Source organism: Schistocerca serialis, chromosome 3 (assembly GCF_023864345.2).
Source record: "Schistocerca serialis cubense isolate TAMUIC-IGC-003099 chromosome 3, iqSchSeri2.2, whole genome shotgun sequence".
NCBI classification, from domain to species: Eukaryota; Metazoa; Arthropoda; class Insecta; order Orthoptera; family Acrididae; genus Schistocerca; species Schistocerca serialis.
In genome coordinates this window covers 159,218,026-159,290,114 of record NC_064640.1, presented here as the reverse complement: position 1 = coordinate 159,290,114, position 72,089 = coordinate 159,218,026, and positions in this window count along the sequence as shown.

Below are 72,089 nucleotides of genomic sequence, written 5' to 3'. Positions count from 1 at the left end.
AATGTGTGTGATGTCCTTAGGCTAGTTAGGTTTAAGTAGTTCTAAGTCTAGGAGACTGCCGACCTCAGATGTTAAGTCTCATAGTACTTAGAGTCAGTTTTTGATGTTTGGTTTGTGGGGCCCTCAACTGCGGGGTCATCAGCGCCTGTACATAGTCCCAATTTTTATACATCCCGAATTTTGTACACAGTCCAGTCTAACCAGTCACGAATGATGATAATGATGAAATGACGTATTAGCAGAATATACCTGGTGTTCCACAGTCTTTGCAAGAAAGGTTGTTGTTTTTTGAGGAAGGAGACCAGACAGCGAGGTCATCGGTCCCATCGGATTAGGGAAGGACGGGGAAGGAAGTCGGCCGAGCCCTTTCAAAGCAACCATCCCGTCATTTTCCTGGGGCGATTTAGGGAAATCACGGAAAACCTAAATCAGGATGGCCGGACGCGGGATTGAACTGTCGTCCTCCCGAATGCGAGTCCAGTTTTGCAAGAAAGGTTTAGGGATAATAGATCACGTCATGGGGAACAACTTTTATTGGATATACGAGGGGCGTCCAATACGTAATGCAACACATTCTTTTTAATTCTAAAAGCAGATTGGTTTTAGTCAGGATTCCAATTCGCTACATTATTCGCTACTATTTTGGCTAAAAAACTCTATTTTTCATCATATTCTTCGTTCAACGCGACGGCCTTACGCTACCTTACTGGAAAAGCCCGTACGCCCGCGTAGTACCACGCTCTCTACTGGTCGACGTCGGAACCAACGTCTTGCTTCATCAATAGCCTCTCCTTCATCCACGTACTGCTTCCCGTAGAGTGCATAATTCACTAGACCAAACAGATGAAAGTTGAAGTTGCGATATGCGGGCTGTAGGGTGACTGAGGAAGAGGAGTCCAATGAGTCATGGAAAGGAGAAGTTCGTTTGCATTTTTGTGGCGACGAACACGCTGAACCTGTTTCTTCAATTTCCTGAGGGTTTTAGAATACACTTCAGGGTTGACTGTTGCAGCATGAGAGAGTACATCAAACACAATAACCACTTCAGGGTCCCAGTAGACCATTGCCATGACTTTACCAGCTGAGGGTGCGGCTAAAACTTTTTCTTCGGAGGAAAGGTGGTATGGCGCCACTCCATCTACTGTCGTTTTGCTTCCGGTTCGAAGTTATGAACCCATGTTTCATCATCTGTGACGATGTTCTACAAAAAATTGTCACCATCAGCCTCGCAACGCGTAAACAATTACCAACCGATGGTCCTTCATTGCTCTTCATAGTCTTTTGTTAGGTGGCGAGCAACCCAGTGGGCACACATCTTTAAGTATCCCAACTGGTGAACGAGTGTGTCGGAACTACTAACAGAGACGTGCAGTTGTTCAGCAAGGTGTTTGACTGTGATGCGTTCGATGGCCTCGAATGAGTGTGTTCGCACGTTTCAGCGTTGCCGGGATTACAGCTGTGAGCGGCCGGCTGGCACGCGAGAGATCGCACAGGTTTGGGCGACCTTGTTGCGATCATCAGAGACGCCTCGCCCAAAGACTGGTTCAAAAATGGTTCAAATGGCTCTGAGCACAATGGGACTTAACAGCTGAGGTCATCAGTCCCCTAGAACTTAGAACTACTTCAACCTAACTAACCTAAGGACATCGCACACATCCATGCCCGAGGCAGGATTAGAACCTGCGACCTTAGTGGTCGCGCGGTTCCAGACTGAAGCACCCAGAACCGCTCGGCCACCACGGCCGGCCTCGCGCAAAGACTCACCATGCTTTTGTTCAGTGCTAAATTTCCTTAAACATTCAGCAAGCGCCTATAAATATCTAGTATAATCTGGTTATTCGCCAAAAGAAACTCAATGACAGTTCTCTGCTTGAAACGCATCTCCATTACAGACTACATTTTGGAGACTACGTATAGCGCCGCCACCTATTGGAACCACATGAAATTTTAGCGGCAGAAGTAGGAATATTCCTCTATGTCTCGCAACAAATTCCGCATTTTTTCGACTGAAAATGGCCGAGAAAAAATGTGTAGCGTTACATATTAAACGTCCCTCGTACTTCGAAATTAGCAGCTGTGGCATTGTTTCTGAAACTGTTTGTTAAGTCGCTATAAAGAGAATACAAGAAAAGTTTGCTGGGTTTCCTCTCTATCAGATGAAGTTATTTGGTCAACAATGGATCATACGAAATAAACTGTACAGAGACAGGGAAAATTTTTGAAAGTGTAGAGGCTGCTAATTTCAAGAATCAGTAACTGGAATCTCTTCAGAGTCTCTGAAATAAAACAAACGAAAGTTATTTTTTCTCGTTATTTCCAGAAAATTAATACCATTGTAATATATTTCTAATCTTTCACTTTTCCTGCCATCATTTGGATGTATACACTATTCCAAGACAGACTGTTTCATTTACTCCCGCATTTAACACATAACCATACATGAAAGAAATGAAATGTATTCGCAGTTGCGAATATGAACCACTTCCAGCTGTGTAATGGGATAATGACAATGAAAATTTCTGCTGGACCAGACCTCGAACCTAGATTTCCCGTTTTACTGTCGACTTCATCGCTTCGGCTATCCGAGCGCGACTGACAGCTACACCCATACTTCCAAATGTATTAATGTTATTCTTGCACAGGGGAGACACTTTATTTGTAAGTCGCAGGCCTGGTATCGGACGATAAATACGAAACTGTGTTGTGAAGAACACCGGAGGAATATTGCATCGTACTTCTTTACAACACAGACATTGCAATTTCATATTTATCGTCCGATACCGGGCCTGCGACTTACAAATAAAATGTGTCCTCTGTGCAGGAGTAACATTAATGGGATATAAAAGTAAAGGTATGACACATGGACGACATATAGAAGTTTGTTATGATGACGATATTGCAGAGACTGTGTTATTACGATGCAATGTTCCTTTGGACATGCATGTATGTCCAAAGGGACAGGCAAAGCGGCGACTACAGCTGTTGTGAAATACATGAAATGTATTCGCAATTGCGAATATGGACAACCATCAGCTGTATAGTGAACTGACGACAACGAAAATCTGTACCGGACCGGGACTTGAACCCAGATTTCCCGCATTCGAGAGCGGCCGCCTCACCAATTGGCTATCCGAGCACGACTCACTGCCAGACCCACATTCCCATAGAGGCGGGATATTTTACTTGAAAATCACTTGCCCAGGGTCAGCGGATAAATAGGATATTGCAGTGCCTGTGTTATTCCAAATTGCAATGCAATGTTCCTTGGGATATGCACACATGGTTGACGATAAATGGAAGTTTGGGTCTGGCCGTGAGTCACGCTTGGATAGCCGAAGTGGCTGGGGAGACAGCTCGCTTAAAGCGGGAAATCCAGGTTCGGCTTCTAGTCCGGCAAAAGTTTTCACTGTCGTCATTCCACTACACAGCTGAATGTGGTTCATATTCGCAGTTGCAAATACATTTCACGTCTCTCGTAGCAGCTGTGCTGACTGTTCATGGATGTACGATGAGGTAGCAGCGTAAGAAATGCAATAAGCCACGGACTGGACACACAGGTTGGAAAGTGACTCCAAAGTAACACTTCTGGTTTATTATTGGATATCAAATGTGAAGCAAACGTCTCTCGTATGTACGAAATTGCAGTGCCTGTGCTGTGAAGAAGTACGATGATATTTTCCTTCGGGCATGCATGCTGTTGCTATCACCACATGGTGGAAGACTGCTGCACATCTTCTTTTGGCAGCCATAAGCGGATCCCATGAAAGATTATACAGAGAGGCCACTGGGATTGTAAAATTTCAGTAGGAAAGAAGAGGGCGTGAAATTGAATGACATCTGGATTCCGGTGCTGAAGATGTGCATCAGACTTCCACCATGGAGTGACAGCAACAGCGGACGACGGCAGTCGACAACGGTTAATTGCACTCGCGCTTTCAAAATATGTGACGTCACGCCACTACGCGGAAGTACGCGGAAGCGGGATTTCGCTGTAGTCTGTAGCGAGCCAGGGTGTGAATCGGACATTCAAAGAAGCTGCGATCTTCCTTCAAAATGTCCTCCGCAGATGGGGACGAAACGTTGGGTTTTAAGGTGAAATCTATTCGACCAGGGCATAATAGCCAGGAAAATTTTATTAATTGCAACTTTAAAGACTATCAGTTCAACTAAATACCAAGGAATTACAATTAGTAACAATTTAAATGGGAAAAATCACATAGATAATGTTGTGGGGAAGGAAAACCGAAGACAGCGTTTTATTAGCAGAACACTTAGAAGATGCGACAAGTCTACTGGACAGACTGCCTACACTACACTTGTCCGTCCTCTTCTAGAGTATTCCTGTGTAGTATCGGATCCTTAACAGTGGGGATTGACAGAGGACATCGGAGAAGTTAAAAGAAGAGAAGCTCGTTTTGTATTATCGCGAAATGGGGAGAGTGTCACGGATATGACACGCGTGGTGGGGTAGCAATCACTAGAACAAACGCGGTTTTCGTTGAGGCGAGATCTTTTTATGAACTTTCAATCTCCAATGTTCTCCTACGAATACGAAAATATTTTCTGAGACCCGATGACTTAGAGAGAAATTAAAATTCTAATAAAATAAATCAGAACTCTCCTGCACGCTATTAGTGAGATGAACGGTAGAGAAATAGTGTGAAAGTGGTTCAATGAACCTTCTTCCAGGCACTTATGTGTGAAATGCAGTGTAGTTAATTAGATGTAAATGTACCTTATGAAGTGGCGGTATTTGCCGGAAGTGTAGGTGTCAGAGTAGCTGGATGCTGTCCAGTACTGGGTGATCTACATCTACATCTTCATCTACATGGTTGCTCTGCAATTCACACTTAAGTGCCTGGCAGAGGGTTCATCGAACCATTTTCGTACTACTTCTCTCCCATTCCACTCTCGAATGGCGCGTGGGAAAAAAATACACCTAAATCTTTCCATTCGAGCTCTGAGTTCTCTTATTTTATTATGATGATCATTTCTCCCTACGTCGGTGGGTGCCAACAACATATTTACGCATTCGGCAGAGAAAATTGGTGATTGAAATTTCGTAAGTATATCTCGCCTCAAAGATAACCGCCTTTGTTTCAGTGACTGCCACCCCAACTCGCGTATCATACCCGTGACACTCTCACCCCTGCTGCGCGATAACACGAAACGAGCTGCCCTCTTTGCACTTTTTCGATGTTCTCCGTCAATCATACCAGGTAAGGATCGCATACCGCGCAGCAATATTCCAGCAGAGGACGGATAAGTGTAATATAGGCTGTCTCTTTAGTGGATTTGTCGCATATTCTAAGTGTTCTGCCAGCAAAGCGCAGTCTTTTTTTTCGCCTTCCCCACAATATTGTCTGTGTGGTCTTTCCAATTTAAGTTGCACGGAACTGTAATTACTAGGTATTTAGTCGAATTGACAGCCCTTAGATTTGTGTGATTTATCGTATACCCAAAATTTATCGAATTTCCTTTAGTACCCATGTGGATGACCTCGCACTTTTCTTTGTTTAGTGCTAATTGCCACTTTTCGCACCATACAGAAATTCTCTCTAGATCACTTTGTAACTGGAATTGATCGACTGATGATTTTACTAGACGGTAAATTACAGCGTCATCTGCAAACAATCGAAGGGGGCTGCTCAGATTATCACCTAGATCATTTATATAAATCAGGAACAGCAGAGGACGTATGACACTACCTTGCGGAACGCCAGATATCACTTCTGTTCTACTCGATGATTTACCGTCTGTCACTACGAACTGTGACCTCTCTGAGAGGAAATCACGAATCCAGTCACAAAAATTGCGACGATACTCCATATGCACGAAATTTAATTAATAGTCGCTTGTGAGGAACGGTATCAAAAGCCTTTTGGAAATCTAGGAATATGGAATCGATCTGAGATCCCTTGTCGACAGCACTAATTACTTCATGGGAATAAAGAGTTAGCTGTGTTGCACAAGAACGATATTTTCTGAATTCGTGTTGGTTATGTATCAAGAAGTCAGTTTTTTAAAGGTGATTCATAATGTTCGAGTACAGTATATGCTACAGAATACTACTGCAAATTGAGTTCAGTGATATGAGTCTGTAATTCAATCTGTTACTCCTATATCCTTTCTTGAATACTGGTGTGACCTGTGCTACTTTCCAGTCTTTAGGAACAGACCTCTCGTCAAGTGAGCCGTTGTATATGATTGTTAAGAAAGGAGCTTTTATGTCTGCGTGCTCTGAGAGGAACCTGATTGGTATACCATCTGGACCGGAAGACTTGCCTTTCTTAAGTGATTTGAGTTGTTTCGCAACACTTAAGATACAGGGTGTTTCAAAAATGACCGGTATATTTGAAACGGTAATAAAAACTAAACGAGCAGCGATAGAAATACACCGTTTGTTGCAATATGCTTGGGACAACAGTACATTTTCAGGCAGACAAATTTTCGAAATTACAGTAGTTACAATTTTCAACAACAGATGGCGCTGCGGTCTGGGAAACTCTATAGTACGATATTTTCCACATATCCACCATGCGTAGCAATAATATGGCGTAGTCTCTGAATGAAATTACCCGAAACCTTTGACAACGTGTCTGGCGGAATGGCTTCACATGCAGATGAGATGTACTGCTTCAGCTGTTCAATTGTTTCTGGATTCTGGCGGTACACCTGGTCTTTCAAGTGTCCCCACAGAAAGAAGTCACAGGGGTTCATGTCTGGCGAATAGGGAGGCCAATCCACGCCGCCTCCTGTATGTTTCGGATAGCCCAAAGCAATCACACGATCATCGAAATATTCATTCAGGAAATTAAAGACGTCGGCCGTGCGATGTGGCCGGGCACCATCTTGCATAAACCACGAGGTGTTCGCAGTGTCGTCTAAGGCAGTTTGTACCGCCACAAATTCACGAAGAATGTCCAGATAGCGTGATGCAGTAATCGTTTCGGATCTGAAAAATGGGCCAATGATTCCTTTGGAAGAAATGGCGGCCCAGACCAGTACTTTTTGAGGATGCAGGGACGATGGGACTGCAACATGGGGCTTTTCGGTTCCCCATATGCGCCAGTTCTGTTTATTGACGAAGCCGTCCAGGTAAAAATAAGCTTCGTCAGTAAACCAAATGCTGCCCACATGCATATCGCCGTCATCAATCCTGTGCACTATATCGTTAGCGAATGTCTCTCGTGCAGCAATGGTAGCGGCGCTGAGGGGTTGCCGCATTTGAATTTTGTATGGATAGAGGTGTAAACTCTGGCGCATGAGATGATACGTGGACGTTGGCGTCATTTGGACCGCAGCTGCAACACGGCGAACGGAAACCCGAGGCCGCTGTTGGATCACCTGGTGCACTAGCTGTGCGTTGCCCTCTGTGGTTGCCGTACGCGGTCGCCCTACCTTTCCAGCACGTTCATCCGTCACGTTCCCAGTCCATTGAAATTTTTCAAACAGATCCTTTATTGTATCGCTTTTCGGTCCGTTGGTTACATTAAACCTCCGTTGAAAACTTCGTCTTGTTGCAACAACACTGTGTTCTAGGCGGTGGAATTCCAACACCAGAAAAATCCTCTGTTCTAAGGAATAAACCATGTTGTCTACAGCACACTTGCACGTTGTGAACAGCACACGCTTACAGCAGAAAGACGACGTACAGAATGGCGCACCCACAGACTGCATTGTCTTCTATATCTTTCACATCACTTGCAGCGCCATCTGTTGTTGAAAATTGTAACTACTGTAATTTCGAAAGTTTGTCCGCCTGAGAATGTACTGTTGTCCCAAGCATATTGCAACAAACGGTGTATTTCTATCGCTGCTCGTTTAGTTTTTATTGCCGTTTCAAATATACCGGTCATTTTTGAAACACCCTGTATCTACCTTTATGTCACTCATGCTAACAGCTGTTCTGGTTTCGAATTCTGGAATATTTACTCCGTCTTCTTTCGTGAAGGAATTACGCAAAACTGTATTTACCAACTCCGCTTTAGCGGCACCATCATCGGTAACATTTCCATCGCTATCGCGCAGTGACGGTATTGACTGTTTTTTGCCACTGGTGCCGTGATGACTCCTGTGTTACGTTGGTTTTCTACTTTGTCGTAGTCCATTTCGTCGTCTGGGATGTCAGTCAGGTCTGTCAAACTAGGTCAACTGGCAGCGACTACCTACGAGCGAGGACTAGTAGCTTGCGGAACCAAAGATCCGTCTCCAGCGCATGCGCAGTCGTCCGTCAGCTTTGACGTACTGACTCGGATTGGGTGTGGTGCGTACAAAGGGTGAAAGGTCCGAAACTGTGAAGAGAACACAGAAATACAGTTGGAATGATAGGTACCAGGCTGATTCATTGTGAGAACGGTAAGGAAGTATAATTCATCTACGAACAAATCACTCATAAAGCACTTCTTGGACCGGTTCTCGAGTATTGTTCCTTAGTCAGGAGCTCCTACCAATTGGATTAACACAACAGGGAAAGAATATTCAAATTGTGAGAAGTCTGTCAGGGTCTGATTAATTAACACGAGTCATCTTAGAAATTTTCAATAATCTTCACTGCGAAAGGCTACATGTTAAGTCGTTCAGTTATAAGTAAAGGCCTGTGTAAAACTTTCAAGATCATTGAAGAAACATATAACTTCCTACCATAAGATCATTTAGTAATAACTATGACGACTACAGAATGGGAAAAATCCAGGCTTACCAGGAGGTATGCCAAAAGTAGCTCTTCCTATGCTCCAGTGCTGTGTCACCTATTAAACTAGCAGTATCAACACCTACAGTATTTGAGCTGAGCCCGGTTAATAGTTTACATATTACACGGCGTGCTTCTGAGAGAAAGTGAACATTTTCTAGTTTTTGTTTGTGTGTATCAGTGCACTATTCTTGAATATTTTTTCTTGATTGTATGTTGACAGGAAGTAGGAAGAAAGAAAGGAACAAAGGACGGAAGGAGCTTTAGGGTTTAACGTTCTGCTGACAAAGTCGTTCATAGCTGTGGAGCACAAACTCTGGTTGCAGATGGATGGAAAGGGAAATCGAGTGAACCGTTTTCAAAGGAACTATACCGTCGGTACCATTTGAAAGGTAATATCCCGGTGAAGGTGCGGTGACATTAGGCACTAGTAGCTGGTGACCGTGGCGTATCGTCATTTGGGACAAGGCAACAACGATGTTGATTTAGTGAAGGAAAAGCTAGGCTCGCTCAACCTGCAAGCACAGCTATAATGCACGAGAAAGGCAAGGGAATTTCTCCTTTATCAGGATTCCGGTAGTGTTACCAAGTACATAACTACTCTACTGGCCATTACAGTTGCTACATCGAGAGGGGCATGAGCCCCCTCTCATATTTCTACCTTACTCTGAGTAATTCGATTTTCCTCTGCAATTGCATGCGGTGAAAAGTTGCGATTCCTTCACACGCGGACTTCCCACGCAGCGTCTCTCGTCACCCGGGTGGTCCGGTAACAGGCAAGTTCCGCTGAGCTTGAAGGGGTTAAGCCAACGGGTGTGAGGGAGTCGAGTGGATGCTTTCCAGACGCTGACATTGTCATAAGAGCGGGAGCGACACGCCCAGAGGGGACAGAAGGGGCGGCTGGGCTAGAGATTCTGTTACTTCGCAGAAACTTAGTGAAAACACTTTCTGGCGGGCTAACAGCGAGGCGTGGGAATGACTTGTGTTCCCAGGCAGTCTTGGCGGGCAAATTCCCGCGTTTTCTGCAATATCGTAACAGTGATTGGCTTGCTCAGGGCATAGCTCCGTGACGTAGCAAAATCGGCACAGAAATTGGCGCCAAGAATCTCCATTGGTGGAATGGTAGTGCTTCGGCAATAGAGTGGAATTTTCCGCCGGTTTTCGAGTTGCTGATTGGAACGTTTAACCACGGCCACTGTCGTGGGGGCGGGAATGTTCTGTGTTCGGTTTGTACGGGTGCTCTTGAGAGAGTCGGCTCTCGCCTTTCGGTCGGTGTACGTTACAAGACTAAGCTCTCGCTGCTCTGGACAGCCAGCCTTCCGTTGGCTGTCTAATATACTTTCATTTAATTGTAACTGTTCGACGAAATTGCTAAAGTTTCGACTTCAACGTAACTTTCCGAGCACAGTTGGCAATTGAGCGTTCTGCGTACAAGCATTCACACAAGGTTGGCGCCGGTTTCGACATGCTGACGTGAGGAAAGTTTCCAAACAGCAGTTGACCGGCATTGCCTGGTGAAATATTGTTGTGATGCCTCGTGTAAGGAGGTGAAATGCGTACCATCACGTTTCCAACTTTGAGAAAGGTCGGATTGTAGCCTATCGCGATTGCGGTTTATCGTATAGCGACATCGCTGCTCGCGTTGGTCGAGATCCCATGACTGTTAGCAGAATATGGAATCGGTGGGTTCAGGAGGGTAATACGGAACGCCGTGTTGTATCCCAGCGGCCTCGTATCATTAGCAGTCGAGATGACAGACATCTTATCCGCATGGCAGAAATGGATCTTGCAGCCACGTCTCGATCCCTGAGTCAACAGATGGGGACGTTTTCAAGACAACAACCATCTGCACGAACAGTTCGACGACGTTTGCAGCAGCATGGACTATCAGCTTGGAGACCATGGCTGCGGTTACCCTTGGCGCTGCATCACAGAGAGGAGCGCCTGCGACGGTGTACTCAACGACGAACCTGGGTGCTCGAATGGCACAGCATCATTTTGGTCGCATCCGTGTTTGGCGGCATCGCCGTGAACCCACATTGGAAGCGTGTATTCGTCATCGCCATACTGGCGTATCACCCGGCGTGACCGTATGGGATGCCATTGATTACACGTCTCAGTCACCTCTTGTTCGCATTGACGGCACTCTGAACAGTGGATGCACGACCGAATGTTGTCGGTCCTGTACGGGCCTTTCTAGATACAGAAAATATTCGACTGCTGCCCTGGCCAGCACATTCTTCAGATGTCTCACCAATTGAAAACGTCTGGTCAATGGTGGCCGAGCAACTGGCTCGTCACAATACGCCAGTCACTACTCTTGATGAACTGTGGTATCGTGTTGAAGCTGCATGGACAGCTGAACCTGTACACGCTATCCAAGCTCTGTCTGACTCAATGCGCAGGCGTATCAAGGCCGTTATTACGGCCAGAGGTGGTTGTTCTGGGTACTGATTTCTCAGGATCTGTGCACCCAAATTGCGTGAAAATGCAATCACAAGTCCTTTCCAGTATAATATATTTGTCCAATGAATACCCGTTTATCATCTGCATTTTTTGTTGGTGTAGCAATTTTAATGGCCAGTAGTGTAGAAACGACGCACTGGCGTAGGAGATACGCTGCTATCTGGAATAAATAGCTGTGGATTTTGTAGCTGATTCGTTTGCAGCCCAGCAGTGTAACAAGGGGCTATGCCAGATGAGGTGGCGACATGAAGCCGCCAGAGGCAGCCACAGGTTCCAGTCTCCGTCGCAGTACCAGCTTCCTGCTCTAAATCCTCTCTCCAGACTTTGTGCCACAGCACAATGGGCCTTCCAGGCTCAGTCCAGCAGCAGCTGGACTCCAGCCCTCTTGCCCAGGGGCAGCGGGTCGCAGCCCGGGCACAGCAGACACCTTCCAGCAGTATGGTAGCGGCACATCGTCGCTGCATACTTCGGCCGACGATGAGCGGTCACTCATTGCGGAGTTGGCTACCTCTGCAAGATTCCTGTCCGTCTGCACGTGCCACTGACGCCGGCGCTGTGGCTCACGCAGTAAGGGCGCATACCGGGCACCGAGTGCAGGCGTCAGCAAAGCAGGAGACGAGCACGTGTTGCAGCTAGCTGGCCGGCCACTAACAGCCCCCTGGCCAACTACCTGCCCTGTCTTCGTGGGCTGGCAATGTGGTCACCTTCCCATATCGACGCAGTGCTGATGTACAAGCAGAACATAAATTATTGATTTTGACAGCCGCTTCTCTCTGGGTCTTCATCGGCCTGCCTACCGGCTTCAACCCTCATCCATTCAACATCCTAACAATGTAGCCACCCACTGGGATCGGCTATAGAACTTGCTCCAAGTGATTTCGGGAATCACAGAAAGCCTAAATCTGGATGGCAGGACAGTGATTTGGACAGCCATCCACCTGAATATGGGTTCAGTGTCTTACAACTGCGCCACTGCGTTAGCTTGGATCGCACGTAACGATGCTACATTGCAGCTACACGCCACCATAATAGCCTGTGTCGCGTGGATCGAAGAACTCAGCAACTGCTGAAAATACAGCACAGTACTGTATCAGATTTTCCCGTGGGGAAGGTAAACAGCAGCAATTCAGGAGCTACAGTTCTCAGTCTGTACAAAGCGTTCTCTTTATTTATATTATCGTGTGCTTTCAGTTCGTAAGGTTCTTTCCTGTGGAAGATAATATTATCTGATAGTAGTCCGCCCCGGTAGCTGAGTGGTCAGCGTGACAGACTGTCAATCCTAAGGGCCCGGGTTCGATTCCCGGCTGGGTCGGAAATTTTCTCCGCTCAGGGACTGGGTGTTGTGTTGTCCCAGTCATCATCATTTCATCCCCATCGACGCGCAGGTCGCCGAAGTGGCGTCAAATCGAGAGACCTGCACCAGGCGAACGGTCTACCCGACGGGAGGCCCTAGCCACACGACATTTCCATTTATCTGATAGTAAAAGATGAGCAGGGACTGTTTTAGTTGTACTCGAATGCAGTGGGAGTTGCTCGCAGTCTGTGTACAACTAGAAACTGCACTGTCTAGGCCGGCCGTTGTGGCCGAGCGGTTCTAGGCGCTACAGTCTTGAACCGCGCGACCGCTACGGTCGCAGGTTCGAATCCTGCCTCGGGCATGGGTGTGTGTGATGTCCTTAGGTTAGTTAGGTTTAAGTAGTTCTAAGTTCTATGGGACTGGTGACCTCAGCAGTTAAGTCCCATAGTGCTCAGAGCCATTTGAACCTTTTTTTTTTTTGCTCTGTCTAGAGTCGACACATTGGACAGCAGCAGCCTTCGGAACTCGGTGAAGACGATTTTGGCGCCGCATTACTTCTGATACTGCTTTCGCTGCAGATCCGCCTGACCGCGGCAGTTCGTCTTCGTTCGTAAGTAAATTAGTTCCGCGATCCTTGTGCAAAAAGTGAAAAGCACAGGAATTTGGTGATAGCAACAATCTTACTATCCCATTTACTACCCTTGAACAGAATAGGAAGGTAGAAAAATGAATTCGTGCACTATGTATACCATCTACACGCTGTAAGATGGCTTATGGAATAAAGATGATGATGAAATTGAAAAAGAATGTAAGGTGGCAAAATAGTATCACATCACAGGGTCTAGAATTCGCTCATCGGACGATGGAGAACTGGAAACATTAGCGTTGATACATCGTATCAACGTCTTGGTTGTTTGGAGTTGACGGGTGTGTTCGAATGCAGCGCGGGATCCATTAAGTAATCGTGTTTGTATGTCAAGAAGGCGCTACACGTGCTGGGATGGATGTGAAACATTGTCTACATTTACATCTACACGGATACTATGCAAATCACATTTAAGTGCCTGGCAGAGGGTTCATCGAACCACTTTCACAATTCTCTATTATTTCAATCTCGTATACGTGCGGAAAGAATGAACACCTATATCTTTCCGTCCGAGCTCTGATTTCCCTTATTTTATCTTAGTGATCGTTCCTCTCTATGTAAGTCGGTGTCAACGAAATATTTTCGCATTCGGAGGAGAAAGTTGGTGATTGAAAATTCGTGAGAAGATTCCGTCGCAACGAAAAACGCCTTTCTTTTAATGATGTCCATCCCAAATTCTGTATCATCTCTGAGGCACTCTCTCCTACATTTCGCGATAGTACAAAACGTGCTGCCTTTCTTTGAACTTTTTCGATGTACTCCGTCAGTCCTATCTGGTAAGGATCCCACACCGCGCAGCAGTATTCTAAAAGGGGACGGACAGGTTTAGCGTAGGCAGTCTCCTTAGTAGATCTGTTACATTTTCTAAGTGTCCTGCCAATAAAACGCAGTCTTTGGTTTGCCTTCCCCACTACATTTTCTGTGTGTTCCTTCCAATTTAAGTTGTTCGTAATTGTAACACCTAGGTATTTAGCTGAATTTACGGGCATTAGATTTGGATGATTTATCGTGTAACCAAAGTTTAATGAGTTCCTTTAAGCACTCATGTGGATGACCTCACACTTTTCGTTATTTAAGGTCAACTGCCACTTTTCGTATCATTCCGATATTTCTTCTAAATCGTTTTGCAGTTTGTTTTGATCTTCTGATGACTTTATTAGTCGATAAACGACAGCGTCATCTGCAAACAACCGAATACGGCTGCTCAGATTGTCTCCCAAATCGTTTATACAGGGTGTTACAAAAAGGTACGGCCAAACGTTCAGGAAACATTCCTCACACACAAATAAAGAAAAGATGTTATGTGGACATGTGTCCGGAAACGCTTATTTCCATGTTAGAGCTCATTTGAGTTTCGTCAGTATGTAATGTACTTGCTCGATTCACCGCCAGTTGGCCCAATTGAAGGAAGGTAATGTCGACTTTGGTGCTTGCGTTGACATGCGACTCATAGCTCTACTGTACTAGCATCAAGCACATCAGTACGTAGCATCAACAGGTTAGTGTTCATCACGAACGTGGTTTTGCAGTCAGTGCAGTGTTTACAAATGCGGAGTTGGCAGATGCCCATTTGATGTATGGATTAGCATGGGGCAATAGCCGTGGCACGGTACGTTTGTATCGAGACAGATTTCCAGAACGAAGGTGTCCCGACAGGAAGACGTTCGAAGCAATTGATCGGCGTCTTAGGGAGCACGGAACATTCCAGTCTATGACTCACGACTGGGGAAGACCTAGAACGACGAGGACACCTGCAATGGACGAGGCAATTCTTCGTGCACTTGACGATAGCCCTAATGTCAGCGTCAGAGAAGTTACTGCTGTACAAGGTAACGTTGACCACGTCACTGTATGGAGAGTGCTACGGGAGAACTAGTTGTTTCCGTACCATGTATAGCGTGTGCAGGCACTATCAGCAGCTCATTGGCCTCCACGGGTACACTTCTGCGAATGGTTCATCCAACAATGTGTGAATCCTCATTTCAGTGCAAATGTTCTCTTTACGGATGAGGCTCTATTCCAACGTGATCAAACTGTAAATTTTCACAATCAACATGTGTGGGCTGACGAGAATCCGCACGCAACTGTGCAATCACGTCATCAACACAGATTTTCTCTGAACGTTGGGGCAGGCATTGTTGGTGATATCTTGATTGGACCCTATGTTCTTCCACCTACGCTCAATGGAGCACGTTATCATTCTTTCATACGGGATACTCTACCTGTGCTGCTAGAACATGTGACTTTACAAGTACGACACAACATGTGGTTCATGCACGATGGAGCTCCTGCACATTTCAGTCGAAGTGTTCGTACGCTTCTCAACAACAGATTCGGTGACCGATGGATTGGTAGAGGCGGACCAATTCCATGGCCTCCACGCTCTCCTCAACTCAGCCCTCTTGACTTTCATTTGTGGGGGCATTTGAAGGCTCTTGTCTACACAACCCCGGTACCAAATGTAGAGACTCTTCGTGCTCGTATTGTGGACGCCTGTGATACAATACGCCCTTCTCGAGGGCTGCATCAGCGCATCAGGGATCCCATGCGACGGAGGGTGGATGGATGTATCCTCGCTAACGGAGGACATTTTGAACATTTCCTGTAACAAAGTGTTTGAAGTCACGCTGGTACGTTCTGTTGCTGTGTGTTTCCATTCCATGATTAATGTGATTTGAAGAGAAGTAATAAAATGAGCTCTAACATGGAAAGTAAGCGTTTCCGGACACATGTCCACACAACATATTTTCTTTCTTTGTGTGTGAGGAATGTATCCTGAAAGTTTGGCCGTACCTTTTTGTAACACCCTGTATAGATACGGAACAGCAAAGGGCCTATAACACTACGTTGGGGAACGCCAGAAATCACTTCTGTTTTACTCGATGACTTTCTGTCAATTACTACAACTGTGACCTCTCTCACAGGAAATCACAGATCCAGTCACATAACTGAGACGATATTCCATAAGCACGTAATTTCACTACGAGCCGTTTGTGTAGTACAGTGTCAAAAGCCTTCCGGAAATCCAGAAATACGGAATCGATATTAAATCCCTTTTTAGGAATTTTGTTGTGGTATGGACTGAAGGCTCTAATACTTCTGCTCCGGACAGTTGATGGTGACACCCATTCGATAGCTGGACGTTCATTTGTTTTCTTTACTGCATGAATACGAAAGGTTCGTACTAGCTTTGATAAGCTTTATGTAGAATTCAGTCATTTGTCTGGCCGCCAATTGCGCCCCGAGTGAACGCCATTTATTATTTAGAAACGTGGTGCTGAGATGCCTTTGCATCCATTTCCTTAACTACAAATACTTGAAAAAATACCCTTAGCCCTATATGCTACGCTGCATATGAAACTGGACGTCTAGAAACGCAGTTCGAACATTTTCGCAACTTATAAGCCTCCTTTTATTTCTGAAGCCAGTTCTGATGGGTTTTTCGTCCTCATGGCCTGCTATCCTAAGGCAACGATTTATTCGTTTGCAGAACGGGGGAGAGAGAGAGAGAGAGAGAGAGAGAGAGAGAGAGAGAGGTGGGGGGGGGGGGGGGGGGAATACTGAGAGACCTCAGGTGCGGCGGAGGCTACAAACTGCATTACGCACTCTAACTTCTCAAATAAGAACTAACTCACGAAAAAGTGCCCCCGTCCCCCTACCGACGAGGGATTCGAACACGACAGTATTTCTGAGCCTTCACTGGCCGCCGATCCCGCTTTGCAACTACCGGCACAAAGTATTCTTGCCTCCGCTGACAGAGTGGTTCTCCATAGATTATGCAAAAGCCCTGATACGCCAGGAAATGAAAAAGGACGAACAGGTGGTAGGTGGACGCGGAAACCTCCAAATTTAATTACTTCTACATACCACAGCATAACGTAGGTTTAGCGCATTTTCAAGAGCATGAACCAGTAATGGAGGGATTAAATTATGAGCGGAATTTGCTGTTTCAACTGCCAATTTGTCAGCGAGCTTAGAAGTGAATTCGGAATTTACTTCATGATTATTCAGTAAAGGTGTGCCAGTGACCGGCGTGCGCATTGTAGGCTTTAGATTTTAGCGAAGGATATAAAGTTACAATGATAATGCAGCTTATTTGATAGTTAATGCCAGCTTAATGTTTTTAAAATGAATCATTTGAAAAATGTTCCATATTATGTGTTGTTTACTTAAAATTTGTGAAGAGCGCACTTTGGTAATTTTAGGAACATCTGAGAATTTTGCTCAATAACAATGACGAGGCCTAATTATATATTTGCAACATGTGTTGCGCACTACATCACCTGTTCTATTAAAATGTATGATTTCTTTTCATATTCTGTGCCAATAAACTGTGTAGTAATAATGATTTTCTTCTATTTTACTTCTTCGTAATTTAAATTACACTTCAATTACTCTGTTTCATATTTTAAGATTTTGAAGGAAAGACATACATGTACGATTCGTAAAAACATCATATGCGTGTAAAATATGAGTATAGATGAATTTCTAAGACAGACCCACCTTAACAGTTCTGCATTTTCGTTCGACAGCTCTAACCTCTTCTGATAAGGCACGAATAATGCAGGGAAGGCTAATGTTTAAATTAACACCGACGACGATATCAACTGAAACCATTAATGAGCTCGATAAGTGTATTAGAAGGTGGAAAGAAAGCTATTGGTTTCTTCCCCTAAGGAAAGACGCTGACATTTGTTGGTTTAGGAACCCATAGTAAACTTAAAAAAGTATTTAAAGTTTTGGCTAAGTGACGACCAACAGTCGTTAGGTAGTTGGGAAAATGCATTATAAACCATCAGCAATTTGTTATAAACCTACATGTCTACCGGTTTCAGTCATAGACCGTCATCACCGGACGTGTTTCAACATCTAAACTGAATACATGTGTTGTACACGAAAATAATGTAACATGAAAAAATGTGGTTATACCATATGTATATGTACCTATAAGGTGAAAACATATCAGGTGAAAGCCTACTTCATGTTCCTCGTGTAGCGTCAAATATATCACAGTGAAAATCCACAATCAACAGTTAAATGCAGCACTTACAGCAGTACCAAAGTCCGCCACCATGGCTGAGTGGTCTCTGGCACGGTAGCTCAGCGTGTTCGGTCAGAGAGCCGGTGGTCCTCTATCATAAAACAAAACTGAGTAAAGGAATCAACGATCAAATTGAACAGATGTCACGTGACGTCAGCCCTAACCAAACGCAACGAACAATACCAAACAAAATTTGAAAAAAGTGGACAGCGTGCCGGCTTGTCGTGCCGGGGGGACCGGATTCGATTCCCAGCTGCTTGGAGATTTCATCCACTCAGGGACTGCGTGTTTGTGTTGTTTTCATCATCATCATTTCATCCTCATCGACGCGCAAGTCACCCAAGTGGCGTTAAAAGACTTCCATCAGGCGACCAGGTCTATCCGCCGTTAGGCCCTCGCCACACTACATTTTATTTCAGTAGTAACACAGTACCGCAGTCATTAATGCCAAATTGACGAAAAGCATGGAGGAAGCACGTAAAAAGCAAAGACACATAATAATGTCCGTGATACAACTAATACCGTACCAGTAATAACGTAACTTTATAACAGAAAAATATTGTATCAACTGTAAAGAGTTAAGTGGGATATCTCCATTGAACATCTTTGGTAGGGTAATTCGAGAACTAATGACAGTGCAAGTTAGCAGTGGTGACACTATAATAACGAAATGAAAAATCATCCCAGCAGCGAAACCTAAGAATTGTTAAACAAATATATATCTGTAGATACATCATGTACAGGGTGAAAAGTAGTGAAAATGGCCCGGAGGACTATGGGACTTAACATCTATGGTCATCAGTCCCCTAGAACTTAGAACTACTTAAACCTAACTAACCTAAGGACATCGCACACATCCATGCCCGAGGCAGGATTCGAACCTGCGACCGTAGCAGTTGCGCGGTTCCGGACTGAGCGCCTAGAACAGCGAGACCACCGCGGCAGGCTGAAAAGTAGTGAAATAATTCTATTTTGGATAGAAGCTAGATCATAATAAGGCCTAACTTTGTACAGCGCCAGGTTGCACAGAGACAGCATATCCAGACACTACGGGATGATGATGGCATTGAAACAGAGGATGACACGCGTAAAGCTGAAATACTAAACACCTTTTTCCAAAGCTGTTTCACAGAGGAAGACCGCACTGCAGTTCCTTCTCTAAATCCTCGCACAAACGAAAAAATGGCTGACATCGAAATAAGTGTCCAAGGAATAGAAAAGCAACTGGAATCACTCAATAGAGGAAAGTCCACTGGACCTGACGGGATACCAATTCGATTCTACACAGAGTACGCGAAAGAACTTGCCCCCCTTCTAACAGCCGTGTACCGCAAGTCTCTAGAGGAACGGAGGGTTCCAAATGATTGGAAAAGAGCACAGATAGTCCCAGTCTTCAAGAAGGGTCGTCGAGCAGATGCGCAAAACTATAGACCTATATCTCTTACGTCGATCTCTTGTAGAATTTTAGAACATGTTTTTTGCTCGCGTATCATGTCATTTCTGGAAACCCAGAATCTACTATGTAGGAATCAACATGGATTCCGGAAACAGCGATCGTGTGAGACCCAACTCGCCTTATTTGTTCATGAGACCCAGAAAATATTAGATACAGGCTCCCAGGTAGATGCTATTTTTCTTGACTTCCGGAAGGCGTTCGATACAGTTCCGCACTGTCGCCTGATAAACAAAGTAAGAGCCTACGGAATATCAGACCAGCTGTGTGGCTGGATTGAAGGGTTTTTAGCAAACAGAACACAGCATGTTGTTATCAATGGAGAGACGTCTACAGACGTTAAAGTAACCTCTGGCGTGCCACAGGGGAGTGTTATGGGACCATTGCTTTTCACAATATATATAAATGACTTAGTAGATAGTGTCGGAAGTTCCATGCGGCTTTTCGCGGATGATGCTGTAGTATACAGAGAAGTTGCTGCATTAGAAAATTGTAGGGAAATACAGGAAGATCTGCAGCGGATAGGCACTTGGTGCAGGGAGTGGCAACTGACCCTTAACATAGACAAATGTAATGTATTGCGAATACATAGAAAGAAGGATCCTTTATTGTATGATTATATGATAGCGGAACAAACACTGGTAGCAGTTACTTCTGTAAAATATCTGGGAGTATGCGTACGGAACGATTTGAAGTGGAATGATCATATAAAATTAATTGTTGGTAAGGCGGGTACCAGGTTGAGATTCATTGGGAGAGTGCTTAGAAAATGTAGTCCATCAACAAAGGAGGTGGCTTACAAAACACTCGTTCGACCTATACTTGAGTATTGCTCATCAGTGTGGGATCCGTACCAGGTCGGGTTGACGGAGGAGATAGAAAAGATCCAAAGAAGAGCGGCGCGTTTCGTCACCGGGTTATTTGGTAACCGTGATAGCGTTACGGAGATGTTTAATAAACTCAAGTGGCAGACTCTGCAAGAGAGGCGCTCTGCATCGCGGTGTAGCTTGCTGTCCAGGTTTCGAGAGGGTGCGTTTCTGGATGAGGTATCAAATATATTGCTTCCCCCTACTTATACCTCCCGAGGAGATCACGAATGTAAAATTAGAGAGATTAGAGCGCGCACGGAGGCTTTCAGACAGTCGTTCTTCCCGCGAACCATACGCGACTGGAACAGGAAAGGGAGGTAATGACAGTGGCACGTAAAGTGCCCTCCGCCACACACCGTTGGGTGGCTTGCGGAGTATCAATGTAGATGTAGATGTAGATGTAGATTAACTAAAGAACCATATCGTTCTTTAAATGCCCTTAAAGCATTGTTAAATAACTAAGACGATTTAGTCCATGCGTCTATGTAACATGTGATCGTCATATGAAGGTATTCAGACCTGACCAGTCAGGGTAAACGTAAGTACAAGATAAAGGAAGAGAACAGGTGGAAAAATTCATACAGGATATTAGTGATGATCCGAAAGTCATATTTCTTTTTCATACTATGCTCCGTCATAGGGAAATAATGTTAGTTGATCATGTGAAGAACCGTGTGAACATACATGTAGACCTCGGGCTACACGTCATCCTCTGCTCGATGCAAACGTGCAATTGTCACGCAAAGGTATATCAGAAAGTCAGTGTTGTAATGACATAAGGTAATAACATGGTTACTTAGAAGGATGGACTAAATTGTCTTTGGCATAATAGTCTAGTCACTATCCTCACATTCGAAAGAAGCGTAGCCATTCTGATTTATGTTTTCCACATTTGTCGAGATCCTGAATTGTTTCATTAAATACGTCAAAAGTTATTCCATCCCGGAACCTGTAGAAACAGTCTACTGCCCTACTGTCCATCTCATACCTCGCACAGAGATTACAAGAACAAGTTAAGAAAGATTAGGGCGTAAACAGAGGCGTATATACAATAACTTTTTCCTTGCTCAATTTAGTAATAGAGAAGGACACAAACTCGTAAATACTGGGAGAAGATGCCCTCCTCCTTGCACTGTACGATGAGTTGCGGAGAAAGTATGTAGATGTGTATGTTGAAGTGAACTAGTATCGTGTTTCTAACGGCCTCTGTGCCGACAGGATCTCCTTACCTTTTGCCCGACTTTTGATCCTGTCTACCGTTCTCCTACATAGCGACATGTTCCGAATGCAACCGCATGCCTGTCTTAAATGTAATGCGCACAAACGTTGTCTTTGCTTCTCCTCAGTCATTTATTGTAATAATCCTTTATTCAGATGCAGGTGATCACTTATCTGACCTTCTCACTACCCATTCCACACTGTCACTAACGCACGCCAGGCAACAGTAAAGCCAAATATTACTGTAAATCAGGTTGGTGCGTAAGCTCGTAGCATTTTTCTTTTGCATGTTGGCATTACGGTGGCTATGGGTTTATTTATCGATTGTCATTTTTTATTTGTAGTTCACTGTTGCTGTTTGTGTATACATACGAGGGTCACTCCAAAAGAAATGCACACTATTTTTGTAAAAATACAGGTTTCATTCTGCATGTGTGCAAGTTTTACAGTATGTAGATACATCCTTCCCACTTGTTTTCAAACTTAGTTAAACCTGTTCCCGTGAGTGGCGCCATCACAGCATGTCTTCAAGATGGCTGCTACACTTGACGTTCGTCAGAAGCAACGTGCTGTCATAGAATTCCTGTGCTGTGAAAACGAGACAGTGGGAAACATCCACAAGAGGTTGAAAAAGGTGTATGGAGATGCTGCTGTCGATCGCAGTACAGTTAGTCGGTGGGCAAACAGGTTACATGATGAAAGCGGGCACGGCAATATTGAGGACTGTCATCGCAGCGGCAGGCTTCGTACTGCACACACTGCAGACAATGTGTAGAGAGTTAACGAATTGGTGACTGCTGACAGACACATCACAGTGAACGAATTGTCACGCTACGTTGGGATAGGGAAAGGAAGTGTTAGCAGAATATTGAAAGTATTGGCGTTAAAAAAGGTTTGTGCCAGGTGGGTTCCCAGGATGTTGACAGTAGCTCACAAAGAAACAAGAAAAACGGTATGCAGCGAACTTTTGGAACAGTACGAGAATGGTGGAGATGAATTTCTTGGAAGAATTGTGACAGGTGATGAAACATGGCTTCATCATTTTTCACCAGAGACGAAGAAGCAATCAATGGAGTGGCATTATGCAAATTGACCCAAGAAAAAAATTCAAAACCACACCTTCTTGCTGGGAAAGTTATGGCAACGGTGTTTTTCGATTCCGAAGGACTCTTGCTTGTGGACATCATGCCAAGTGAACCACCATAAATTCTGATGCATATGTGACGACACTGAAGAAACTTCAAGCTCTACTGAGTCGTGTTAGACCACATCGGCAAAAGCAGGATGTTTTGCTGTTGCACGACAATGCACGGCCACATGTCAGTCAAAAAACCAAGGAAGCGATCACAAAACTCGGATGGGCAACACTGAACACCCACCTTAAAGTCCTGACCTGGCTCCATGTGACTATCATCTCTTTGGGAAACTGAAAGACTCTCTTCGTGGAACAAGGTTTGAAGATGATGACTCCCTTGTGCACGCTGCCAAACGGTGGCTCCAACAGGTTGGTCCAGAATTTTACCGCGCGGGTATACAGGCGCTGATTCCAAGATGGCGTAAGGCAGTTTAGAGGAATGGAAATTATATGGAGAAATGAAAATATTGTTGCTAACGGGTGTTTCTACACACTGTAAAACTTTCAAACATGTAGAATAAAAGATGGATTTTAAAAAAAAATAGTGTGCATTTCTTTTGGAGTGACCCTCGCAATTGTCATTGTGTCAGTCGGAGATTGGGTGTAACTGTGGACGCTAGAAAATGGAGTTACAAGAGGAGAAATCGGATTATTCCCGACAAATTCTTCTGTTTGAGTTGAATAGAGGGGTGACAACAGCGGAGACCAACAGAAACAATTGCGCCGTGTATGAGGATAATGCCATTTGACAGAAAACAGCAAGGAAAATGGTTTTATTGTTTAGGTGGATCGTTTCGACATTGGTGACTCTCCACGTTCAGGAAGGCCTTCGGTGTTTTATGAGGACCATTTAAACGTATTAATCCACAAAGAAAGTGGCAGTTGACCCTAAATAACGAAAAGTGGGAGGTCATCCACATGAGTGCTAAAAGGAACGCGTTAAACTTCTGTTAACGATAAATCAGTCTAATCTAAACACCGTAAATTCAGCTAAATACCTAGGTATTACAATTACAAACAACTTAAATTGGAAGGAACACATAGCAAATGTTGTGGGGAAGGGTAACCAAAGGCTGCGTTCTATTGGCAGGACACTTAGAAAATGCAACAGTCCTACTAAGGAGACTGCCTACACTACGCCTGTCCGTCCTCTTTTAGAATACTGCTGCGCGGTGTGGGATCCTTACCAGATATGACTGACGGAATACATCGAAAAAGTTCAAAGAAAGGCAGCACGTTTTGTATTATCGCGAAATGTGGGAGAGAGTGTCGCAGAAATGGTACAGGATTTGGGCTGGAAATCATTAAAAGAAAGGCGTTTTTTGTTGCGACGGAATCTTCTCACGAAATTCCAATCACCAGGTTTCTCCTCCGAATGCGAAAATATTTTGTTGACAGCGACCTACATAGGGAAGAATGATCACCACGATAAAATAAGGAAAATCAGAGCTCGTACTGAAAGATATAGGTGTTCATTATTTCCACGCGCTATACGAGATTGGAATAATATAGAATTGTGAAGGTGGTTCGATGAACCCTCTGCCGGGTACTTAAATGTGATTTGCAGAGTATCCACGTAGATGTAGATGCCAGTTTACTCGCGAATTGGTAAATGTGATGAACTGTTATCATTGTACCATCGCGCGACATTTGGATACGAAGGGGAAGTTTCAAAAATCGGGTTCATGGGTACAGTATGGTCTAAACCAAAATCACAAAAATCAGAGGGTGGCCATTTCTGCTTGCTCGTCATTAATTGGCTCGCGAACAGCATCACCATTGCTATTCTGTATAGTTACTGGTGACGAGAAATGGTGTGTTTATGTTAACATAAGAGAAAAAAAGGAATGGTTGAGCCCAGACAAAGCAGCAACTCCCCGTACAACGCATCTGGTGGAACACCGACGATACGGCGTACAACGAATTGTTCCACCGAGGGGTACTCCTCACTGCTGACATTCGCTGTCAACAACAGCGTGAACTGATGCTACTCCACGATAACGCCCACCGGATTGCGCTAGACTGACAACAAATACAATACAGCAGTTGGGTTGGAAGTAATTACGCATCCATTTTATTCTCCTGATCTTGCTCTCTTAGATTTTCACCTTCTCCGCTCTCTATGGAACAACGTTCAAGGAACTTCCTTTCCGGATGAAAATGCGCTCCGAACATGGCTCGAAGAGTTCTTCGCCTCAAAAACCACGTCATTTCTACAATCGCGTAATCGATAAGTTACCTCCGCGTTGACAGACTATTGTAAATAGCGAAGGAGAATATAGTACTGATGACTAAAATCTTGTGTGTATCGACTGTGTTTATTAAAATTATGGAAAAACGACACGAACTTACACATCACCCCAATAATTTCCCCAATAAGTTGTAAGCTTATGGACATTCTAAAGGAAAACCTTCTACTCTTCCGGCAGCGCCCTAATGGCGTTTGTAACGCCAGATGATTTCTGAAAGGCCCCTTTTTGGGCACTACACTGCACCGTCCAGCATCCCAATACAGTCTATTTATAATAATCGACCAACCCTTCTTCCGTGATCTACCCTTCGTCCTCTTAAGTTCCCTAATGTATTGCTCCTACTTTGAAACTCGTGAACGGAATACACTCACACTCCACCACTAATTACGGACATATATCACAAATTTACTCAACGAGACGCGAAACTATAAATGGATCCATATTGAACTAATAATGAATAAACTGCCGACGAGTGTCTCTTATAGTGAAATGTCGTCTATCGTTTCACAATCGATATTTCTCCTCCCAAATAACTGGTCCTTTTCATTATCCATTTACGTGAAGGTCTGAGAAAAGGAAACACCTTCTTCCTTTCGTTAGCGTTAATCGCGCCTAGGTACGCGCTCTGCTGTAATTAGCTTCTGGCAAATTTATGCTATCTAACTTTGCGGTTCACTGTTTGTGTATCGTATTTTTTTAGGCAGAAATTGCGGACTAGCGCAGCATTTGCCTAACCGAGCATGGGAAACTGCCTAAAAATCGCACCGGGGCAGGCCGATGCAGCCCCGGACCTACGATATTTCCGAACCGGGGGCAAAAACTCTGTAGTGGCGCCCCCTGTCCCCTCGAGCGTGTGAGACAGGAAGTCAAAAATTTAAAAAGAAAATTGATTTTTCAAAAATATGTCCATTTTGTAGAGCACATCTTTCTGAAGAGTTTGATATACAAAACATATATTAGAGAGAATGTAAGAAATGTTATTTGGTCTTAAGTTGCCAAAGGGCACTGCCACGCCTCTTCTCACAGCAGTTTTCTAACGCACGTCACTGTATTTCGCTTTGTGGAATTCAAATACATATATTTTGAAATGGAAGTCATCAAACCTATATTCAAGGCAGTGGAAATTAAAATGTCCTGGGGTGACTCTCCTGCTCCCAGTCGGCTGGTTTGACATCCTACCCCTCTTACGAAAAACTCGCAGTTAATACTGGGTAGGAATATTTATAACCGGAGAATAAGAACTCTTCAGAAAATCTGCACTCTTTATTACCTATTTGCTAATAACTTTCTCTTTTGTGTGACATAAAATTAAATATAGGAAACATAAAACAAGTAAAGACAAGAGACAAGCAAGACAGTATACTTTTCTTCAATCCTTAGTCCCAGCATTTTTTCTCTCTCCAACATTGCTACAGCTTTACACGGCGAGCCTTCCTTTCTGCGAAAGAATGCGTTACCTCATCAAACTTCTTCAAACGTTTTGCTACATGAAAAATCAAAATGTCGTTGTACAATACTGAAAAATACGTATAGGACGCGAGATTTGTGTTGTTCCTCGATTTCATTACGTCTACTTTGTCACTGTCTGCCAGATAAAATGAGATAGACCTTTCTATTATTGCAACAATTGTAACACAAGCCAAATAAGCGAGACTGTTTTGGCACAAATGGTAATTTTTATCTACCTCATTTACATAAATAGCACGACAGAATATAATTCACGAAGTGCCAATATCAAATGCCTTTTAGGCCTACTACAAGCAAAAAATTTTATGTTAGGAAATAGTTTCACATTTCATTCATTACCCTCCAGTTTCTCAAGCATGAAATTGAGAAGTTGTAGTGTGAAATTTTTATACACATTTGGAACAGTCATATACATCCATATAATTTATGTGATGGCCCCGTTTCTTCTCCCTCCTTGTTCTAACAAACAATTTTGTCATTACTAATTCTGTAATTATTCCTGCCATTGTCAAAACTTATTCTCCGGTTAACTTCGCTATCCCTGCCAGAATCACCAGTTTAGTTATCTCGCATTTATTCTCCGGTTAGACGTTATACGTATTCGTACAACACGTTTTCCGCGCTATTCCTAGAATAGAACTTAAGCGGATGCTAACCGGGGACTGCACAAGTGGCCCTTAGTAGTGTACCTATCTGACAAAACTTTTCTGTCAAAATTTCATTTTCTTGAATACAAAGAGAAAATTAATGTGAAATATTTCTTGCCTGTTATTCCTGTTAGTCCTTTATTTCCATTCTGGTAGTCTGAATCTACGGATTTCGCTAATAATTATAACAACACTGACCGTTCGCACACCCACTCAACCACATAAACAAACAGCGACTGACAGTCTCCCGTTCGGTTTTGTTCTCCTCTCCTCGTATAGCCCCGTTCCCTTTTGTCTGTGGGAATGTCTTTTATTTCTAGATGCGACGAGGATTCCCCTGGCTGAGACATCACATACCCTACACAGGCATTCAAAAATCAACTTATGATTCGTTCAGATATTAGAACGTGTTCAAAAATGTTCAAAAACTAACCGGGAGGCTTATCAAAATCATATGAATAATCGATAGACTGACATGCGTTGGATGCTAGGCGCTTATTGAAACTAGATATTTTTTATTCAAGAATACGAATTTGGCGCCCCCCTGAAGTTGCCACCGGTTTGCCGCTGCCACGCTCCCCCGTCTCCCCCCCTTTCCCCTCCAAGATCCGGGCCCGCCACGCGCACTCGATTTGTGTCTGGCTCATCTCTATATCTCTCGTAAGCCAACGCGCCGCGCGTTACGCTATATGAGCGGATCTCAACAAAACTAACCACTTTACAGTATATCTGTTCTACATCGTCCTCATACCTTATGGTCCTTACATCATCTTCAAAAAATGGTTCAAATGACTCTAAGCACTATGGGACTTAACATCTGAAGTCATCAGTCCCCTAGACTTAGAACTTCTTAAATGTAACTAACCTAAGTACATCACACACATCCATGCCCGAGGCAGGATTCGAACCTGTAACCGTAGCAGCAGCGTGGATCCGGACTGGAGCGCCTAGAACAGCTTGGCCACAGCGGCTGGCACATCATCTTCGATACAGACTTTGTGCATACAAAAACAAGTTTCCAGTAACTGCAAAACTTAGAACAGAGCTTAATGCACTTATTATAGAAAACGAAATCAAATGCACATACAATAAGAAATGCAGCACAGAGCTTTCTTAGAACTGCAGCACCTGTTATACTGCAAACAATGTTCGCATCCTTTTCTAATAATTCTAAGCAATTATTATAACAAAATACAAACGACCCTCGGTTTACAGCAAGATGTCTGAACCGACCCTTGCCTATCGCATCCATAAAAGTCTTAACCAGCCTGTATGATTCTTCATTATTCACCATGACGTTTTAAGTCGCTTCTCTATCGGTGACCAACTCTGAACCTCAACCATTCTGTTTGACAGCAACTAAATAACTGTTAATCCATAAATATTATATCCCTGGATGTAGAGAAAGCCGGCCGGAGTGGCCGTGCGGTTCTTGGCACTACAGTTTGGAGCCGAGCGACCGCTACAGTCGCAGGTTCGAATACAGCCTCGGGCATAGATGTGTGTGATGTCCTTAGTAGATTAGTTAGGTTTAATTAGTTCTAAGTTCTAGGCGACTGATGACCTCAGAAGTGCCATTTGACTTTTTTTTTTAATTTTTTATTTTTTTGATGTATAGAAAGACATCTACCGCGTAAACTGCTCTCCTTACTCTGACCTACTTTTATGTAAACTCTCCATTATTGTGGAACTTGCCCTTCACGTATGTTCATCAAATCACTAAAATCTTCATCTGCCACTTCACTTCTGTAATATCAATTGATTATGTTAATTCTAAGCTTTCAATTAATCGACGTTTTCATATTTAAGCGACAAACTTACAGTTATCTTTAATTTTTAAAGTGGTAGTTATATACGAGGGTTATTCGAAAGGTATGGAACTATCGGTCGTGAAATGGAAAATACAGTGAAAATCTGATGAAGCTTAGCACAGATGAGTTGAGCACTGTGTCTAGTACACCTGTGGATCGCATCATGCCGCTCTTTTCAGTTCTGAGCTCACATTGAGAGCATAAAGATGGCTATAAATTAGCGTCCCCCGCCAAGTATGAGGGCCTGGCGAAAGATTTCGCCTGAAGCTATGCAAACAACATAACATAACTGTCATGCGGTTCGTTCTACACGACAATTCTCGGCCGCACTCTGCAGGGGGAATGAAGATGCTCCTGCAGCGTTTTCGATGGGAAGTGTTTGATCACCCACAGTACACCCCGTAATTGGGTGCCCCTGAGGTTTGTCTCTGCTCAAATGAACCGCTTTCTATGAAGACAGTATTTTGACATAGACAACGAACTGCAGTCCAGAGTAGAAAATTGTCGAAAAGCACTGGCAGCTCTCTTCTATAACGAGGGAATTGAAAAATTGGTACAACGCTACGACAGATGTCTAAGTCTGAGAGTCGACTGTGTAGAGAAGTAGCTGGATGGTGTAGCTAACTGTTGCAAATAAAACAGTTTTTATTTTCACAGTGGTTTGCATTTCGCGACCTATCGTTCCTTGCTTTCTGAATAGTCCTCGTAACTAAAATAAAAATTTAAAAACAGCGGTTTTTAATTCGAGTGAGATACTGGGCTGAAAAGCATTCGTTATATTAGTGTTCGGAAACAGAGAGAAGGGATCCGAGAGTGGCAGGTTCATTCAGTATAGCGTCTCACTCTGGAGCCGTCGCTATGACGACGACGCCGTCCACGTCGACCTTCCCCTTAGGAGCTGCCACCTATGGACCTACACCATTTGTGGCATCCGGCGCTGTGACCAGCAACTGGACTTTCTAATATTTGTGTTTTTTTTTTCATCGGCTGTAGACGGAAATTAATCTTATATGCATCCTTTTGGAACTTTAACTTTTGGACGTCCATTCTGGACTCTCGTTGTGGCACTCTTACAAAGGAACAATCCAATCCGACATGCGCAATCCTGCCCTGAAACGTTTTGTGCATGAAGAATACACCAAAAGAAACATAGTATCAGGAGTTTAACAGCTAAGAAACACTGCAAGTATTTAAAAATGTTGAACATTGCTAAATTTGTAGCTTACTAGGCTGGGAAGAAAAGTACACCTACACCATAGCTGTGGCATGGACAACACACAGGGAAACAGATAACATGGCACAATGCGAATGTAATTTGTAAAGCGAATTTCAGTTTCCATTGATAGTTTATCTGACACAATTGTTCACAGTTACTATTTCGTCGAATTTCCGTCTCATTTAACATCCATAATAGTTCGCAGTTGCCTTTGAGTTATTACCAAGTGTTAACAATGGAGATTAAACTTAATTAATTTTCTTTGTTTTCTTCGTATATGCTTGTTAATACCACCTGTCTTCGTATAGGTTCCAGAGTTTCTTAGTAATGAGGAATCCAATTAATGTTTTCAACCTTGCAAAGATGAAATATGAAGAACGTGGTGTGCAATCGAAATCACCTACTTCTCCGGAAGACATGCATATGTGTTATTTATTAGTTAATTTCTTGGACATTCATTCGAATGTTGTCGTCATTTCGTTGGAAACTGTGGAAACATTATATGAGACACGTAATCGACGATTCCGTGAATTGTGGCTCAAACAATGATTGTTGTGTTAATTAAAGTCCAGAACAAATATACAGTATCTTTGAAGTCTAAAGAAAACATGAACAGCAATAACTTTCAGTGGTAAAAAGAAGGTCGTTAATTGTTTGGTTAAACAAATGTTGGAAAAAACACTGAAAGTTAAGCAATGTGAAATCTGTACATTAATTGCATAAATAGAAGAAAGACTTACCACGAAGGACGAAAAAAGTGCCAAAATTTAACTCTCAAAAATGTGAAAGGAAAACTATTCGAATTTTTAAGAGCTGCTTGTGGGAGTCAGTGCACATTTACGAGTGAGAGCTACAAGACTGGGCGCTGTTAATTGCGAGTCAGGTGAACATCACTAATTTCCAGGCTTCTTCGACATGGTTAGGCGTATTCGGGATTATACGGAAAAGGAAGCCGCAAAATTAGGAAGTTTACTTCAAGTAAACATATACAGAAATTAATAGATAATATTATAGAGTAATTTGTAGGTGACATCAAGACGAAGGTTTTCATTATCCCCTAAAATGCTGTGTATAAAGCAAATTAGATTTCGTGCAAGAACTGCGTGCGAACCGCATTTTATCATTTCGAGCGAGAAAAGGCAGAGTCACTTGCGCAGTCGACGATTGCTATGATACATTCGTATACAACAATGTCAGTGAGTTACTGTTTCCACAGCTTTATATCCATTTTCAGGAAACTCAGGGCAAATTAGGAGAAACTTAAAAAAAAAAAAAAAAAAAGAAGAACTGTTTCGTTGCAAATATTTTGTAATCAACATAACAAAATCTGGATAAATGGGAGAGAGTATTTTCAATATTACATTCGAAACGTCTTATTACAGTTTCAGAAAATAATTTACTGCTTTTGTTGGACTCTTGGGCTGAACATAAAGACATCTCTGACTGTAGGACACCTACGAAAAAACTTTTGATATAATACGGATACCACCCGGTATTAATAGTATAAATGTTTCACGAATTTGATCAGTTATGGCTGGTACGCAGCACGACCATTTCTTACTCCATCCGAGTTGTGTTTAAATAAAACTAGCAATTACTCTAAAGTGCCTGAATGCACTAATGTTTCTTCTATCAGGTATGTCTGGTGTAAGGAAAATGTTTGTTTTCGTCCTCCAACAGACACTTTGCATTTTTGTGACGATTACAGCGAATAAACAAGGAACTGTTCCATTGTTAGTAAAATATACGTTATTCAAAATTTATCATAAGAGTATAACAGTTGTGCTACAGGAGTTGCTTCAAAATATTTCACTTTAACAAACTGAAGCCCTGACTGATGGAAGTCGTCTGTAATTTAACACCATTCACTGCCTTGATTTTCTTTCCTCTGCTAGTCATTTGTGTAACATTTACATTAGCTGTTGATGTGAACTGGACGTTATTCAAAAATTCATAATTTGAGACATTTTTATTATGGTTTAAGTACTTAAAATTCGCTTGTGTGCGCTTTGGGCTACGCACCACACGGCGACATGTTCTCCAGTAACATATGCGTTTGCTTATTCTCTTGGTAGGAAAGGCTGTACAAATAGCTGTTATAAGCGGATCTTCGTGCGGTAAAAATGAATAACTTCAATATATTTTTTAAAAAATACTTGCAGTGCGCCTTAGCAGGTAAAATTATGGATTTCTTTACGTGTTTTCTTCCTGTGCGCAAAATTCCAGGGAAGGTTTACACATGTCGGATTGGACCATTCCATTGTAGGTATATGGACATTGGATTTCGGAACTTTAAATTTACTATAATATTTTCAACCATCAGCCTTCAGATATTATTATTATTATTGTTCTTTTAATATTCGGGAAGTGACTTGTCTTCAGTCCCGTCGAAGAAGATTGTTACAGTAAACTTCATGTTCATTCTATAGCTGGGTATTTTTCCTGTGCTGCCTTAGGCGAACACATCAGCCAGTACGCCACGGGACGACATTTAGTCTTTCAGAAAATTTCTTTCCATCAACAAGCATCATTCTGCCCTTGAACCCAACAAGCGGCCTTGTTTTGTTTCCGCATCTGATATTATTTTCTTTCCTTTTGAAGATTCCTCATCCGATACATCATACTAGGTCATATAAGACAAAAAACTGTTCAAGTCAATCACATATTTGTCAATATACGTATTTGTTAACGCCTTTCGGAAATGTAGGAACACGAAGTATACTTGTTTTTAATGACATTTCCTCCCTTGAATGTTAGATCGCTCCGACAACAGTATACTTTCTATTTCATATACAGTTGTTGGTTAGAACCTTGTTAACTATGTCGTGAAATTTTTGTACATCATAGGAAACATAAAATTTGTTGACAAAGGGTGAAACATAAAACGTAAGTAGCTTCTTCTTCGCTTAATATTACGTGACATTGCGATCTACATTTAATGTTGGTTGATATGTATAATTTATAATAGGTATGCACTGTAATTCTTATTTTCCAACGGAAAAAGTCCCGACGGTCTGAAATGTAATCGAGAGGATTGGAAATAAAGCACCAATCAAGGGCAGCAATGCTATTAAAAAAAAAAAAAAAAGTGGTTGAGTACAGCTCAGGAAGAGAAATCGGAACCTATCTGTTCAGTTGCTTCTACTATTGCATGATATCATATGCTGCTTACCCTGTGTGTTAAGTCCCCTCTATATATTGATGTATTGGCAGTGCACAAGTAGAAATTTTTTAATCACGATCTATAATGATTACAATTACAGACAGACAAGAAGACATTCTCCGTTCTTTTCTGGCAGGATACATTTTTTACATGTAACAATGTATTTCAAATGGGGGGGGGGGGGGGGCAGGAGGAGGGGTTCAGACTTCATTTACTTCGTACTCAGGTCACACATACATAGTCTGAAATATCAAGGCTGTAGCCTGCACATGACGAAAAAGCTATGGAAGTTTCGTTTAATGTGCCAAACATTATTTTAATATTAATTGTACCGTGTCACTAAAGGGGGCTGTTGCTGTGGACACGCTACAGGAGGGACAGAATTCTGTGAAAGAGCACACCTGCAGTGCCGGCAGCAGGAGATGAGTGACTTGCATTATACAGGCACACAGAGCTGCTCTCATCCTCCGCCAGCCTCCGAAATAGCCCGCCGTCGTCTGCTATAGCAGGCCACCGGGTATTCATGTCATAAGCGCGCAGGAAGCTCGAGCTACATGTGTTCACATCCCGTGGACAGGCATCATAGTGTCATGTTCTGAACCTATACGAACAACTTACTCACCACAAACGGGTTGCATCAAACCATGTCCTCGAGAAAATAAAACTCTTTTTCATTCATTCACTATGAAAGAGTTAAGTCCACTAAAAACGCAAACTAGTCACACCTGCAAATACAGCAGAATTGTTCGTTGCTCATAGTTTTCATCTCCTGATGTTGAGTTGTAAGTTGATCCTAAATATTTTTCCAGCGGCTCTCAAGCTATATCTACAACGAAAGGAATAAAATTACAATTAACATACTTGGCGACAATCTAAAATTGACGCAAAAGTGTTAATCGTAGCGAAGACACCACATTGAGTAAAATATATTATTTCAGAGGTACAATTTACAGATATCTTGATTATGAAAACAAAGTATTGAATAACATGAAATAGAAGGGCAAGGTAGTGGGTAGATATCTGATAAAAAGATCTATTCTGGGTTTCGTCGGAAGTGATTTGAGGAAACTACTTAAAACTCCCCCCTTCCCGGCATTATGCCACATTCGTGTGTGAACGAGTTCCCATTTACAGGCGCTAATAAGGTTGATTTAACTGCATGGGGAGCAGCTTAGAATGATACATACTAATATTTTAAACACTACAAAACTGAGGTCCGCCTCTTTGCAACAAACACCAGTGCACTGAATGCTGAAATTATTGTGTTTCAGTGACACACTGCATTCATTTTCATGCGTAAATTATAAAGTCGGCACGTAGTAACTGCCTACTCTTTTATAGACATAGTACAGGTCATAAAAGTAATCTAAAATATTGCGTTGATATTTACCTTACTGAGAAAAAAATGGTTCAAATGGCTCTGAGCACTATGGGGCTTACAATTGTGGTCATCAGTCCCCTAGAACTTAGAACTACTTAAACCTAACTAACCTAAGGACATCATACACATCCATGCCCGAGGCAGTTACTGAGAAAAAAATCTGCTTTTATTTCTACAGTGCATGGCACATGTGATCGATAAAAAGTTGAAATTCTAGTCAGTATGTTATCTGGAAACGATATATCCTTGGACAAATCTTAAAGAACTTGATTTAAACTAATATTAGCAGGAGACGTTCTAAATTAATTACCTAGTCGATTACATATCTGGAATTAACGTTGGGCACGGTTATGACGAAAATCGTAAAAAATTGTAAATTGGTAACAGTTTTGTAACTCTGAATCTTCCTATATTGCATTTAATTACGATTAAAAAGGTGGAATATCTTTACTTCATAGCGACTGAAAACATATTCGCTAGTAACCGCTTCCAGCCACGTTGCCACACATCTGGGCCCAGTGGAGAGCGGATGAACTCTCTATGTTGCCACACGTGACTAACGGCGACATAAACAACCATTAATGTTTCAGGCCTAGGCGATGAACTCGTTGGCACGTAATCAATATCTTCTGAAACTACGATGAAATGAAATCAGAGCTTTTATAAATCACGTTTCAAAGTGACTTTTGATGTGTAACTGGAACACTGCCAGCCGAATAAATTAGATCGAAGTCCACAGTTCTTGGTACTTGCTTCCGGAGGAGTGGGTTTGTTTACTGGTGTCTATAACTGACCACTCGTTCTACCGATTCGGCGAGAGAGAGAGAGAGAGAGTGAGAGAGAGACAGAGAGAGAGGAAGAGGGAGAGGGAGACAAAGTGAGCAAACAAGCAATCAAGCAAGAGGGTCCAAAGAAGAGATATGGTTCCGTCAGGTTATCTTTTGGAAGCTCTAAACAGAATTCTGTGCCCTACGCTAAAACAGAGACCTCGTCCAACACGGAGATGTTATATGTTAAAATTTCATTTTCGAGAGGGTACGTTCACTAAGCCCTGTTAGTCTTATTCGATATGGGACCCACACACTTGATAAATAGTCTAGGATGGGTAGCACGAGTGATTTGTAGGCAAAGTCCATTGTAAACTGAGTGCATTTCCCAAGTATTTTACCAATAAACCGAAGTCTGCCACCTGTTTTACCTAGGAATAAGCTTGTGTGATTGTTGCATGTCATATCCGTATAAAGTGTTACACCCAGATATTTGTATGAGTTGACTGATTCCAGCTGTGAGTCACTTACATTATTTTGATAGGATTCTACGATTTTTCGTTTTGTCAAAGGCACAGTTTTACATTTCTGAACATTTAAAATAAGTTGCCAGTTTTAGCGCCCCTTTGAAATTGTATCAAGATCTGACTGAACGTTTATGCAGCTTATTTCAGACATTATCTCGTTATAGATAAGAGAATCATCTGCGAAAAGTTTGAGGCTACTTTTAATATTTTCCGCAACGTGATAGATATACAACACGAACAGCAAGAGTCCCAACACACTTCCATGGGGCACACCCGAAGTCACTTCTACATCTTTCGACGACTCTCTGTTCAAGAGGACTTGCTGCTTCCTCTTTATTAAAAAATCCTCAATCCAGTCACAAATTTCGCGTGATACCCCATACGGGCTTGCTTTTGATAGTGTGCCTAGATGTGGTAAAGAGTCAAGCGCTTTTCGGAAATGCAGAGATATTGCATCTAGTTGACTGCCTTGATCCGAATCTTTCAGTTAAACACGTATGGAAAGAGGGAGTTGGGTTAAACATGCGCGATGTTTTCAGCATGGAGGAGGTCGTTCCGCTCGAGAGACCTCATTACATTTGAGCTCAGAATATGTTCTAAGATTCTACAACAAACAGATGTCAAGGATACTGGACGTTAGTTTCGCGGATAACTTCTACTACTCTTCTTGTACAGGAGTGTGACCTGTATTTTCTTTCAACTATTAGGTACGGTTTGTTGTTCGACGGTTCTGGTTAAGTTAAGAAAGGGGCCAACTCAGCCGCACATTCAGTGTAGAGTCTGGTAGGTATTCCATCGGACCGTCAGCCGAGCGAGGTGGCGCAGTGTTTAGCACATTGGACTCGCATTCGGGAGGACGACGGTTCAAACATGCGTCCGGCCATCCTGACTTACGTTTTCCGTGATTTCCCTAAATAACTACAGGCTAAGGCCGGGATGGTTCCTTTGAAAGGGTATGACTGACTTCCTTCACCATCCATCCCTAATCCGATGGGAGCAATGACCACTCTGCCGGCCGCTGTGGCCGAACGGTTCTAGGCGCTTCAGACCGGAACCGCGCTGCTGCGACCACAGGTTCGAATCCTGCGTCGGGCATGGATGTCTGTGATGCCTTAGGTTAGTTAGGTTGAAGTAGTTCTAAGTCTAGGGGACTGATGAACTCAGATGTTAAGTCCCTTCGTGCTTAGAGCCATTTGAACCATTTTTGATGACCACTCTGTTTGGTCCTCTCTCCCAAACCAACCAACAAACCAACCATCGGGCCGTGGAACTTTGTTCAATTTCAACGATTCCAGCTGTTTCTCAACACTACCGACGGTAAACTTATTTCAGAGGGATTGGAGCTCACAAGGAGCAGGCTGACAGTCGTTATGTACACGAACCATTCACGAATGGCTCGGGGATCCTATTCTAGAGGATATCGAGACTTACATTTGTTGTGCTTTCCATAAATTAATTTAAGTTATAGACTGGATTGTTCCTTAAAGAATAATACGGCCAATTTATTTCCCTTTGCATTTCTGCTCTAAGTCCACCTCTGTAGATGTAGCTAGCAAATGGATGGTTTGCGGAGGAGGATTTTTCCTTGGGGGAGGCCTGGTATGGGGTGCACTCAACCTCGTGATGCCAATTAAGGAACTACTTCAGTGAAAACTAGCGACTCCAAAATCAGGAAAGTGGGCAAACAAGCCGAGCGAGTGGTGTGCTGATCACATGCACCTCCGTATTACATCTGCATGATGCCGAATGGCAGAGGATGATGCAGTGGCCGATCGACATCACTTGGGCCTTCAGGGCCTGAACAATGAGGACATTTCAAATCCATGTTTGTACTTTGAATCTAATGATATCAGTTTGAAGGTTTAAAGTTTGTGTTTGTTAAGCTGGACGACAGTGAGTTACCTGCATATAAGTATGTAATGTGGGTAGCAGAGGGTAACTTCTATTGTACCAACTACACTCAAACAGATAAAAAAGAGAAAGAAAAAGAAAAAAAGGTACAGGGCGAAGGCATTATCCGAATGGGACGGAAATCGGTAGTTTTGATGTACTTGTGCAGGAAAACAGATCATTATAATTTCAGAAAATTTGGATAATTATTGAAGAGAACGAGCCTCAGAAATTGAGCAAAACAATAACCCATTGATCCATCACTGGCCCTCATCCAAGCAGTTATTCGGCTTGGCACTGATTGATAGAGTTGTTGGATGTCCTCCTAAAGGATATCACGCCAAATTCTGTCCCACTGGCACGTTGTATCGTCAGCATCCCGAGCTGGTTGGAGGGCTCTGTCCATAATGCTCCAAACGTTCCCAATTGGGGAGAGATCTCGCGACCTTGCTGGCCAAGGCAGGGTTTGGCAAGCATGATGACAAGCAGTAGAAACTCTCTCCTTCGCGGACGGGCATCTTCTTGCTGAAATGTAAGCCCAGGATGGCTATCCATGAAGGCAACAAAACGGGGTGTAGAATATTGTCGATGGACAGCTGTGCTGTAAGGGTGCTACGAATGACAACCAGAGCGATCCTGTTATAAAATTAAATGACAGCCAAAGACCATCACTCCTGGTTGTCGGGCCACAAAAAGGGGGTGACAGTCGCGCTGATATCCAACCTCTGCCTGGGCCGTCTCCAGACTCATCTTCGGAATGGACTCTCATTCACTCACGCGATGAATCCCGGTTCGAACTGAGCCCCGATGACCCGTAAAGACGTGTCTGTAGATGTCCTGGACAGTAGTGGGATAGCAACCTGACTGTCGCCTGCCATACGGCCTGACAATCACGTGGTGGTCTGCACTGTCATTTCATTTCACTGCAGAATTCCTTTGGTTGCCATTCGTGGCATCGATACAGTACAGCGGTAAGTCGATGATACTCTTCGCCCCGTCTTGTTGCTCTTCATGTCAACACATCTTGGTATTACGTTTCAGAACGTTAACGCCCGCCGCTCACGGCGAGAGTTTCTACTGCTTGTCTTTGTGCTCGCCAAACCCTACCTACAAACGGATATAAACCTCTCCCCAATTGAGAACGTCTGGAGTAATATGTGCAGCGACCTCCAACCAGCTCGGGATTTTGAACATCTGTTGCGCCAGTTGGACAGGATTTGGCACGATATCCCTCAGGAGGACATAAAACAGCCCTGTCAGTCAACGCGAAGCCGAATAACTGCTTGCATAAGGGCCAGTGCTAGACCAACTCGTTACTGACTTTCTCAATTTGTGATGCTCTTTTCCTTGAATACATCATCAATTTTTCTGAAATTATAATCATTTGCTTGGCTGTACATATACTTCACATCTACCGATTTCCGTCCCATTCAAATAATTCCTTCGTCGAGAGATGTTCTTTGTTGTCTTGAAGTGTATTGAGGACTCTATCCGTTCAATTCCTTTATACAATGCCGAAAAATGACTGTGTAATCTTCTCTATGTGTGCTGTACCTTGGCTAAACTTGTATTCACGATCCCTACTGGTGCAATACGTGGAGGTTTTAGTATAATCGGAGCTTCCTGGAAGAGTACTGGTTCTTGAAACTTTGTAAGTAGATTCTCACGGTTTTGTTGCCGTCATTCGTAAGGTTCTCTTCAGCATTTTCGTGTCGTCTGTCATGAATGAAACAAATAGTGCATCTCTTCTTATATACGCGAATATCCTTGCTAGTCGTATACTAGGATGAATCGCACGAGTGTTTTATAACAACCTTCTTTTCAAACTGACTGCATTTTTGCAGTATCCTACCAATGAAACGAAGTACACCACCTGCTTTACGTACGGTTGAGCTTATTTGATCACTCCATTTAATTTTCCTACAAACTCCTACATTCATGTATTTCTATGAATTGTTTGACAGACAGTTAAGAATCATTGATATCGCTCTCATAAGTTATTATCTTTTGTGCTTTGTGAAGTGCTCAGTTTTTTATCTCAGAACATTTAAGGTAAGTTGCCGATCTTTTAATTACTTTTAAATCTTATGAAGTTCTGACAGTATGGTTCTGCATTTTTTCAGCTACTCCTTCAGTGTGGGTAACTGCATCATTTACAGAAAGTCTTGAGGTTACTATTAACATTATCTGAAACAGACAAGTTACCTATATATACAGAACGATACTTGTACAATCAACCACGTGTTTGTCAACGCAGAACTTTTCTCACTGTGCTGTAAAGATATACTGAGAACTACTATCTAATTGTGTGGAACAATTGCAGCTCTTAAACTAGTTAGTTAGTTGGTTGCGTGTTCCATGGATCAATCGCACGATACGATAGCCGTTATGATGTGGAACGTGTCAAGTGCACAAGAAATGCACATATGAAACAAGATTTTGTAATATATATTACAATACGGAGTTAAGGATTAATATTTCTATTTTTTACCCCATTCCCTTAAAAGACACAAAATGCATATACCATATTTATAGATTTATTTATTCCTATTCAAGAATTCATCTATGGTATAGAAGGAGTTGTCAAGGAGATATGATTTCAATTTATTTTTGAAGCTATTACTGCTGTCTGTCAGACATTTTATTTCATCTGGTAATTTATCAAAAAGTTTTATAGCAGCATATTTTACCCCTTTCTGTTCCAAAGATTGGTTGAGTATAGTGTAAGTCTTTCTTTTTTCTGGTATTATAATCAGAATGTCACTGTTGTTTTTAAACTGGTCCATGTTGTTGACAATAAATTTCATTAGTGAGTAAAATTACTGTGAGACTATGAACCCCACACATTATTCTAACCACTTTCTTTTGAGCAGTGAATACTTTTTGCCCACATGTTGAGTTACCCCAAAATATTATTCTGTATAACATCAGAGAGTGAAAGTATGCGAAGTATGTTAGCTTACTAAGTTCTATATCCTCAAAATTGGCAACTATTCTGATTGCAAAAGTTGCTGAACCTAGTCACTTTAGAAGGTCCAAAATATGAATTTTCCAATTAAGATTCTCATCTATGTGTACACCCAAAAACTTAGTATGCTCTACCCTGTCTACTGACTTCTGTTGAAGTGTTACATTTATTGAAGGAACTTTACTTTTTGCAGCAGAAAACTGGATGTACTGTGTTTTTTCTTCAAAGTTTAGAGCAAACCCACTTGCAGAAAACCAATTAATTTTCCAAAGACCTTATTTGTATGATTTTCTGTTGGAGTTTCTGTTACCAGATTAATAATGATGTTTGTATCATCATCAAACGGTGTCCGTTCAGCTTCTTGTTTCACATAGGAAGGAATGTCGTTCACATATATCAAGAACAGAAAGGGACCCATGATTGAACCCTGTGGAACACCTAATGTAATTTCACCCCAGTTAGATGAAGTGGCAAACTTATTTAAATCACTTGACCCATAAAAGGAAACTTTTTGCTTCCTGTCCTGTAGGTAAGACTTAAACCACTCATATTCTATTCCATTTATACCATAGAACTGTAATTTCTGTAACATAATGTCATGGTTCACACAATCAAATGCTTTGGACAAGTCACAAAAAATTCCTATTGGTGATTTTTGCTATTTAAAGACAGTGAAATTGTATATTGCTTCCAGAATGAGATTTTCATTCTGCAGCGGAGTGTGCGCTGATATGAAACTTCCTGGCAGGTTAAAACTGTGTGCCCGACCGAGACTCGAACTCGGGACCTTTGCCTTTCGCGGGCAAGTGCCCTACCATCTGAGCTACCGAAGCACGACTCACGCCCGGTGTCACAGCTTTACTTCTACCAGTATCTCGTCTCCTACCTTCCAAACTTTACAGAAGCTCTCCTGCGAACCTTGCAGAACTAGCACTCCTGAAAGAAAGGATACTGCGGAGACATGGCTTAGCCACAGCTGTTTCAGTGGAACAGCATTTCTGAAATCCGACCTGTGATTTACTAACTATCCCATTACTGTTGAGATGGCTAACCACTCTTGAGTACATTACTTTCTAGAAGATTTTTGAAAATGCTGTAAGCAAGGACACTGGCCGATAACTATTGACATCTGTGGTGTCCCCCTTTTTGTAGAGCGGCCTGCAATGGCGTATTTTAACCTGTCTGGGAAAATACCTTGAGTTAATGATGCATTACATATGTGACACAGAACATCAGCTGTAATTGCTCCACATTGTTTTAATATCTTATTAGAGATGTCATCTACTTCTACAGAACGTTTACTTTCCAAAGATTTAATAATTTAACTTATTTCACAAGAGGTGGTTAGGTGAAACTTAATCTGACTAAATTTTATCAAAACAGACTCTTCCATGTACTGCTGGCTTTTTCTTTTGAACTGTTCTCACCAATTTTTTCTCCTACACTTAAGAAATGGTTGTTAAATACATTAGCTACTTGTGTAATGTTGGTTAGTAATACTACCTAGCACAGTGGTTACTTTTCCTGTCTCCCTTCTAACAACATTCCATATTGATTTTGTTTTACTGCCGGAGTGGTTAATTTCTTCTCTAACATAAATATTTCTTGATTTCCTTACAACTTTTCTCAGTATGTTACAATAATTTTTATAGCGTAAAACTACTTCTGGATTTTTACTAGTTCTTGCTGTCTCATAAAGTTTTATTTTTATTTCTGAAGACACTTTAATACGTGTAGTAATCCAAGGTTTCTTTGAAAAGTGTGTGGTGTCACATTTAGTAATTTTCTTTAGGAAACAATGTTCGAAAAGGGGTATAAATTTATCAAGAAATATGCTACATTTATCATTTACATTTGGCTCATTATATACATCTCCCCAATTAACATTTCTTAAGCTTTCTTTGAGGTGCTCTATAGATACCAGGTTGAGCAACCTTACACTTTTATTTAATGCTTTCAGAACTGTACACCCTGTAAGGTTTTGTAAGCTAATCAGTCTTGCATCATGGTCTGACAATCCATTTACCACAGGGAAAGCGTGTGTTTGTTTTACATCCTCTTTCTGTACAAATACGTTGTCTATTAGCGTGCTACTCTCTTGAGCTATACGTGTAGGGAAATTGATCACTGATTCTAAGTTATATGTTGTTAACAACACTTCTAGTTCACTTTTCCTCTCAGAATTATTTAGAAAGTTTACACTGAAATCACCACAGATTAATAACTTCTTCTTTTTGTCTGACAGGCAGCATCATAAGGAGTCAAACTTTTTTATGAATAGATCCCAGTCTCCTAATGGGGACCTGTACACTGTTGCTACTATCAATGCTACATTATCTATCTGAAGTTCACATGCACAAACCTCAAAGTGCTGATGAACACAAAATTTGCTCTTACTTCTACAGTTATTACACATTGTACATATCTACCATAATAAGCGTTTCGTCCAGAGGATTACAACGCCACAAACTATTACTTCGTGTGACCAAATCTGCAGAAACCATAGTGATTTTTATGTTGGGCTGGGTTTTAAACTATGGTTATTAATCACTATTTGAAAACTCCTATGCCGCTGGGACGTATGACATATCAAATGACCGATCATCCAAAGCACTACAGCATATCTATGTGTTATTCAAGTTGGCGAAGCGGTTTCTCAGCAAGACAGTTAATTAATATCGCACGAAACAATAACAAAACTGTAGCCTAATGAGAGCCAGTCCCACACGCAATTGCTAATCAGCACGTGTTATCATAATTATCCTTCACCATCCTGCTTTTAACAGTAGATCATGTTTCGTGGTTTACAAGCACATTACATTTCAAATACGGCGTACGCGACAATAAACAACAAAGCGCCGCTGAAATTGCTGTGTAAAAGCTGACCTAATGCGTGCATTACTTTTGTAAATATAATGATGTTCTACCATCGTTTTAGAATAACAGTTGGTAAATATTTTCACACTGTTCCGTAATTGCTGTGAGTGGTCAAATAAACTCTCACTAACACCGTACTCTTTTATTAAATAGAACACGTTCCTCAAGTACAAAAAATGTCGCCTGTTCAGAGCACAGCTTCCCCTAGCTCTGCTGAGCCCTCCCAACGCCCACTATCAGCCGTCACATCGCCCTATCACTAGCCTACTACTAAAATATCTTTACCACTAGGTTTTTGCTTATTAACTATTGGGTATATTTATAAGAAGGCCGTGCCTTGTGCTGTCGCATTATGTTAATTATCACTCATACTTTTATTGTTTGGATGATTTGTCGATGGACAGTAATATATTTTCCCTTATTCAAATGATGTTTATAGTATCGAGCACAACAACGTAGTAATAAGCATCGTTTGACATACAGATTTCATACCTAGTGTTGTCGATTTAAGTAATAGGTCAAGCTCTAAATTAAACTGAGCTCAACCATCGAGGTCACGAGCTGGGTCAGGCTGTAACTATTTAAGCGGTGGACTTTGGCGCGGGAGCAGTGAGGCGTGTTCAGTCGGATGCTGCATCTGTCCCGATCGGTACGTTGTGTGCAGTTTGGGCGGCGGGACTGAACAATAATTTAGTGGGTTTTCTTCCACTTGTAAATAAAGTGACGGGCGTTTGCTTTCAGTAACATTCGGCAGGCAAGCTTGTCGTGATACTCGTATTTGTTCCCATTTTTTAGATCGGTCGCGTGATGAAGGATAATTGCAAAATAAAAGACACTGATTTTGAATTTGATTTATTATAGGTTCCCATATACGGTGACAGATATTTATAAAATCGTGGTGGGTTGAACTCTGGACTGTTCCACCTAAGATGAGCCTGATAACACTAAAACCGTCGTTTATTGACGATTTAATTCTCCTATGTAGGGTAGAGTTATTTACTTGCTCCTTAGAGTCTTTATTAATTTATTTGGTGCAATTTGAACTGATGATATTTATTGCGTATTTGTACTGCCCTATACGTAGAAGTTGCACTACTCACAAGGGAAACTCCCCATTGCTCCCCCCTCAGATTTAGTGGTAAGATGGCCCAGAACAAGACGAGCAATAACGAGCAGCGTCTAACATGAACGGCGTCGTGGATAAGTGGTCATGGTGTTGGAGAGCCTCGTGCGCGCGCCGTGTTCGAAACTTCCTCGTGTCTCATACATATTTTTTTCTCTCAACATTATGAACTGTCCATCCGGTCATTGAAATTTTTGTTCTCTTTCTGTGCTCTTGGCAGCTGTCATACTACGCACTGATTATACAGTAGAACATGATTCATGTGGTAAGAACACGTTACCGTCGCAATTAAATGTGATGAATAGTGAGAGCAGGCGAGATACCAAATAGACGTCCCACAGAAATGGAGCAACAAATAAACGGATGTGAACTATTTTAAAACAAAGGAATTAATGAGTCAAGACTTCCAAAACGGAACGCAACTTCAAAAACGTTAAGAACATATGTTTTGACAGAGCACACAGAAACTGTGTGTTTGTGAACCTGTTGCGTTCATTCCTTGCAGCTTATGTGACAAATTATTATGTTTTCATAATTTACTTGGGAGTGATGACATTCACATGAACACTTATATCGGACAATGAGGCATATCTCCCTCTCTTAACAATAGAACAAACTAGGTGCGTAGATGAGAGATTTCGATCATATGACAGACGTACTGTAACTTACGCCGTGTATGACACACGAGACGTGTTTTTCCAGTGGAGGATTCGGTTGACTTGTCACCTTGTCATCACACGTTTGCGGTTATCATTCGAAAGTCACTTCCTTTCGGCTGCTAATTGAGCAGCCGTGCAGAATCAACTGTCATTATAGGTCCCTCCCTTACACTTCATTGTTGCAAACGGGCGTTACACCACTACACAGATACACAATTGACAACAGCGAACAGCGATAAAAACTAATTGGCACGAGAGAGAATTGAACACGGCTCGCCCGCTTGAGGATTCCACACCGTGACCACGACGCCATTTCTCTGCCCAACTTCTGTGTATTGCACTTCTTGTTCTTAAAGCCTCAAACGCTATGCGATTCATACACAGGGATTGTAAAATATGCAAACAGCGAGATATTACGTGTTTGGACATAAATGCAGATGCAAGCTAGCCTGCAGGAAGTCGCACTGATGTCTTTGACCACGAACGGCATTTGTGCATTGTCCTCAATGCCTTGTAATTGTCAGTCGTGATAAGTGGAGCATTCACTATGTCGGAGCTCTGTGCATTCGAACTGGCGCTAAATTGTTGGTGTTCGTGTGGCGGGTGCTTCTGTAACCAAGGCAGCTGGAGTGTCTGCTGTTTCAAACGGCGCCAGTATCGAAGATTTATACTGCATACAGGGTAATAAGAAAAACATCATGCGCTAAGTCACAAAGCATACGAAAGTGTGTGTTCAGCGATCGTGACAGACGGTCATTGAAGGGGATTGTGAGAAAAAATAGGAGGACGACAGAGCAAAAGTCACTGCAGAACTGAATGTTGCACTCGAACCCTGTCAGAACCAAAACAGCACGAAGAGAAAGTCACAAGCAGCGAATTGCAAAGCGAGCAGGAATTCCAAAAGCAGTCATCGGTGATGCTGTGGTATCGCGCGCTATCGATACGACGCCGCGCCAGTTCACTCCAGAAGTTGGCAGTAAGCCATGTGACTGCACCGCCAATCTGCGGCCGGCTCCCAGGCGCATCTTCCCCAGCACACGCCGCCGCCGCCGCCATGGAACCGACTTCAAAGGACGCCGCACCGATCTTCAGTGCAATCCGTAAGTTGAGTTCTGCCTGCGTAGTCTAAGCGTCTTTACTTAGACTCTGTTTTAATTGTAGATATCGAACTGGGCTGTCTCAGAGGACTTGCACTCTAATATCCTCTGGAGGTGCTGTTATTCAAGTAAAAGGAAGTTATCAAACACTGTGTGTGCATCAAATTATTTTGTACTCTGGCGCAGAACCCACCGACTCCTTGGCATCCATCACCGGGGCATTCAAACATCTGGCCTAGGCTGTTTCCCATGGGTATTCAATTGCGTTTTCTACTGTTCGATAAACAAATAACTCAAAAAATGGTTCAAATGGCTCTGAATACTATGGGGCTTAACTTCTGAGCTCATCAGTCCCCTAGAACTTAGAACTACTTAAACCTAAGTAACCTATGGACATCACACACATCCATGCCCTAGGCAGGATTCGAACCTGCGACCGTAGCGGTAGCGCGGTTCCAGACTGAAGCGCCTAGAACCGCTCGGCCACAAACAAATAACTGGTGTTAAGTGTGTGTTTTTCTTGCGGAGCGGTGGTCCTCCACAATGATTGCCTGCTACTTTGCTTCAGTGTTTTTGAGTGAATTTTGACCAATAGCCCTGAAAATGATTTTTTTGTGCTTTTCAGGGGCTGTTCCTTCTAGTGATACTAACCTATAATTTCTTTAATGGTTCCGCTCAACTTTCAAGGATCTTTTTGTGTGTTTCACCACGGCCAGTCCACTCCAAGAACTTCCAGTAACTTAGACTGTCCAGTTTCAGATGCAGCAAGTCACGGAGATGATAACAAGACTGCTCGCTCAGCAAACTGACACAGTCTCGCAGCCGCAGCACCACTACAACAACCAGCGCCTGTTTCTGTACCGCCGTATCGTGCATTTGATTCTTCACAAGAGGAATGGTTCCAGTAGGACACACAGCTCGACTCACTCTTCACGGCGCATCACATCCACAGACTGGCCGGCACACCGGACCTCGACACTAATCCCCGGTCGGATTCGTGCCGGGGACCGGTACGCCTTCCCGCTCGGACAGCAGTGCGTTAGACCGAACGGCTAACCGGACGGGCCAGGAACGTCCTTACTCTCACTTGAATTTGCAATGGATTGTACTTGTAAGTCAGCCACCCATTGCTTATTCGTCTTATTCGTTTGCCTGTGCAAGCAAAAGAATTTGTACTTCTTCCTAAGGAATACTTTCTAGGTCCCCACTGGGGGCCGAACCGCACAATAGCCCAGGGTTCGGTGTGGGACGGCGGTGGGGTGAGAAGACTGCTGTAGCCTGTTGTTGGATTGTGAACCACTAAGGGCTACGGCGGTGACGAAGCGTTTCTAGGTCCCCAGTTCAATACAATACAAGGACTTTCCTATAATCATGCCATGATTAGGAACGCCATTACTCAAAATGTGTCACATTCTCGCATACGTGAACAGATTCCCGATCCTAGCTTGCGTCACGTTTTGGAATTGGTGCAGCGTCAGGATTCGTACAACAATGCTTGTGCAGTTCAAAATAATGGTGAACAGGTTGTGACGGTAGTTATCGCGCCTCTGCACGCAAAGTCTCAGACAGGGCAGCAAGGATAAAAAAAAAACAGTGCGGTAACAAGGGAAACTCGCCGTTGCACCCACTTCAGATTTAGTGGTAAGATGGTCCAGTGGATAGCCCCTCAAAAACTGAACACCGGTCAAGCATGAAAACGGAGAGAAGGTGTACCGAACAGTGAAATAAAAACAAAAGAGAAAGAGTGAACGGTCCAAGCTTCAGAAGCGCAGGTTGAACAGCCTTGGCGTCATGTGTATGTGGTCAAGGTGTTATATTAGGAAGCGGACGAGCCTTGTTTAAAATTCACTTGTGCCATTCACTTTTTTCCCACAACATTACGTTCTGTCCGTCCGGTCATTGAAATGTTTGTTCTCTTTCTGTAGTCTTGACAGTTGTCGTACAATACATTGTCATGTGGTAGGAATACGTTACCGTCACAAGTAAATGTGATGAATAGAGAGAGCAGGCGAGATACCAGATGGAAGTCTCATAAACAACAAATAAACGGGTGTGAAAAATGTTACAACAATGGAATTCAAGAATCAAAGCTTCCAAAACGGAACGCAGATTTAAAAACGCTAAAAACAAGTCAGGGCCCAGAGAGACTGTGTGATTGTGAAACTGTTGCGTTCATTTGTTGCAGCTTCTGTGATAAACTATTATGTTTTCATCATTTCCTTGGGAGTGGTCACACTCACATTCATACGAATATCTAAATTGAGGAAGGAGGTATATCTCGTTCACTTACCAGGCGTACAAATTAGCTGCGTCGGTAAGTTATTCCAATCACATGACACACGCACTGTCAGTAATGCCGTGTATGACACATCAGACGTGTTTTCCAGTGGAGGATTCTGTTGACTTGCTGCCTTGTCATCACAGGTTTACGGTTCCCATTCGAAAGCCACTTCCTTTCGGCTGCTAACAGAGTAGTTTCGCAGAATCAACTGTCATTATAGGTCCCTTCCTTACAACACTCTGTTGCAAATGGACGTTACACAACGACACACACAAATTTGAAAGAAACGGAAAAAGATAAAAAATGTCACGGGAGAGGTTTGAACACTAAGACCCCTTAACCACGACGTCAATGTTGCTGCTCTAGATTTCACTTCTTGTACTTGGACCGTTCATTGTTTCTATTTTACTTTTTTTTCACAGTTCGGTACACCTTCTTCCTGTTTTCAAGCTTGATCTGTGTTCAGTTTTTGACGGGCTGTCCAATGGGCCCTCTTACCACAAAATCTAAGGGGGATACGATGGGTAGTTTCCCTTGTAAGCAGCAGGATACCGGTATTAAATCCTTCCCTCGGTGTTTCACGATCCACGAGCGGCAGGCATTCCCCTGTATAGTGACGCCTAATTTTTGTCATTGTGGCAAGCTCGGCCCCATTCAGTCTGTCTGTCTGTCTGCAAAAATGTAAGCCCAACAAGCACTCTGGATGTTCTCCAAGGTCTCAGTCTGTGAATGTAAATACAATATTTTCCGAGCTCGTTGTGATTCAAGTGTTACACATGGCAAGTCAAGTGTAGCACGAAGAAGTCACACTTTTTCCATCCAGCTTCTGGCCAATAAGTTGTTTGTCACTACGAACTGTTAGGCAAGCCAAAGCTACACACCTAACAGGCAAGTATTACTGGTTACGTTGGACATGACACTCCTGTGATAGGTATTGGCAGCCTACCTGCCACATTTCGTAACATTACAAAGACAGTTTCTCTCACAGTTTTGTGTTCACGTGACAGTGAAAATATTTTTAGTATTGCCTCTTTTGACCTGTTTGGTTTGCAATTTTAAGAAAATGTTCTCTCTGTGACCTGCTCTGTGCCTACAGACAGAGTAGCTTAATTTTGTAATGAACACAGTGACATTTTTCAGGATGGTCTAGGCACACCTAATAATTTTGACGTTCACATTACCTTGAAAGACAACGCGCAACTAATGTTTTGCCGAGAATGGCCAGTCGCCCACCACAGGAACTCTTATCTTGGCAGGATAATGGTGTGATTTTCTCTGTAGCAGTCAGTCAGTAGGCCTACCCTTTAGCTATCTTAAGGAAACTTTCAGGCAAATTACCATTATGTGCAGATTTCAAGGCGAAAGTGATTGACTCTTCTCGTTTGGCACGGCCTAAGGAACTCATGGCCGAACTTGGTAAAGGCCACTTCTTTTCCGAGATTGACCTTCACGATGCTTATTTTGCAGTGTCCGTTGGATGTACAGTCCCAACGAATCTTTGTGATCAACACCTACGTAGGGTTATTTACGTTTTTGCGGTTCCCGTTGTCGGCGCATCCGCAACTGCAATTTTTCAACGCTGCGTTGGGCGGCTCTTTTGTATATGATGTATGGTTCCCCCGGGATGCAGAAGTGCCATTAGCTTCAGTTTGGTTTGTGTGGGCTGCGTGATCCTGTGGCGGGTTTTTCATTTGTAGGTTCGCTGCCCAGGAGGATTCCGCAGCCTCAGCCGCCTCAGCCTCCCATAGGCCCCTCACCGCCGACGCCGGACGGGGAAGCCAACCTGGGGCCTGCTCCGAAACACGTGTCCTTCACGTGGCCAGTGCCACCACGGAGCCGACTTAAAAGGATGCCGCACTGACCCTCAGTCTAGTCTGTCTGTTTCTTCAGTTCTGCCTGCATAGTCGAAGCGTTATCAGTTAGCTCCTGTTGTAATTGAGGATATCGATCTGGCCTATCTCAAAGGACTTTCATTGGAATATCATATGGACTTGATGCTATTCAAGTTAAGCAACGTGTGCATCTCATTATTTTGCTCTCTGTCCCAGAACTCGCAATCTGTCTACGACGTGAAGTTAATGTTACACAGGACAAATAGTTGCTTGCCAATCTCCAGAATAAATCTATCACTATCCAACCGAGCATGTGCTGTAATGAAACTCCTCGGCGAACTAGAGTTGCTTAGAGAACTGGAACTTCTTTTTCACATTCACTGTTCTGCAAGCACTAAATTATCTTAATTCTTATCCCCTCTTAACGCTTCTTTTCCGTATTTCAGGCCCCATACTATAGCACCTGCACACCTTACTGGACAAGCACCCCTGGTATGAGGATGTGGCGAAGAGTACCTTAGGCACAGCTTTTGAACAAATATTTCATTCTGCATTGGCGTCTACACTGAAAGGGAAGGAACTGGATGACCGGCCCTGGTGGCCGAGCGGTTCTAGGCGCTCAGTCCGGAACCGCGCGACTGCTACGGTCGCAGGTTCGAATCCTGCCTCGAGCATGGACGTGTGTGATGTCCTTAGGTTAGTTCGGTTTAAGTAGTTCTAAGTTCTAGGGGACTGATGACCTAAGATTTTAAGTCCCATAGTGCTCAGAGCCATTTGAACCATTTTTGAAGGAACTGGATGATAGGAATAACATCAAAGAACTAAAAAGCCAAATGTAAATTATACGAAAGAAATTGTCTAAACGGGTACATCGAAAATAACCTGTCCCCTGGATTAGCACGTTATACACTGAGGTAACAAAAGTCATGGGATCGCGATGTGTACATATACAGATAGCCGTAGTATCACGTACACGATATCAAAGGTCAATGTATTGACGAAGCTGTCATTTGTACTCAGGTGATGTATGCGAAAAGCGTCCGACGTGATTATGGTCGCAAGACGGGAATTAACAGAATTTGAACGCAGAATCGCAGTTGGAGCTAGTCGATGAGACATTAATTTTCGGAGATCGTTAGGGAATTCAGTATTCAGAGACCTACAGTGTCAAGAGTGTGCCGAGAATACTAAATTCCAGAAATTATCTTTCACCACGGATGGCCTTCACATAACGACGAGTAGCAGCGAGGTACGCGTAGATTTGTCTGTGCTAAACAGCGACACTGCGTGATATACCGCAGAAATCAATGTGGAACGTTCGATAAACATCTCCGTTAGGACAGTGCGGTGAAATTCGGCGCTAATGGGCTATGGCAACAAACGACTGACGCGAGTGCCTTTGTTGGGAGCAAGAAATCGCCCGCAGCGCCTCTCCTGGTCTCGTGACCATATCGGTTGGACTCTAGACGACTGTAAAGCCGTGTCCTGGTCAGATGAGTCCAGATTTCAGTTGGTAAGAACTAATGGTGGGATTCAAGCGTGGCGAAGACCACTCAAAGCCATGGACCCAAATTGTCAACAAGGCACTGTGCTATCTGGTGGTGGCTCCATAATGGTGTGAGCTATGTTTACATGAAATGAACTGGTCCTCTAGACCAACTTAACCGATCATTGACTATAAATGGTTATGTTCTGCTATTTGGAGACCATTTTCAGCCATTCATGGACATCATGTTCCCAAACAATGATGGAATTTGTATGGATTGCAAAGTACCATGTCATCGGGTCACAATTGTTCGCTATTGGTTTGAAGAACATTCTAGACAATTCGAGCGAATTATGTGGCCACACAGATCGCCCGACACGAATCCCGTCAACAATTCATGCGATATAATCGTAAGCCAGTTCGTGCACGAAATGCTGCAACGGTAACACTTTCGCAGTTATCGACGGCTATAGAGGCAGCGTGGCTCAGCATTTCTGCAGGGAATATCCACCGATTTTGCTGTCGCCTCACTCCATAAACAGTTATAGTTTTAATACTGATTTAAACGTTTAAGTGATTTGTTCCAATTTATTGCGAAAGGAAATAAATTCCGGTAACATTAGTTGTAATTATTTTGAAGTTATTCCAGTCAGTCTCTGTAGTCAAGCGGGAAGAAATATTCAGACATTTTGTCGTGAATGTAAATACCGCTATCTTCACTGCTTGACAGTTTCGTTAAAGGACATAGTGGCTGTTGACTGTAGAGACTGTTTATTTCAAAATTGCAATTTCGAGCTTAACGCCATTATCTAGTGGCACTGCAAATCGCAAATCGCAGTTAAGCCATTTTCTTAACATTGAGATTTTCTTTCACACAAACAGTGCGTGAGAACATCAGTACTCTGCTATCTATGGTTCAAATGGCTCTGAGCACTATGGGACTCAACATCTTAGGTCATAAGTCCCCTAGAACTTAGAACTACTTAAATCTAACTAACCTAAGGACATCACACACACCCATGCCCGAGGCAGGATTCGAACCTGCGACCGTAGCAGTCCCGCGGTTCCGGACTGCAGCGCCAGAACCGCTAGACCACCGCGGCCGGCTGCTATCTATGTTTAGGATGTTAACATTGGCAGTAGTTCATGTAATTTATATCAATTGACGATGTACAGAGTTTCGCGCTCATTCGATGTTGCCATACTCTTACAGTGGAAAGTTCCGTTATGACGATGATATATATGCATCTGGAGATTTTCCAAGTTTAACGTGTGTTGAAGCAAAGTTTTTGCAGTATCGCTTGACAATCGCCTTAGGGCCGAAATTGCAGTTTTGAAACAAATAACACTGTGGAGCAATGAAAATGTAAATCGAATAAAAATAGCCAATTCCTAGCAGTTCTAATGTGCTGATCGCGAATATCACAAAGACAATTCAAAATTAGCTCTAGTTTTCATTTTACAGTTTTATTATGGTGATATAATTACATATGGATTTTTATGTTAAGTTTAAAATCAAATATTATAATGATTTGTCGAAGTCATAGTAACTAGTAACAATGAATTATATTATTGTCCCTGGTCTTACGTTTGTGCAATAATTTGGATATTAACATTTTGATACCAATTTTAGTCATCTTTTTGCCTCCCTCCTCTTCAACTTCAATGAATTTATTAATGCATGTAATAATTTTTGCACCTTTGATCTTAGCAGATTAACTACCAGTTGTTCAAATTGACTGCTACTGAAGGGAACAAAAATGCCACAAGTTTGTGTTAACAATGTTGACACATTTTGCTATGTGTGTGGAGAAGTAACATTTGCTTCAAAAACAGCAGATAACTCCACTGAATAAAAAAGCTTACATTGTTATTTTGGGTGCAAAATAGGTGATAAGGATAAACCCTGGGCTCCAAATGTTATCTACAACACTAGTGCCAGCAACCTCAGGAATTGGATGCATGGGAAAGGACGTTCAATGCCCTTTGCAATGCCTATGATCTGGCGTGAGCCAACTAACCATGTCAGTGACTGCTACTTTTGTATGGTTCCTCCTATCAAGAAGGGAATATCTAATAGGAAGAAGCGCACAGTGATCTATCCTAACATTCCATCTGCCATACGTACAGTTCTACAAGGGTAGGATTGCCAATACAGAGTACGAGATGACTTCTGATGAGGATTCTGAATATCTTGAACCATGAACATCACAAGATCGAGAGTTTCTTCCAAATATGTCATCAACTGATGATCCACAAAAACTGTCTCAAAATGAGTTAAGTGATCTCATTAGAGATTTGGAGCTCTCTAAAGCTAAGGCTGAGATTTTAGCAACAAGATTGCAGCAGCGCAATTTTATGGAAAACAACGTAAATGTTTCATTCTACCGCAGAAGAGAGCAACAATTCACTCCTTTTTTTAGTTCAAATGGTTCTGAGCACTATGGGACTTAACTTCTGAGGTCATCAGTCCCCTAGAACTTAGAACTACTTAAACCTAACTAACCGAAGGGCATCACACACATCCATGCCCGAGGCAGGATTCGAACCTGCGACCGTAGCGGTCGCGCGGTTCCAGACTGTAGCGCCTAGAACCGCTCGGCCACCCCGGCTGGCCACTCCTTTTTTGAATATGCAAGATAGTCTTGAGGCATGTGTAGACGTAATTGTCTACTGAAGGCTCTCAGAATAAATTACAACCCTGATGAGTGGAGACTCTTTCTTGATTCGTCAAAACTGAGCTTAAAAGCAGTGCTTTTACATATTGGTAATGAACTTCCTTCTATTCCAGTTTGACATAGTGTGCATATGAAAGAGTTATACCAAAACATGAAAATTTTACTAGCAGTGATCAAGTATAATGACTCTCAATGGCAGCTTTCTGGTGACTTGAAAGTGGTTGCACTGCTACTAGGTATGCAATTAGGGTATACCAAGTATTGCTGCTTTCTCTGTGAATGGGACAACCGAGCTCGTGCATCTCACTACAGTAAACATGAATGGCCCACCAGAAAATCTCTTCAACCAAGTATAAAGAAAATTAAGACAAAAGCTCTAGTAGATCCTAAAAAGAATCTTCTCCTGCCCTTGCACATCAAGTTGGGTCACATGAATGAACAAAGATGGTGGTGCATTTAAGTACTTAAGGCAAAAATTCCCTTACTTAAGTGATGTCAAAGGAAAGGAGGGCATCTTTGGAAGCCGACACATTCGAGAGATTTTTGGAGACCATACTTTTGATGGAGCCGCGCGTCATTAGCCGAGCGGTCAAAGGCGTTGCAGTCATAGACTGTGCAGCTGGTCCCGGCGAAGGTTCGAGTCCTCCCTCGGGCATGGGTGTGTGTGTTTGTCCTTAGGATAATTTAGGTTAAGTAGTGTGTAAGCTTAGGGACTGATGATCTTAGCAGTTGAGTCCCATAAGATTTCACACACATTTGAACATTTTTTTTTTTTGATGGAATCATACAAGGTGATGAGAAGCATGCATGGGAATGTTTTAAGACCGTCTGTTTACAGTTCTTAGGAAACAAACGAGCAATAAATTACAAGGAGATTGTAGATAACATGTTGTCATCTTATGAAAAACTTGATTGCAACATGTCATTGAAAATGCATTTCTTACATAGTCATCTTGACTTCTTCCCCAAAGATTGTGGTGCAGTAAGCGACGAACATGGGGAGCGATTTCATCAAGATATTGCACATTTGAGAAGAGGTATGCCAGAAAGTGGAGCCCTTCTATTTTAGCAGATTACTGCTGGACTGTCATAAGGGATGTTCCTGAGTATGTGTATAAACGTCAAGCCACGCGAAAGCGGTGAGCTTCTGAATTTATCTCTGAACAAAATATGTAATTGTATATACTGTATATATGGACATTTAACATCTGTAATCCTTTATATACATTTGTGACCAGTTAGTTTACATATTTACTTTTGTGCTTTACATAGTTCTGGTACAAAGTAGACTTACAAAGTATTTTCATTCATGTAATATTATCTTCATTTTTTCTTAATATTTTACTTTTGTACTTTCAGAATTGCACTGCGATTTATCAGTGCATAACACATAACATAATTCAAGTAATTATTCACTTAAAATTTGTTATGCTGAATCTTGGAACATGAATGCATATTTAGTTAGTGAGTTATTTACACAAGAATGTATATTACTTTTTTAAAATACTAGATCTAACTGTTTGTGAAGATGATGATTTTGTATCCTTTTATACTGAAATAAACATCAGTAACTCAAAATCATGCAATTTACACACTTTCACTTTAAATTGGTCGTTCAGTGTAATCTCTACAGTCAACGACTAATATGATGTCCTTTAAAAAATGCTGCGTGACTGAAATCCCCAATTATGAGAAATTAATCGGGCTGACATCTTCACTACATCCAAAAAAGGACAAACATGTGAAAAATGCACTACTCAACCATGTCATAGCAAGGATTCAATAGTTGTTCCGAAATAGTGGTAATGTGGCAAAATGAATCTCGCTCGCCAACACTTCACCGTTGAGGGTTCCTTGTTTGGGGGATTTTCACGTGAGATGTAATAGCGCCTTACAACGTCTGCAACCATCTCTCAGCGGCGAACGGTGCTCGAACCTTTAGTCCGACGATTCTCATTCTTATATTAGCCTAAAATGAACTTACTTGTATCTAATTCGCACCTTCAGCAAAACAATGTACCATCCCATCACTCTCCAGTTGTACCATAAGAGATTGAGGAACTCTCCATGGAGATGGGGTTCTTTTGTCAGCACAGGCTACCCAACCTCAGTCTCTTTCAACACAGAGGCGCCATCAATATAGACGGTTCTTGGACTCATCCAAGTGACTTGTGAGTCACTGCTCCCCAAAGCTTTCTATGTCTGAAGGATGTCATGCCATGATGTATCGCCGCCATTACGACGAACGCCCTACACACCACAAGGCAAAGGTCCATATTTGAATTGCTCGTGAGTAAACCTTCAAATATAGAGGGGGACAAATAAAACTGCACCGGAAATTGTGTCATCAGTCCCCTAGAACTTCGAACTACTTAAACCTAACTAACCTAAGTACATCACACACATCCATGCCCGAGGGAGGATTCGAATCTGTGACCGTTGCGGTCGCGCGGTTCCAGACTGAAGCGCCTAGAACCGCTCGGCCACAACGGCCGGCAATCACTGACTCAGTGTAGTTTAAAGTTATATTCAAACACTTAGTGCCTAGAATGTCGAATCAATGTTTCAAATATTGAAAAATGTTTACATCATTGTTAACTTGGATTTAGAGGGATATACACTCCTGGAAATTGAAATAAGAACACCGTGAATTCATTGTCCCAGGAAGGGGAAACTTTATTGACACATTCCTGGGGTCAGATACATCACATGATCACACTGACAGAACCACAGGCACATAGACACAGGCAACAGAGCATCCACAATGTCGGCACTGGTACAGTGTATATCCACCTTTCGCAGCAATGCAGGCTGCTATTCTCCCATGGAGACGACCGTAGAGATGCTGGATGTAGTCCTGTGGAACGGCTTGCCATGCCATTTCCACCTGGCGCCTCAGTTGGACCAGCGTTCGTGCTGGACGTGCAGACCGAGTGAGACGACGCTTCATCCAGTCTCAAACATGCTCAATGGGGGACATATCCGGAGATCTTGCTGGCCAAGGTAGTTGACTTACACCTTCTAGAGCACGTTGGGTGGCACGGGATACATGCGGACGTGCATTGTCCTGTTGGAACAGCAAGTTCCCTTGCCGGTCTAGGAATGGTAGAACGATGGGTTCGATGACGGTTTGGATGTACCGTGCACTATTCAGTGTCCCCTCGACGATCACCAGTGGTGTACGGCCAGTGTAGGAGATCGCTCCCCACACCATGATGCCGGGTGTTGGCCCTGTGTGCCTTGGTCGTATGCAGTCCTGATTGTGGCGCTCACCTGCACGGCGCCAAACACGCATACGACCATCATTGGCACCAAGGCAGAAGCGACTCTCATCGCTGAAGACGACACGTCTCCATTCGTCCCTCCATTCACGCCTGTCGCGACACCACTGGAGGCGGGCTGCACGATGTTGGGGCGTGAGCGGAAGACGGCCTAACGGTGTGCGGGACCATAGCCCAGCTTCATGGAGACGGTTGCGAATGGTCCTCGCCGATACCCCAGGAGCAACAGTGTCCCTAATTTGCTGGGAAGTGGCGGTGCGGTCCCCTACGGCACTGCGTAGGATCCTACGGTCTTGGCGTGCATCCGTGCGTCGCTGCGGTCCGGTCCCAGGTCGACGGGCACGTGCACCTTCCGCCGACCACTGGCGACAACATCGATGTACTGTGGAGACCTCACGCCCCACGTGTTGAGCAATTCGGCGGTACGTCCACCCGGCCTCCCGCATGCCCACTATACGCCCTCGCTCAAAGTCCGTCAACTGCACATACGGTTCACGTCCACGCTGTCGTGGCATGCTACCAGTGTTAAAGACTGCGATGGAGCTCCGTATGCCACGGCAAACTGGCTGACACTGACGGCGGCGGTGCACAAATGCTGCGCAGCTAGCGCCATTCGACGGCCAACACCGCGGTTCCTGGTGTGTCCGCTGTGCCGTGCGTGTGATCATTGCTTGTACAGCCCTCTCGCAGTGTCCGGAGCAAGTATGGTGGGTCTGACACACCGGTGTCAATGTGTTCTTTTTTCCATTTCCAGGAGTGTATGTTGTTATAGCATTCCGTCTTCAGGCCACGAGTGGCCTACCGGGACCATCCGACCGCCGTGTCATCCTCAGAGGAGGATGCGGATATTAGGGGCGTGGGGTCAGCACACCGCTCTCCTGGCCGTTGTGGTGGTATTCTTGACCGAAGCCGCTACTATTCGGTCGAGTAGCTCCTCAATTGGCATCGCGAGGCTGAGTGCACCCCGAAAAATGGCAACAGCGCATGGCGGCTGAATGGTCACCCATCCAAGTGCCGGCCACGCCCAACAGCGCTTAACTTTGGTGATCTCACGGGAACCGGTGTAGCCACTGCGGCAAGGCCATTGCCATGTTGCTTATAGAGTACATGGGAAATGGGGCCGTCTTTGAACCTTAGTAGTCAATAACAAGCATTTGTGAACTCACATGAAAGTAGCGTAGCAAGCTATAACTAAGGAACACATCGACTGATTTTTTTAACACTATATTGTAATGAACAGAAGACTTTATTTAAGCTCTTACTGATTTCACAAATTGTATATTTTGAAAGCGATTTGCTTGTATTGCTTTGACAGGATAACCAAGTATTTGTATCACCATTAGGCATACGTGCACCAACTTTATTCTTCCTCTTGAATTATTGAGCAACACCTTGAGAAGAAAAGGGATATTCAGATGTCATTCCTACATCTGGAAAAGGCCTTCTACCGTGTCCCACATCAGCTTATTTGGCAAGCATTATGATCTCACAATGTCCCTGAAGCCTGCGACTAATGGGTCCAACTGCTGTATCAAAATGTCTCCAGCAATGTCCGACGTGCAGTGGGAACATCACCCCCTTTTACTATCAGTGTCGGAGTACACCAAGTTTTACCACTGTCACCTCTATTGTTCAGCCTCTGTATGGACACCGTGACATACGACCTACAGCCACCACACACTCGGTCACTCCTATATGCTGACTATGTTTTACTGGCAAGCGAACGGAATCAACGAATTGACAGATTTGTCCTCCGACTGAATATTATGAAGACAGAATACATGGGACCGTCAATGTCGGCGAAGACTTGAAGAAAGTGGAGGAATCCAAATATCTTGGCCCACTCATGTGCAGTGATGGTGAAAGTCTACCGGATGTCCGTGCCTGTGTTAACATAGCCTGGATGAAATGGAACCACGTGATCGGCGTCCTGTGTGATCGCCTTATGTCTTTACGCCTAAAGTCAAAGGATTATAGGACTGTAGTGCGCCCAGTCGCACATTATGGGTCGGTGTGTTGGCCAACGACAACAAAGCATGAGCAGATTCTCCACATGATGGGTATGCGAATGCTCCGATGATCCCTTGGGCTTACCCGATTTGACCATGCAACAAACGTCGACGTTCGACGGCGAGTTGGAGTTGCACCCATCTCAGTTAAATTACGGGAAAACAGGTTAAGATGGTACGGACACGTCATGCACAGTAAAGCAGACTCGGTGGCAAGAACAGCTATGCACCTGGACATAAATGGCCGACGACCCCGTTGCAGACTCAAGAAACGATGGTTGGACCGTATCAAGAAGGATATGGAATTCATCAATGCTACCTGTGAAGATGCCCTTGACAGACCCAAACGGAGAGAGATGGACCAAACTAGTGTGGGATAAACGCTAAGAAGAAGAAGGTTGTAGCTGGTTTGTTTAACAGACTAGCATCAGTTTATAAAACAACAGTAACTGATGAATAACAGCTTTCCACATTTTCAGCTATGTGAAATATCTTGCCAAGCCTTAACATTTTATTTTTCGCATGGGAAAGAAGGGTAAATTTATGTTGACAATTGGTAAGCTTGTAATGCACGCCGTTAGCAATTCATATCCAAAGAAGCGATGCACACTCGTAGTTACACAGAATGGCCTGTTAACCTATAGCTCATGTGAAATTACCTTTCACGTCGCATATACCTGTGACTCATTCGACAGAAACCTATTTTGCATGTGAGAAAAATATTAGGTATTTTAAAAAACGAAGTGCCATGGTATGTATCTGAATAGCCTTTATAGAGTAATCCGTGTTACGTTTATCACCTCTAAACAGGTAATGGGAAGAAATAGAGTAGTTTACCCTTCTAATACGAAACAACATGATTAAAGCTATAACTATTTCCCACAAAACCCGTTTGATCGGAGGAAGTAGGAATAACACAACCAGAAATATGGGATAAAGAAATAAGAGTAATTAACTGACATTTTCAAGTTTCACATATTAGCGACGTCTTCGTAACTCTACGTTTTCTGTTTGACGGAGCTGTTGTGGGACGGAGCCAGAAGCGTACTTGAAACGTGTGTGGTTACGAAAGAGCCACAACCTACAAAATTCTCGCAGTTCTGCTGCTGTTGAATATTTGATGATCAGAGAAAGGTCTGTAGGGAAATCTTTTCAAATGTGGCATCACCTGGCTCTGGACGATGCTTACACAATGAAAACACTTGAGGTGCCTCGGTATATTCTACCCACAACTGTTCTTTCATTGAGCAAGGTGGTGCAGTGGATAACAGACTTGAGTTCGCGCTCGGGAGGAGACGGTTCAAATTCGCGTCCGACCATCCGGATTTAGGTTATCGTGATTTCCCTAAATCACTCCAGGCTAATGCAGGCGCGCCCCCCTTAAAAGAACACTACCGATTTCCTTCCCATCCTTGAAGTGATATCAGCTTTTATTCCGTCTCCGATGACCTCCTGGCGACGGGACGTTAAACCCTAATCCGTTTCCCTTGTTTCTTTTCATTTCATTTCATGGTTTAAAGTAACTTTGAGTTTCTGTTACGCAGCAGGTAGTAACTCACTTGTGCAAATAACATAGAAGGTACCATAAATGGTATTGCCTTATAACCTAAGATAAACACTACTTGATGTGATTTTGAGAAGAAGCTCCCCACTATAATAGACAAACGCGTATAGATATTGTTACACTTAACTAAATTAGGTAAATGACGAATAAATACTGAGACGAGATTCTGATGCCTCCTGCACTTACACAGAAGTGGCTAGGGATTCTGTTTCACTGAGAATACCAGTTTATATAATTAAAATCAACGAACTGCAAATTATTTCTAAGAGTTTGGATAACAGTAAATTAATTCTTGTTAACCAAGCGATAGTTGACGAAAATTAACACTATGTAAGGGAGAATGGAGTTGTCAGAGATACTGTGACTTGGCAGGGTGATTAAGACACTGCGTTACATTCGGAAGGAGCAGGGTTCGAATCCTAGACGGCTCGTTTAAAATAGGTTTCCTGCGTTTCCTCGAAATAAAATCATGTTAGCGCCACGGTGGCGATCCCAAAAATTCGGAATCGATTTATTGTTCCACTCATGTTCTATTCGAGCTAGTGTTCTGTCTCTAATAGTGTAGCAGTAGACGAAACGTTAAACAGGAATCTTTCTTCTCTCTGGAGCGACTAGATAAAGGGTTTCCACTATACAACTGTGCAACGTTTGCAATTAATGATTCAAATGGCTCTGAGCACTATGGGACTTAACTGCTGAGGTCATCAGTCCCCTAGAACTTAGAAGTACTTAAACCTAACTAACCTAAGAACATCACACACATCCATGCCCGAGGCAGGATTCGAACCTGCGATCGTAGCAGTCGCGCGGTTCCAGACTGTAGCGCGTAGAACCGCTCGGTCACTCCGGCCGGTTCGCAATTAATATCAGACTGCTCAATGGCACCAACACAGGCGGTACTTATCATTAGAACAAGGGAGAGACGAAAAGGGAAATTAGGATTTAACCTACTGTCAACAATGCGGTCATTAGAGATGGAACGTTGGTTAAAATTGTGGAAGGATCGGGAAGGAAATCGACCGATTGATTTTTAAAGGAAATAGTCCAGTATTTTCATTCAGCAGTTTAGGAAACTCATAGAAAAACTGCATCTGTGTGACCAGTCAGAGATTTGAATCGCTGTCGTCCAGAATGTGTGTCCAGCGTCTTACCGCTTAGCCACTTCGCTCAGTACGAAGAAAGCACATCGTATGTGCTCAGCCGAACAACGTAAGTATTTCGAGCGATTCCATAGGCGCTTAGTAAGAAGTATGCTACGTCACACACCGGGAGAGGTAGCGGAGTGTTTAGGTCATTGCACGGTCGTTCGAAAGAGTTGTGATCAACTTCTCATTGGGAATTGTGACTTGGCCTTTTCGGGATTTTTGTTGGTCAACTAGAGAATGCCAGGAAGACTTTTCAAACTGTCTGCAAGAAAGTAAGTACAAAACGTCCAGTTTTACACCCTATACCGACGCTATCAGATTGGCAGGAACCACGAATTGGTACCAACTGCAATCGTAATTTTAGCAGTTGTAGTAATTTAGGGTGAATGTAGAATTTTAATACAAATATTGAGATGAATAGTACCCTATAGTTTATACTTCAAGCGGAAACGAACATCACAGCAAACCACCTATATTAAATATTTTAATCACACTATTCCTCGATTTCGCGTTTTGAGTTGCAGTTCTGGCAAGCATAATATGTGTAATTTTAGGTCTGATTAAGCGAACCCATCTTTTGCACTGCATACAGTGCACATGACTGGCGTCTTGTTAATTGCTACCAATGCTACAAATATTTGAGGCACACCGAGTTTTACCTTCAACACTAGAACTTCAAGATAAAGGATCACGCTGCACAAGTTGTTTCAACAAGTAAGACTTACATGCGTACTACTTTTTTCTCTAGCTTCTCGGTTTTGATTTTTCTGCTTACAGTATTGCCTGCATTGGAGAGCTCGTGAGAACCGCAGATTATACTTTTTCGCTTGATTTCTTTTTTGCCGCTCTTTGAGTTGGGGGTAGAGCAGCATAGCTCCAGGACAGTGTTATAATGGAACGACGTGTCCTGCCCTCCTGTAACAACAGAACTCACTGTGCACATGGCAGCTGAGAGCGTACAGAAACCCAATGCGGCAGATTTCACGGCCGCTGTTTCTGCAGAATCACTGCGTTCGTGTCTGCACACAATTAAAATAAATCCTCACATAGTGACATCCTAGCGGGATATGGGAAGGTTGGCGACGAGCAAAGTCCTGTGATACTGTGTTGTCCAGAAAGTGCCGCTACTAGGGGCTATGACAACCATCCCTTGTAACATCTAACCCTTACATCCCCTACACTCGGGTTTGAATGAGATGAAAATCGTCATCAGCGCGGAAACATCAATTATAGTTTCAGGAGATGGTACCCCTCGCTCATATATATCGTAATATAAATATCATCGTCAATCTATAAAAACTGTGCTCGGTAGTGTACTCATTTATGTTGTAACTGTAATCGGCCTTAACACAGACAGCTGACACCCAAGTATTTACCTATATTTTTAATTTCGGAATATACACTGTAATAAATAACTTTGTTTCTTCTCTGTTCTTAATACTAGTTGCAATATATTTTCATGGATGGTCCCGATTCCTCTCTGGAAATTCTGATTAACTCCTACATGGTACATTCATACTCTCAGTAAACATTTTACTATTTTTTGATGTAATAGCAACCTTGGATTCTACGGTATAGCCGGTATGGTGAAGACACAGCTTTTTCGCAGTTTATATTTAAGAGACACACGTTCTCCCGTATTTATTTTGTGTAACACTCTTCGCTGATTACCATAATTTGAAGAGTGGAAATAGAAAACTTTCTAAGTGTGAAATATGACATTTTTCAGGAGAAGGAAAAAAATGGCGTTTCTCTGGTTGTACATAAGTGATTTTTATCCACAAAATTGAGAACGTATTCTCATACCAAGTAATTACGCTGTTCACTGCACGACCACATTGAATAATGAAACAAATCAGGGAATACATACTTTATTAAGATTGTTTTAAGTGCCAATGAGGAAGTTCTTACAAGATGATTCTTGCAGCCAAGAAAACATGAACCAGTCGCTGTAAAAATGTTATTTATTTATATAAATAGCGCCGTTACCTTTGTCGAATCGACAGGTTCATCTTCAGCCAGCTGTTCATGTTTATATTACGTATGTCGTTGTTTACAGTAGTTGTTGGTTGGAGCATGTAACGAAGTACCGAGCACACGGCAAAAAAAAAAAAAAAAAAAAAAAAAAAAAAGGTTCAAATGTGTGTGAAATCTTATGGGACTTAACTGCTAAGGTTATCAGTGCCTAAGCTTACACACTACTTAACATAAATTTTCCTAAGGACAAACACACACACACACATCCCGAGGGAGGACTCGAACCTCCGGCGGAACCAGCCGCACAGTCCATGACTGCAGCGTCTGAGACCACTCAGCTAATCCCGCGCGGCGAGCACACAGCAGCACTGAAAATCCTTTCTTTGAAAAAATTAAACGAAGAACGTGTTCAATTTCCACTCTCCATTTGCTGTCGGACTATCGCAGCCCACTAGGAGGTTTTCTAACGCTTCCTGCTCTTACTTCTTCAACCTTTACTCTACAACTAATCGGATTTCGTGAGACTATGTGAGCCAAAGGTACTTCGTCATTTAACGAGTCACTATATAATTTTCACAGTAAGTTGGTAACAAAATGTCTGAAGGAATCCGCAGTGTTTGCATTGACTCACTGTTGATTGCGTTTTCACTGTACGAACGCTATTGTGAGCAACATGAAACGGAAAGCTGATTAATAAACCCTCATTACTATTCTTGGTAAATTATATCACATGAATATAGAAAGTATTATGTCTCACGAAGTGACTTCCCTCGTTTGAAGGAGTAATGTGTACATGTCATTATTTCAGGTCTATAAGGGGCAGTCAAATCAAAACGAGACAGATCGAAAAAAGTAAATAAAATGTTTATTATTTCAAAAGTACTCACCATAACTATTAAGTCCGTAGCTCGTGGTGTAGTGGCTAGCGTTGCTGCCTCTGGATCACAGAGACCCGGGCTCGATTCCCGGCCGCCTCGGGGATTTTCTCCACTCGGGGACTGCGTGTTTGTGTTGTCCGCATCATTTCATCATCATTCGTGAAAGTGACGAGTCTGGTCTGTGTAAAGATCGGTAATTTGTACGGGCGCTGATAACCGCGAAGTTGAGCGCCCCACAAACCAAATATCTTCATCGTCATAATTAATAATACGTTTATCCCACTATGAAACAAGAAGGGTCATTGCCTCTATGGAAAAATGTTTGCGGTTGGCTGCAGCACTATGATTGTACACAAGAGTGCACCTCTTAACCAAAGCAAGTCGACAGCCACGAATGTCTTCCTTTATGGCTCAAAAAATACGGAAATCGCGTGGGGAGAGATAGGGGCTTTTATGGAGAATGTGTAAGATCTTCCCAGCGAAACTTCTGCAGCGTATTCGAAACAACGTTGTCAACATGTGGGTGGTCATTATCCTGTAATAGAATGCTGCCGTTGCCATACGCTGCTGACTTTCCGCTGGGGAACCCTTACATATCCTCCATAGCATCCCGACCTCTCCTCACGAGATTTGGGAGCATTGAAGAAAGATATTCGTCCCGTCGATTTGCGTCAGACTAGGAGACTCATGTCTGGGTACAATCATGGTTCCGTAGATCACCGCAAACATTTTTCTACTATGGCATTGACCGTCTTGTCTCACAGTGCGATAAATGTATTAACAATTACGGCGATTACTTTTGTAATAATAAAGAGCTTACTTACTTTTTTCCACCTGTTCTGTTTCATTTGACTGTCCCTTACATCATAGACTGACCAGCTACAGCGTGTACCTAAGACAGCGACGCTTTTCCTGAGTTCAAGGCTTCTTTGTTCTTCTTTCTTTTGTATTACTTGTTTAGTGAGTGCAGTAACAAGGGCAATAATGTTTTAAAATATTGTCGATATTGCAGTGCCTATATTTTTCCCAATTACGATGCATATCCAAGGGAACATTGTCTTCTAATCGGGAATACTATAGGCACCGCAATATCGTATTTATCCGCTGACTCAGGGCAAGCGACTTTCGTTTAAAATGTCTCGCCTGTACGGCAATGCACATCACGGAAGTACGAGTACAGGTTGTAAACGCATGTTTGACGACGTATGGATGTTTGGGTCTGGTCGTGAATTGTGCTCAGATAGCCTAATGGTAAGACGGCCGCTCGCGTTGGCCGGGAAAACCGACTTCGAGTGGCAGTTCGGCATAAATTTTCTCTATACAGCTGATGGTTGCCCATATTCGCAATTGCGAATACATTTCATGTATTGAAGTAACGTATCATGTCTTACGATGGTTATAATCACACAAAATTAAACGTCTTGATTAGGCGATGGTCAACAGCATGCACAAATTTTAAAAATTGCGTAAGACACTTCCATGCCCGAGGCAGGATTCGAAACTGCGACCGTAGCGGTCGCGCGGTTCCAGACTGAAGCGCCTAGAACTGCTCTGGCACAGCGGCCGGCCGCAAATATGGCATCCAGTAAAATGTATGAGGGGCTATCAGAAAGTTTCCGTTCGGAGGTCACACTAACCCATTGCCTTCATGTCAATGCTAATATACCCACATCGCATTCGTGCTGGGTTGCACATGCGCTGCAGCAAGGCCGTACAGTTCAGTATCGATACACCAATCAGCCAAAATCAGCGTGAGCACTGAAGAACCACCCTACCGACGCACCAGACTGAAGATTCCCGTTTGGTAAAGCTCCGCCTCCTGCTACCTGAAGAAGTCCGTACTGCCTACTGCACATCCTCGTCTGACTAGAATTGTCGAGCCTTCAAGACCTTTTCTAAGTCATCGAAAGCGTGATAACCGCATGGGGAGAGGTCAGGAGCGTAGGGCGGGTGGTCGAATGTCTTCACTGGAGTTAACGTAACTTCTGCACTACGAAATTAGCGATATGGGTAGGTGTGTTATCACGAAGGTGCAACATTTCTTGTCGCTCACCATTCCACAACCGTGGTTTTCGACAGGCATGCTGCCCCACACACATTCTTCATTATGTCTACCGGTGTTTGTCCTTCGGCAGCCAAGAAGAGTAACAGCACGTTGGTCCTGTTTGGACACGTACGGTAATGGAAATGAACGTTTGGCGTCATTGGCCGGGAGGCCCCTTATGGGGCAGGTCCGGCTTCCTTGGTGCAGGTCTTATTACATTCGACGCCACATTGGGCGACCTGCGCGCCGGGTGGGGATGAAACGATGATGAAGGCAACACAACATCCAGTCCCTGAGCGGAGAAAATCCCCGACCCAGTCGGGAATCGAAATCGGGCCCGTAGGACGGCAGTCCGTCACGCTGACCACTCAGCTATCGGGGCGGACATACGGTAATAACGTCGCTATAGTTCCCGTTTCTGCATTTACCGCATGCACGTCGGAAAGACACGAATGCGAGACTAATCCCTTGCCTACATGTCGGTGCCCATATACCAGCATCGGAGTCTTGCTCCGTTGTATATACTCCGCAGTAACACCCTTAGATGGAAACTTTTTGATCTCTCCTTATACAGGGTGTTTTTTTCCACTGTATACAAACTCTAGGGATTGATCGATGAGAGCATTCGGAACAAAAATAGTATAGTGAACTTATGTCCGGAAATGCATGGTTTCCATGCTAGAGACCATTTATGCAGTCATACTTCGTTACAGAGACTGCGGTCTAATACACGCTGTAACCATGTAGCCACAGTTACAGTATGTGCTGAAAATGGTTTCCATGTACCTCAACGCATGCGTGTACGTGCTGTAGCATGTTCTGTCTCACACGTTCACATCGGCCAGGCTGCATCCGAACAGTGTCACCATGAATACGCTGCTCCAGTGTCTTCACATCTGTAATGGGCTCTGGATACACGATACTTTTCAGATGGCCCCATAACCAGAAATGGCACGCGTTGAGGTCCGGCGAAAGAGCAGTCCATGCAACTGGACCCCATCGTTCTATCCATCGTCCAGGGAACACACGATTGCGTTGCGCCCGGACGGTAACGGCGAAGTTGGCTGGAGCACCATCATGTAGCAGCCACATACCCCCTTCGAATCATCAATGGCACTTCTTCCAGTAGGGGACACGAAGTCACCCACAATAAACGCCAATAGTTCCGGTCTGTTTGGCGACGTGGAAGGAAGACTGGTCCCAAAATATGGTCGCCAATTATCCCGGCCCACACATTCCGGCTGCACCAATGCTGATGATTCGCAGTCACCATACCATGGGGTTCAGCATACTGTCCCAAAGATGAATATACCACTCTGCGCAAAGGTGCTCTCATCTGTGAATAGGATGGATGACACAAATACCGGTATCGTGGTTGCCTGGTGAAGAAACCAGTGAAAAAACTGCTCCCGATACGGAAAGTCTGTCGCTAGGAAACCCTGCACACGCTCTAAGTGATAAGGGTAGTAACAACTGTCGTGGGGAATGTTACACACGGTCGTCTGGCGTACTTTCGGTCGAACTGTCTGGTACTGACACGGCGGTTGCCTTCCACACTGTTAATCATATTTCCCTCTAAGTCTGGTGTTCGAACATTTCTGTTATGTCCTTCATGGTTACCTGCTTCCTGAAATGATCCTGTCTTAGACAAACGGCGAAACACTGTTGCAAAAATTGAACGCTGTGGTCGTTGTCGGGGGGGATAGGTCTCCTCATACAACCTTACTACCAGCCGCCCGTTGCCATTTGCCTTTCCGTAAATAAACACCATGTCGGAAAGCTCAATTCGAGTACGGAAACCTGGTGTATAACGCTGTATCACATCCACTACAAGGGGAGTCAGCAAGAGAAGTGAATCGGATATAACATTACCAGTTACAATGGCAGGAGAGGGTGCTACGACATGACGTATGAGGAACAAAAAATGGCTCTGAGCACTATGGGACTTAACAGCTGTGGTCATCAGTCCCCTAGAACTTAGAACTACTTAAACCTAACTAACCTAAGGACATCACACACATCCATGCCCGAGGCAGGATTCGAACCAGCGACCGTAGCAGCCGCGCGGTTCCGGACTGCGCGCCTAGAACCGCGAGACCACCACGGCCGGCTATGAGGAACAGTACCACGCTCTAGGTGGAAACCATTCATACTGTAACTGTGGCTGCATGGTACAGCGCGTATTAGATAGCAGTTCCTGTAACAAAGTATGATTGAATAAATAGACTCTAACATGGAAACCATGCATTTCCGGACATAAATTCATTAGACCTTTTTTGTCCCGTATCCTCTCATCGATCAATCCCTAGGGTTTGTACACGGAGAAAAAAACCACCGTGTATAGCTACCTATACATATTATAAATTAAAGTACCCCGCCAAGTTTTTCTGACTGCATGTCAAGTCTAACCTCAAGACCTAATGCAAAGTTTTTGGTACGGTCTCACTAACAGATAGACTGAGTCACGAGGAAGGTTTATGTATGCAATTTCTTACTGCTACGGCCGTGATACTTAGTGCTAGACTTGCGAAGACTGGGCGGTTCGCTAGTTACATACAAAATAGGGTTACGAAAGCCAGGAGTATCTGACATAGGCATCGATACTGTATCGGCGTACTTACGACGTATAATTATCGACATTATTTCAACAAACAATGTTTACGATATCCATGATGATTCCATGATAATGTTACAAACATGCAGGTGAAGGGTGAAGGTATCGGTGTGAGATAAGGGCCCCTGATGCGGGAATGACCGAGTCGAAAGGCATTTGCAGAAATCTACTCTAGTTTTGACTTAGCTTCAAACTAAGTGCCCCTACTTCTGAAACCTGATCTGGACTCAGAATTTCCGCTGAATGCTCCCCAATACCTTAAGATAATTTTTCCTGTCGATAGACTAGTAGCGGCGCATCTAACTTGAAACCCGAAATACTAAAATCGTTACACTAATAATAAATGCTGGAACACGTGAGGCAATACTGAACTTACGACTTATCTTAGAAGAAAGATTAATGAAAGGCAAACCTAAGTTTCTAGCATTTGTAGACTTAGAGAAAGCTTTTGACAATGTTGACTGGAATACTTTCTTTCAAATTCTAAAGGTGGCAGGGGTAAAATACAGGGAGCGAAAGGCTATTTACAATTTGTACAGAAACCAGATGGCAGTTATAAGAGTCGAGGGGCATGAAAGGGAAGCAGTGGTTGGGAAGGGAGTGAGACAGGGTTGTAGCCTCTCCCCGATGTTATTCAATCTGTATATTGAGCAAGCAGTAAAGGAAAAAAAAGAAAAGTTCGGAGTAGGTACTAAAATCCATGGAGAAGAAATAAAAACTTTTAGGTTCGTCGATGACATTGTAATTCTGTCAGAGACAGCAAAGGACTTGGAAGAGCAGTTGAACGGAATGGACACTGTCCTGAAAGGAGGATATAAGATGAACATCATCAAAAGCAAAACGAGGATAATGGAATGTAGTCGAATTAAGTCGGTTGATGCTGAGGGAATTAGATTAGGAAATGAGACACTTAAAGTAGTAAAGGAGTTTTGCTATTTGGGAAGCAAAATTACTGATGATGGTGGAAGTAGAGAGGATATAAAATGTAGACTGGCAATGGCAAGGAAAGCGTTTCTGAAGAAGAAAAATTTGTTAACATCGAGTACAGATTTAAGTGTCAGGAAGTCGTTTCTGAAAGTATTTGTATGGAGTGTAGCCATGTATGGAAGTGAAACATGGACGATAAATAGTTTGGACAAGAAGAGAATAGAAGCTTTCGAAATGTGGTGCTACAGAAGAATGTTGAAGATTAGGTGGGTAGATCACGTAACTAATGAGGAGGTATTGAATAGGATGGGGGAGAAGAGGAGTTTGTGGCACAACTTGACTAGAAGAAGGGACCGGTTGGTAGGACATGTCCTGAGGCATCAAAGGATCACAAATTTAGCATTGGAGGGCAGCATGGAGGGTAAAAATCGTAGAGGGAGACCAAGAGATGAATACACTCAGCAGATTCAGAGGGATGTAGGTTGCAGTAGGTACTGGGAGATGAAGGAGCTTGCACAGGATAGATTGGCGTGGAGAGCTGCATCAAACCAGTCTCACGACTGAAGACCACAACAACAACAACAATAATAAATTATATTTCCCTGCACAAGTTTCACAAGCTGCTACGTTTACAACAGTTGCTGAAAATGGTGTCCAGCAGCTTCAATGCGGGTGTGGCATTGTTGTACAGAATTCTATCGCACCTGTTCT